Source organism: Coffea arabica, chromosome 6e (genome assembly GCF_036785885.1).
Source record: "Coffea arabica cultivar ET-39 chromosome 6e, Coffea Arabica ET-39 HiFi, whole genome shotgun sequence".
Taxonomy (NCBI): domain Eukaryota; kingdom Viridiplantae; phylum Streptophyta; class Magnoliopsida; order Gentianales; family Rubiaceae; genus Coffea; species Coffea arabica.
The window spans coordinates 26,066,554-26,138,642 of NC_092321.1; the positions used below are offsets into that span (position 1 = coordinate 26,066,554).

At 35.5% G+C, this 72,089-nt stretch overlaps 2 protein-coding genes across 2 annotated transcripts; one reads left to right on the forward strand and one right to left on the reverse strand.

Moving 5' to 3' along the window:
- Nucleotides 1-2,407: 2,407 nt before the first annotated feature.
- LOC113695900 (4-alpha-glucanotransferase DPE2-like) lies at nt 2,408-22,290 on the reverse strand. The gene is made up of 24 exons (XM_072055688.1): nt 22,140-22,290; nt 21,857-21,924; nt 20,479-20,864; nt 18,529-18,646; nt 18,368-18,435; nt 18,120-18,250; nt 17,920-18,043; nt 17,630-17,826; nt 17,158-17,236; nt 16,998-17,036; nt 14,612-14,731; nt 14,297-14,398; nt 14,030-14,113; nt 13,706-13,948; nt 13,478-13,603; nt 13,289-13,363; nt 13,127-13,198; nt 10,308-10,427; nt 10,054-10,151; nt 9,680-9,839; nt 9,458-9,556; nt 7,875-8,072; nt 5,815-5,908; nt 2,408-2,815 (listed from the first exon to the last, which is right to left on the reverse strand). Exons 3-24 carry the CDS (start codon nt 20,836-20,838, stop codon nt 2,589-2,591), a joined length of 2,934 nt encoding a protein of 977 aa, XP_071911789.1. The 5' UTR covers nt 20,839-20,864; nt 21,857-21,924; nt 22,140-22,290; the 3' UTR covers nt 2,408-2,588.
- Nucleotides 22,291-54,701: 32,411 nt separating this feature from the next.
- Nucleotides 54,702-55,909, forward strand: LOC113696650 (uncharacterized). The gene is made up of 2 exons (XM_027216032.1): nt 54,702-55,136; nt 55,283-55,909. Exons 1-2 carry the CDS (start codon nt 54,702-54,704, stop codon nt 55,907-55,909), a joined length of 1,062 nt encoding a protein of 353 aa, XP_027071833.1.
- The last annotated feature ends 16,180 nt before the right edge of the window (nt 55,910-72,089 follow it).

Here is a 72,089-nt window from a genome sequence, read left to right on the forward strand (position 1 = left end):
CAAGTTCTATTTCTTTAATAAATTCATTAAACATAACATGTCACTCTCGTAAACTATATTATTTTCTTCTAGTTAGTAACCTCTTCTTTCTGACTGTTGGTCCTAGAAAAAAGAATTAAATTATCATAAATAATGTCATAAATTAACTTTTATTAGAAAAAGGGTTAAAAAGAAATTATATTACTCAATATCAAACAAATAGTGCATTTCTTTTGGGGCAAAATCCCTCCAATCCATTCCCCGGATCATTGATAGACCTTTTCCGTCTTCGGTTCTTGACAATTTGCAGTGGATTTAACGTCTTCTCCTCTTATAATTTAGGCCATCAATGTGCTTTCAAAAGGATAATAATGACCTACACCTTTTGCAAGGCCCATGGTTTGTCCTTTCCTCTACTATATACTATTTTATATGTGAATTAATCTTATATATATTGATAGTATATACACTATATATTATTATTGTTGAATGCATGACATATATACAAAATTTGAATTTCAAATTCAAATTTAGATTATGTATTATGCATCCAATTTTGAATACGTATACACTGTTCATGTAAAATTAATCTATTTTATATTACTAACAATTAAATATCATCACGTTCCAGTACAAACTATTTATTCATCACCAACCGGAGCGTTAATTTTCACTTTACCACAATGTTGTTACAAACAACTGTACCACATTTCAATATAATCCTCGCTTGTTTACAATATGATATTTATTGCTACTATCCCCATTGAACACTAGCGGTATTGTCTCAAAAAATGTTCAAAGTGGATGAAAGCTGATTTTCTGCAGTAAATCGGGCCAATTTGATCTTATTTCATCTGAAATGGTTATTTGTTAGTTAATGATAGTTGTTGAAAGTTGGCAACTCATCAAACCTACACAAGAGATGCAACTTTTCAAATCTGAAATTTCGAAAATTTCTCCAACATTTTAAAGTGTCAAAATCGATAATGTCCTGTGGTAGAATATTTTACTCTACGGCAAATGGGCAAAAGCAAGATTTTCCTCCACCTCCATTTGCAGCGAACAAGAGATGAAAGTTGTGCAGAAAGTAGAGCAATATTCTAGTTCTATTAATAAAATATGGTTCTCTAGAGTGCTCGAGATTTCCTTGCTTTGCTAAAATTTTACTGAAGCTCTTTTGTCCTCTTCTTTTCTAGGTTTCCTGATCATTCTTGATCAGGATAGTCAAACCCTCTTGATTCATCAGAAGATCACGTCTTAATGGCAAAAAAATTAGATTCAGCTTCGAGATTACTTGAGATCATCTTTGCTTACATTATGCAGAATGATTTCTCTTCTTCCAATTCTTATGATTGACGAAACGTCGATGCCTGTATCATATCTTGGGCTTCAATCCCTTTCAAAATTGGAAGCAAATATGTTTCAGTTCACCTTTGGTTCTAAAACGGTGCTGGAAAGCTCATAGCAAAAGGTTCTTGTACACTGGGTCGACGGATACTCGTCTTTCATGAATGGAATAAGGGCTTGAAGATGATTAGAAAATTGTGACATTGTTTAACATGTTGTTCCACCTTGAAAGTTGCCAATATACAGGCTCTCTAAGTTGGGGAAAACAGCTAGATCTGTAATTCACAATGTTGTGGATGTAGCGGTACCGCGGATGGTTATTTTCAATTAGAACCTTTCAGAATTGATGTTGTTATCGTTATTGTATCATTGTTTCTAGTACTATCAAGTCTATCATATTCCTATTCTAAGGGAAGAGGGAATAAAATACTGCAATGTGGCGATGGTGAGAACTGTAACTCCAGTTCATAAACTTTTATATATGGCTGAAAATTTTTGAAATATTAATGTGGGATATTCTACTATAAACGAGGTAACAAACAAACCTAAGGCCCAACTTTGATACCATGATAAATAACTTAAACTTCCATCTCAAAATCAATTAACAATGAGTGAAATTTGCCCAACAACTTTTTATATATGGCTGGAAATCTTTGAAATATCAATGTGGGATATTCTACTAACAAGACCAAAGTGACTTCGTCACTTGAATAACCGTCACCATATTGTATTGTTCTAGCTTATACAACTACCTCATTTATGTTTAATCCATATAGACAACTTAGAATAACAACATCCAATTGGGAGACAAATCCTTAAGCAGCATCGGTTTCCTACCTTCTTAATTCGGCTTCTGGACCTGGTGAAGCGACAAAAAAAGCCTGGTCTTTTAAGTTTACTTATTTCTGAATAGTTTCATACTGTCTTTGTTCATCCAGAAGCTCAGGCCTAGAAATGCACAAGCTTATCTTCCACGAGGTAACATTTAAGTTTTTCAACAGAAGGCAACGAAAGCATATGCATATGCTAAAACCGTACTTAGCTTCTGCAGGATTGGTGCATAGTAGAAGTTTCTGCAAAGTAATATAATTCATCTATTCTGTTTTATTCTTTCAATGTAAACAACTTATTTATATACTATAATTATTATTTGATGAAAAGCAGCGAACATGACAGATACAGTAACATAGGCTCTTACCAACTGTGCAAAGACGATGTTGGTCGTGCAAAAGTTCAAGAATGTAATATAGGCAGGAAAACGTTCACAAGACTGCTACAGTTTCCTTCTTTGAAATCCCATTTGTCTGGGTTGTCTGGGGAACCTTTTCCAGCCCATTGGCAGCCTGCTGCTTTTCTGGAACTGTACCTTTCCCTTCAGACACTTCAGGCTCCTGTAATGGGTAGGATCTACCACTGCCACGCACGAGATCTTTTATAACTGTTATAAGATCTTTATCCTTCAGCAAGGACTCCAATGTTACATGTACACCTACGAAGAGCCAATAAGGGAACTAATTATAGCGACATGAAAATTTCATATAATCTTTCATTGAGGGCAAGTGAGATGCTGACACTGTCATTGAGAAAAGAAGAATCCCTCAAATAATGATCTTTGACATAGAAGGAAAACGAGCCAAATATACCTTCACACTCAAGCTTAATCTTGGATTTTTTATTACCTCAGAAAGGCTGACATGCATCAAATCCATTGCAACAATCTTTGTTCTTTTGGTCATGACTGATTATTAGTCACTTTCAGCAACCATATGGAGTACTCAGAGAACAAATTATGCTGTGATGTGTTTATTTCGTAGTCAGTTTTTTTTTTTTTTTTTGCTGTTCTTTTAATCAGTTCTTTCCTGTTACATTTAATTCAATTGATGAAAGAAAAATATTCACTAGAACAGTGGGACAAAGAAAGCAAACTTAAGCAATAGATACATCATCAGAAGTTTGGTCTCATTAACATCTACAGAGTAGATGAAAACTTCAGAAGCTAAAAGAAGGCTAAGAAAGATGAAAATTGCTCTTAACTACAGCTCGAACATATCATTCCTTGTACCTTTGAAGGCTTCTTTCAAAACATTTAAGATTGACTGGCAACCATTTGCTGCTTGCATGGTTGCCAATGACAGTGAAATTGATCTTAACCACATAAACTGACTGATGTATTGATGTTGCTTCACTCCGACAGCTATATATGAGATGAAGAGATGGAGCAATAACATGTTATTTATGCTGCCCCACATCCTATTTTTGTTCTTCTCCACATTCTTATCGGGTGATCAAGGAATTTGCCTTTGATTTTTCAATTGTTGATATTTCAATCTAGGAGATTTCTAACAGAAAAATTTGGTCACATAGATCTTAGCCAATTCGCGTCCCCACACATCGGCTGAAGTGGGCAATGAACAGGAGTTGACTGTTAAGAGATTTTAAGCTTCTTTATTACTTTTCTAACAGTTGAGTTTGGAATAAACTATTACTTGGATAAATTTAAGTTTTTAATTTTACTCACAGGAGAGATTAAGTTTCGTGTGACTACTGGTATGCATATAGTGCACATGACCAGTAAAAGATCTTTCTGTTTTTAATATACAGGAAAAGAAGGCAAAAGAGGTGAACTGACAAGAAGAATTCAGGTTCATTATAAGATCCAACCAGCACTCCAATTTACTGCAACCTTAGCACATATAAATGATAGGCTGAGGTGTTGATTTGGAGTTTAGCAGGAATAATTAGGCACTTCGGCTTGGTACTTAGCTGGAAATTTAATCTGCAATTCATGAATTGTGCCTGTTTCATGGAAACTGAAGCAGAACCAGTGATGTTATAGGAGATTAACTTTTTCATTGGTTTATGCAAAAGAAAACAATGAGCTGCCTTGGATGACAGCCATTTAGTCCTGATTTTAGAAAAAACTGTTCAGGACTAACTGTGTTTAACTATTTTACCCTCTATGTTTCTTGGTCTAAGTTGGCATAAAAACTTTACAAGCCTCAGATTTCTCCACTTTAATGCATTTGGATGGAAAGAAAATCAGGAGAATAGATATCCCAATCATGTCTCTGGGAGTTTTTCAGGGAGAGAGGAAATTATGGGTAAGAATTTTATACCCGTCAAACAACCACAATCTTTTCCTCCCATAAGTAGTATGATATAGGGAAAAAAAATGATATAACCTCACAGTTAATTTGAAAATAAAAAAATCATGCTTCAAACACAATTCAAAAAGATTAAAAAGAAGGGCACTTTAGGAAAAGGCAAAATATATTCCCCCCAGAACTCTCAGAATTTTTACAGAGAACTCTTCTCTTCTTCTCTCTCTTCATTAATGTTTTCCCTTCTTTTCTTGTCCTCCCTAAAACTAACAAACTAGCCTAATATAGACTTTTATAGCTCTTCATCCTCCTATTTCACTCCATTTATATATGTATTTTCTCTCTGCTAAAAATACCCAAGCACGAGAAAATGTTCTCAATTTTTTCCCTCTCCTTTGCTCTGCAAATCTTCCCACAAATACAAAATTCTAATGTTCTCTTAGGGCAAATGTGTAATCTAGAGCATAAAGGAACCAACACATGCATTTGGTACAGAGAGAGATCACCAGTAGGTTTTAGCAGTGCCCAGTCAACTGTAGTACTTTGGCCACCAGAGAATGCAATGACCGTTAACCGAAACAGAAGAAAGAAAAAAGAACAAAATGTCTTCTGAAGAAATTTATGTATGGTCATAAATGTCCTTCAAAGATTTATCTCATGGAACTGCCAAATTTAAGTGACATTCCCAGAATGTCAAAAATTAGACCGTTCAGGAGTTTAGCAGGGTCTTTGGAATCTGAAATATTTGAGGAGCCAAAAATTTAGATTAAGTAATAGTTTAATGGTCACAAGGTCTTGTTTGCCTTATCTTGACTATCTCCAAGCTTACAGTTATGTAACTGTGAAGACTACCATATTAACTTAAAAAAGATATTTCTTTTACAAGCATGCAGGCACAGGTCAATCTGACAATAGTATGAATTGGAAATTTAGCATGGTGTTCAGTATTATTCAGCCAAGGGATTTCACATGCATTTATTATTATTTCCCCATGATTGATCAATATCAGTTTAACGGAGTCAGTGAGTGGTAAGAAGATGTTTATAAATGGATTGGAACTGAAAAAATGAATAACTATGCATATCCCCTCAAATACACAGTGGACTTGATAATCACACATTATCTAAATTCTCTTCATTCCTTTTTTTCAATTCCTCTAGTTGGAAAATGCATGTTACACTAATTTGTTTCTTAAATTCTCTGGAGGATGGTCCTTTTATGCAATATAACCACAGAAGTCCTAGAACTAAATTTAGCAAGGCAAACTACTCTGATGCCATAAAATATACAGGAAATGCAAATATTTTAAATTGGGTAATTGCTTCTGTACCATAAAAAAGAATGACGACGACAAGCTACAAAAAGATGCCAAGGAGAATGCACTTACGATAGCGCCAATAGTGCTTTGGGTTTGTTGGATCATTGATTGTCTCCTCTACAGCAAGGCGAGTTGTGTATTCTTCTTTCAGGGCTAACAAATCCTGTAAAGGAAGAACCATGAATAGAGCATACAACATTATCAGGCGCATAAAACACTATGTTTTCATTCCATTTATTCCACCATGAAATATGAAACTTTAAGGGAAACTTATTTCTAAGTTGTATCTTTCTTGAAATGCTTCCCAGGTTAAATGTCATATTAGGGTTAGCATAATAATACCAGAAAAGATATGTTCCTTGCATAATAGATATAGAGGACAAAGTGAATGATGCCCATTATGTAACCGTAGAAGTCATATATGTTCTAATTGATTTTAATTTACTAGAACTGATCAGAACAAATAAATCAAAAAGAATCCGTTAATGTTATCTGTGCAAACATTTTTACTGAAACAAAACTGAATTTTGACAATGGACTTTGTTGAAGATATGTGATCTGATATTATGGAAATATTTGCTATTGTAAATATTAGGAAAGATTTGATTATTGTATCATATGATTATAGTATCATATATTAATTAGGTATCATATGATTATAGTATCATATATTAATTAGGTAGTAAATTGATTTAGATTAGCATGATTTTAGGATCTAAATTAGGTTACACTTGTGTATATATATTTGTATATTGTGTAGTCCAAAGAGATGAAGAAGAGTATTTTCTCTCCCTTTGTTTCTTAGTTTACATGGTATCAGAGCTTCAGGCTCTGTTATCAGTTTGTCTTTTGACGTGACCCTATTGAGTCACTTTTAGGTCTTTCTTGTGTGAATTATAATGGCAGATATGAAAGGTAGTAGTAGAGAGATGAAAACAGTAATTTCTGATGTTATTCCTACAACATAAAAAATTACTGAACACAAATTGAGTGGAAAAATTTTTTTGGATTGGAGTAAAACTATTCGGATATATCCACGCAGCATCGATAGAGATGATCATCTCACTGATGACCCACCCGTTGATAGGGAAGAAAAGAAGGTTTGGCTAAGGGAAGATGCAAAACTATTTTTCAAGTGGAGAGAACAAAGCATATCGAAATTGATTGCCACTTTGTTCGTGAAAAAAATCCAGCAAAACTTGATCTCAACCAGTCATGTGAGAACTGGAGAACAGTTAGCTGATATTTTCACTAAGCCTCTAAATGGTCCGAGAATTGATTACATTTGTGGCAAGATGGGCATGATTAACATCTATGCTCCATCTTGAGGGGGAGTGTTGAAGATATGTGATCTGATATTATGGAAATATTTGCTATTGTAAATATTAGGAAAGATTTGATTATAGTATCATATGATTATAGTATCATATATTAATTAGGTAGTAGATTGATTTAGATTAGCATGATTTTAGGATCTAAATTAGGTTATACTTGTGTATATATATTTGCATATTGTGTAGTCCAAAGAGATGAAGAAGAGTATTTTCTCTCCCTTTTTTTCTTAGTTTACAGACTTCAAATAGCAGTGCATGTGGATTGGCATTACATTTGGAAATCCAGTTGGTTCTGCTGTCAAACTCAACCAAACAACGCACTTGGAGTTGCATGAATACAGAACCATAACCAAATATAATTCCTAAACATCGTTCAGCTAGTATTCTAAGTGCTTGTTTCTTAGACTTGGCACAACATGCTTTGCAAAATTTCTTTATCAACAGCAGAATTCTAAAGCAGATCCTGCACCTTCATGGCTCTATGATATGTGTGTACTCATATTTCTACCTACACAAGATTTTGAATGTTTTCAAGCCCTTTTACGAAATGAATAAGCTTGAAACATTTGTGTCATACTTCTCAGCAGAATAGCAAAAAGATTTCTCCCACTCCTGTTATTAACTCACCAAAAGAAAAATTTACATCCAGAATGGATCTGACATGAATATAGATAGTCCAAATGTCATTATACACTTTATGGAGATTTTTGCAGTTTGTTTCAAGTCGTTGGCATAAGCAATGTAAGACAATTGTTTAAAATATGACCTGTATGGAATACACAGAGGAAAGCATACCTGGACAGGAAAAATTGACCACATTGAAGGAGCTTCAACATGCTGCTGTATAATAAAGTATGCAATTTCAGGAATGCATTGATCAGGTGGTGAATTATTGGATCCCAAAAAAGTCTGGAAAAAACGTCGTCTTCTTCCTTCGTCTTCTTCCCACCAAGCACGCAGGGTGGAACAATCATGGCATGATGGAGCACACACCTATGGCCAAGTATTCCAAAAAACTTGTTATCTAAACTTCCAGCAGAAGGAAACTGTACTATATGTTTGGGAAAGGAATTATTCTACTTATGAGCATTGTCAAATTCCACAACTTCTGAGAATGCTAACAGGGAAAAGAACTTAATGGACTTCCCTCCAAGAACAAAAAGAATCAGGTATATACAAAATCCAGTTCAGAAGCATCAGAGTCATTGCCTACACTATAATACAAAAATACGTGGCATTTTTCTATCGAACAAGAAAAATTTTGTCTGGAAGAATATGCACTTATTCCATACTAACACTACTATTAAAAGCTTGATGCATTCATTAGAAGGACCACATGGCCAATATTAAGACCAAGAGTGAGTGCCCTATAGAATCATTTCTTTCTGGTAGAGAATATCACCCATCCAAGCCTCCAAAGGCACAATGATACAGAACACAAACCAAAAAGATATTCCAGATAGCAAAACTACCCTGACCACCAACTACAACCTCCAGGTTCAGGGTAAACTCAGGAGAAAGCTTACCCTTTGTGCTCCCAATCAAACAAATGCAATAATAGGGCAAAGGAAGACAGGACATAAAAAAAATAGGCATCTCCAATGAGTCAAAATTCAATACATACAACAGAAATTTCAAATAAGATTCCACCCTGCACATTTTTTACAGTATTACCATATTAGCCAATATAGAGGAGCAAAGGCCAAAAAAAGGACAATCCAAAAAAGTTCCATATAAGACTTGAAATATCTTTCTTTTATCTAAATGACAATGGTAAGTACAGCATCTAACTAACATGCAGTTAAGTTTGAATATAAACGAATTGCAAGTACATTTTCTTTGCAAGACAGTTATTTATATAGAGTTTGGTGCAAAACAATTAAGTTGCAAATAAACTATGTTTACAGTTAATTCTCTTCCATTCTACTATTTGGTGTTCAAATCATCCACTCAGGATTTAAAGTGGTTACTGTTTCTCCTTTCCCTCTGATTCCAAGGTCAACTCATACATAAAAGCGCCAATTTTGTTCTCACATAGTTTGACGATTCTACTTCAGTTAATCCCAAATCAGATAGAATATCCAAAAAGTGTGCCACTTAAAAGGTAAGTCGATGAATTCAAAAGAAAACAACTTTAGTGGCCAAAAGTTGACCATTCAAATAGTTTAGAGGTCATTTAGGTAAGAGGTTACAAAAAGAGAAGCAAACTTTTTGCTCTTGTTCATAGTTTAAGTAAAAGAGAGAGAGAGGGGGGAGGGGGGGCTTTACCAAACAATAGTTTGCAGAAATTGTTTGAAAATGACAAAGTGATCTACGGAGGGTTGGCATTAATATAGACCAAGTAAGCTTCAAAGAGTGAAGACTCTAGCAGACCTTACCGTCATATAGGGATATTGTGACGGAATACCAAATTCAAGACCCGGTTCACTAGGCATGCGTTGAATGCGCAATCCTATTAAACCTAGCTCCTGCATGACCTGCATCAATAAGATTCACCAAAAATAACAAGAAAGTATTAGTCATGGTTCTGAAAGAAGCTTGATATAGGCTTAAGAGATTGAGGAATAAAGGTATATAGTTCAGGCAGGGACGCTTTGTACAGGATGGACACAAGAAGGAATTAGACCAAGATCCTCCCCACAAGCCAGCATATCTGATGAGTTCAACAGTACAGGCAGAGTCTTCATCGCGTTTTGACGCCAAAGACTTTCTTGCCGATGGAAGTAGTAATCATTATACAGCCTTCTAAGAGTATTTTTGCTGTAGCAACAATGCCCAAAGAGATACTATAGTGTTAGAATATTTGTATATAAGAGAACTGAAAAATCTCATCTTAATTTTCTCTCAAGGACTAGAAACAAAAGTGAAATAATAAGTTGAATGCCAATACTAAATTTACGAAACCAATTTCATACCTTTTCAAGGTCAGACAGCAATAAATCAAATATACCAAAAAGTATCAAATATTAGGTACCTATGCTCATCTAATTCACGGAAGTTTGATGTATCCTCCATACTGAAACGAGGATAGAATTTTTTTGGATCTTCTGGATCTCTAATGAGCACTATATCCTGCCGGATATATTGATAGAATTAAATTCAAGGGACAAGGATCTCTAAAGGAACAACAACGACAAGACATCATGGCCATTATTACATATAAGTATGAAATCAGGATTGAATAACTCAAAATGAAACTTCTGATATACTTCCAAACATTATGCTTACCCTCAGAAGATCAAATAGCTGGAGTCGAAGTTTCTCTTCACTCTCTAACATCGTGGACTTCTCCAAGCATGACTTCAACTTGGATGCAATCTTTTTCTCCGTATTGCAGTCTTCTTTGAACTATTTTAACAAAATGAAAAGTACATAAAACAGTAACATACCCATTTGTAAGGTTGTCTAAGGGTTTGCAAGGATACGATTTGTTTCAACATGGAGAAGATAATAACCATTGCGATCACATGAGAAATCATGTAACATAAAATCAAAAGAGCACTGAATTCCTCTCTCTTTTTGTTGAGTTGTTTTGGTTCTTGAAAAATTTACATGTGCAACACCAGTTATCCTCACTGGAGATCTTTTAAGTTTGAATATCAAGGCAAGTATTAGGGCACCATAAAGTGGGAGAAAGAAGCACATTGACAATCTCACCATTAGCAGACTAAATAGTTACAAATGCTTAACAATATTAAACTTGTACTTTGCACCAGTGCCCCATAAATCATAGCCTTAGTTTGGTTTTACAACTAAACTATTTTTCAAACATTTTGCACTTGAAACTATATAGTATGATCGAAATACTTCATCAAATATTTGGTCACCTATAATAGAAGCACCACCATCTCGAGCAAACTAACCATTTCTCACATGCTTAGTAAAAAACTTCCTCTATTTGCAATCAAGCTAAGCCTACCCACTTATATGCAATAAGTGTCCAAGAAACAACATATAAAACCCTAAAAATCTATCCATGGATCAATTAGCTCAAGTGGAAGGCAGAACACATGACCACACCCATGATCTGAGTTTCCAAAGGCAACCATACATTAGTTCACAAAGCCCCCTTGAATGCAACCTCCAGCTTCTATTCCAAGAAGCACCTTCCATTTTGGCTTGCTTTGACCTTTTCTAAATTGATATGCCTAGTTATTGTTGTTTCAGAACATCCTTTGAGGCCCTTAATTTTCCTGGTGTTTCTTGAGAAAAAAGACAGGTGCAGGCAGTGGAGGAAGGTCAGGCTAATGCTTAGAGACGGTAGTGGGGTTGCAGGAACAGAGAAAGATTTCAGTGAAAGTTAATTGCATGTCTTCATCAGTTATCATTTGTGGTCCATAGAGGCCTGACCACTCAGTAGACTAACTGAAGCAACAGACATATAGTTTGTAATGCAGTGAAAAGCTAAGAGTAAAAATTAATGAAACTTAGATAAGAGGCAAAATAAAACAGCAATTAGATTTGGTCAATCTTCTCATTTTTGCTGTAGCAACTGCATATCAAACACTTTGCAATTTGGTTCTTTTCAACGAAAAGAATAAAAACTAAAACAGATGAAACAAGAAGAGAAAAGAGCAGAAAATAAAAAATTTGATACCAATAGGGAATGGGACTATTATGTTACTCCAACTCTTTGTTTTACCCCAACGTACCCGTGTTGACATGAAATGACATTGGTACTGGTACGAGAATCATTTGGGATGCTTTGGAAATTTTTTGGGTACTTTGACCATTTTGTCTAGTGGACGTTGATAATGAAGAAGGAAGAGAGGCGGGAAGCGAAGTAGAAAACTTTAGGAATTGCATATGAGAATGAAAGGAGGCCAGTCTAAAATTCTAAATTTCCCTTATATATATGAAATCTCTAAAACTCCCAAGGAAAAAATCCCTGTTCGATGTACATAATTTGTATATTTGCTAGTATCTGCATAGTACCTACATACCAGTATCCGTCTCTTTAGAATTGTCCCGTATCCTACTTTTAGATGATTGACAAACTACACACTTTGACAAATACCCATATCTGACTCTCACACCTGAGTCAGATTAACATAAGGGACTAATACTTCATGCTGATATCTATATAATAAGTAGCATTAAATCTCTAGACTAAGGTCAAGTAACACAATTGACAACCACAGTAACTTCCAAGAGAATATACTAGTATTTACTAGCAATCTAATGAAAGTATATGAATGGAATTTAAGCATGCTACTGTCATATGTCATTGGGTTAACATAGCCCGATGTGGTTGCTCAAGAATAATTATTCATACGATCACATGGCCCGCAAAGATTATTAAGTCCAAGCATTTTTTAGGTCCTAAAGTCACCTGGGTGACAGGATCAAACAAACTATAATTTTAAAACAATATTCATCTTTAATAGAGTTCTTCAAGAAGACAAAATCATCATTACATAGGAGAAAGGGCCACAACAATATTTGCATTTAAAAACTTTTCAGGCATGGAATCTATTCCACATAAAACTCAGGTTTGAAGACATTCTGTGGCAGCATTCAATGCTATCTTAAGATTAAATTCCTGTAAACCCCCAGAAAAAGGACCACAAAGGTGAAATGGGAAAGGTCTTCCAATCATTCCATGTATAATTCATCAAAAATCCATCCAAATTTGAGGGGTTCTATTGCTCTTCTTTCTGCGGGTAAACACCATAGGAGTGCTCAAAAGACCAAAGAAAGACTATTGTAATTTCTCCAGTGAGTAGATTGATAAGAAGCTTTCGATAGGAAAGAGAGTGAACTTGTTTGTTTGAAATCTATATCTACATATTTCTATGTTCCTTGTTACAATTTGGATCAAACAAAGATGAAATCAAATAGGAACAAACTGTTTTAAGAGCAGTATTATATAATAGAACTCCAGTTTAAGAGTCGCTCCTATAAACTTGTTAGCCATGATTAATTCTAAGATCTTTATCAGGCACTATCATTGGGATTAAAGAAGCTACAAGTCAATTAAAAGCCAGTTGTGAACAATGCTAGTTGAAAATGTAAAACAGATATTAGTGCTTAATATGGATTGTAACCTCATAAACATCTTTCTGAGATTCCTTCATAAAGATAGAAGCTACAAAGGCCCAAGAAGCTCCAAATTTGTTCTGAAAGAGCATAAGCAGAAAAAAAGTACAAATTGATTAGGAAAATTATGTAGTTTACTTTGTTATTAAGAATTATGAATTGATGTATACCTCTAATAACTCTCGCCTAATACAAGGACGGGTCAAGCGATCAAAGTCCCATATTCCTTCCTTTTCAAGCTCTTCCTGAGAAAAATTAATTAACATATAAAAGACAGGATAAACAATTATCTCCATGGCCTGACTGCTGCCCTTCAGCCATAAAACAAAACAAATTTGCTATTTCAAAACCCCAGCTACCTGGCTTAAAGGAATAGATGGTCGGAATTTTCCACAGAGACCAGTCATAGCATGATCTGGCAGTTCCCATATTCTAAAGAAACCCAAAATATGATCAATCCTGTAAGCTGTGAAGTATTTTGCCATCTGCATATTTCAACAAAGTATTTGAGGAAATTAGCCATGACAAAAGAATACTAGTTTGCAAAGGAGGGCTGAATGCCTGAAACAAATGTGCTCGAGGAGAACCTGCATCAGACGAGCACGCCACCAAGCATAGTTGTCTTTAGACATTTCTTCCCAGTTATAAGTCGGAAATCCCCAATTTTGCCCATTTTTATCAAAATAATCTGGAGGAGCCCCAGTAGAGGTGTTCATGCGAAACAAATTTGGATACACCCATGTATCCACACTATTCCTGTCAACACCAATTGGGAGGTCGCCTTTAAGAATGACTCCTTTCGTTCTGGCATATTCTGCAGCTTCTGACAACTGTAATTATCAAAAATACATGGTCATATACAAGATGGATTTTAAATGGTAAAATCACTATCCAAAACCAAATCTACTCACTTGTATGTGTAAATGGAATTGGATATAGTAGCGGAAGCAGATTATTTCATAGTGCAAGCTGTCTTTGGAAACAAGCTTCTCAAGCTGAAGAAACAAGAATTCAACTGTTACGAGGCAAACATGAAAAGAAACAGAAGCTTTTGCTATATAGCAGATATCAATTGCTATATGTAGCTCAATTTATGCTTTTGTGTAAAAGTACACGTGGAGGATTTTATAGGCTTAATTGGAGGAAGAAGAACAAGAACCAGAAGCGTAAAAAAGCACCTTGGCCTCCGAAAACTGAGCATAGCATCCCCATTGGCTGCGCTCTGATGTCTCAAAGAAGTCACGCAGAAAACAGAAAGCTGCGTAGGGTTTTAACCAATCCTGGTGCCAATCAAGTAAAAGAGAAAGGAGAGTCAGGTTGAAGAATTGCAATTGTGTCAAACAGGTAATCCCTCCGAACAAGCTTAAATTATATATGAGAATGGAGCTAGCACTTGTCCATTCTTGATACGAGAACAGGGGTGCTTTTAAACAATTCTCTTATATTTATGCAACTAGTAAAACTGCAGATTAAAAATGTAATCAGATGATCACCTTATTTTCAGCAAAAAAATTCTGGAAAGAACTTGAATTAAGAATCATATCCTTCTCCAGAGAAAAAACTTTCTTAGCAATAGATAGCTTTGCAGCCATGGTAGCTTCATAATCTACATCCTGTAATGACAGAGAGCAAAAGAAGAGATTACAGATTCATCTTATAAGTGTATAGATTACCTCGGCATGGCCTAAATTTCTCTGGGTAAAACCTTTACATGATCCCCAAATCCACAATGTGAATCTCCAGATCATGACATTTTTAGTATCAGATCCTACCAAGTCAGGATCTGTTAAATACTAAGATTAAATTTTCTTTGCTTAATACTTTTTGTGTTTGTGAGGAACCAAAGTTAGCAAATTATCCCTAGGCTAATAAACCTGAATGCTTAAGCATTTTATGGTGTATTCATTTTCAGTTGGACCTAATTGATTGAGTTGTTATTCTAAGCACAATATTCCATCCGCACTCTAAGAGCCTTGCTCCATGCAAATTAAATATGAAACCAGGATAGCCCTTAGCCGTAAATATTTACATTTTGACAGCCAAACTCCCTAAAAAGAAACTGAAGGGATTCTTGCAACATTATATATCACTGACAATATATCTTTTTCTAATTACCTTTTTATATTTTATCATCATTGACAATATACAGAACATGGCAATAAGATGCCAGCCATAAATAAGAGATCTGAAAGTTAGTAGGTCTGACATCTGTAAAAAACACTTTTACCACAAGGAAAGACACAAGAACATGAGCATAATGAACACATTAGCTTTGGTGCTGCGTGAACTTATGCTTTCCTTCCTGAAAACAAGTTTATTAGTTATAAAGTTTTTCTCCTTTCAAAGTTAATGGAACAATGCAACATCAGATTCAATTAGAAATGGATTTTCAACCATGCAAGTACCATTACCAAACAATGTAAACGATCTTAGAGTCTCGTCTGAAAGTATTAAGATCCAAAACAGTCAAGTCATCCAACCAAACTTGTTTTGATCAATTTATAGCTAAGTTCACTACCTTGTCAGGGCAAAACTAGCCTAAGCACTATGGATTTGTAGGGATCATGTCATATATGATAGTTACTATACTGGCCAAGAGATGCTGATGAGCAATTTGACAAACGTTATTGTCTTCACCTTTTGTTTGTTGTTTCAAAATCATGAACACAAAAATAAACATATTTTATGAATGTTCTGCATCAACCTAAGACATCACAAAAGGAACGAGTCACTGTAGTTTAATGCACTCTGGTGCTGAAAACTCATTAGGAGCAGGTTAGTGCTATATGCATGAAATGATCTTTCCACTCTCATTGAGACTCACTGCTACCCCTCCCTATGTCACCCTTCCCCAACCCAAGAGCCCATGTAAAGCCCACTCCCCCTCTCTCCCAGCACACCCTCCTCCTCCCACTTGACTCCCCCTCTCCCTCTTGGTCTTCAAACAGCCCCCTCCCGCTCTTTCTCTCCTCACCGTAGTCCACTGACTTTTCAAGACCCAGGTCAACCTTTACACCCTATAGCCGACCACCTCCTGGACGAAATCAATTTACATTCAGCTCACTTTTGGACAAAATCATTGAGAACTTTGCTCCGGGAGCAATCTACTCACAGATTCCTTAGCTCCAGGTGGTGATGGTGTTTACATTCTTGACAACAGTTTGGTTGATGCGTGCTTGGTTGTGTTTGTGCTAGAGTAGTGTGCATCTCTCCCTGCTGCCATGAGAAGTCTGTGGTGGCTATGCACAGAAGGAAGCGAGAGAGAGAGAGAGAGAGAGAGAGAGAGAGAAGAGATCTGCTGCCTGCTGGCAGAGTTGTCACAAAAGGAAGGTGAAAGCAACTGAGATGTGAAAGAATCAAAATGGGAAGAAATAAAAATAAAGAAAGATAAAGATAATGATACAAATATAATTTTGTTAAACAAAATTTATTGCTTATCTGATTCATTTAACTTTGTTGTAAAGAAATAACATAAATCATGCACTAATACAATCTGTTTTACTTTTCACCGACAAGTTGAAACCACAAACAGTCATCAAAATGCCACTTATAGAGCAGCACAAAGCTTATATGTCAAACGTGATTTGTGATTCAAGTGTTTACATAGTAAATGATGAGTTCTAGGGCTTAGCTAACAAATGCGCTGAAGTTCAAACAAACATAATTTTATGAATCAGGTAAATAAAACTTTAGCACTAAATAGTGCAAAGAGAAAGGAAAAAGTTTATGTGATTTATTTAGTAATTGGAGTCCACGAAATTAGGCTTTTGCTAACTTGGATTGACTGGAAATGATTCTTATGCTGCCAATTTTGATGCAAGATCTTGAAAGAATTCTAAATAATAATATGGAGAAAAGAACAAAAGATGAGACAAAAACCTTTAGATCAAGCTGCGATCTTGCCTTCTCTATCTCTTGCTGTGAAATTCAATAAAAGAATATAAAAAATCAAGTTAAAGAGCTACATCCATAGGGCCAGCAATTACTATGCACAAAATTTAGTGGTATATCCAATAAGAAGAATCATTACTATCAGCACCTTGATTTCCTCTGGAATTTTATCAGAAAGTGCCTGCACTCTTAAGTACAACGGATGCAGCGCAAATACTGAGAGAGAGCTGCATAACCAAAGTAACAAGGAAAGAGATTATGTGACTAACAGTTTGATCCATAACAAACTTTTCATTTACACTAAGTCATGTAATTAGTACAGGTCACCCAAACAAGCAATCTTTTCTTACATCTCCAAGGCCAGGAAAAAATCAAACATAAAAAATGAAAGGACAATTGCATCGTGATTACTTTTCATCTTGACCTAAGGTCATTAGCATATTGTTGCCCCAGCTAAACATGTAATGTTCAAATTTTGTAGATTCACCAAGAAATTATATCTTCAAAAGTTAAAGATTTGAAAAAGATACAGAGAAAATGTGTCAGAACAGAAGACTGAAGATATGCCACTATATCAGCTCTAAACCACATCATATGGCAAGAAATACAATTGATCTCACCTGTATGGATATGAATCCCACCACATTCCATGCACTGATGTATCATTAATTGGCAAAAGCTGCACCAAATGGAACCCAGACTCAACTGCCCAATCTACTAGTAACTTGAGATCCAGGAACTCGCCCACTCCTAAATCTTCCTCAGATCGGACAGAGAACATAGGAATTGCAACACCAGCTCCACGCCAAGGCATTTCCTAAGACAACAAAAGAATTAGTTGTCTGATCATTTGTTGTTGCTTCATAATCAGGAAAAGTGTAGAAAGAGTTAGTTTCTTGCAATCGCTTACTCGCATCAAGCCATCCGAACAAACAATGTACTTTGGTTGACCACGTGAGAAATCAACAGTAATCTCTCGATTTGATCCAATTTCTACAGATAATTTCCCTGTCTTGCCATGTTTAACGTATCTGTATGTGAACGGAAGTTAAGGCTTAAAGGGGAGAGAGAGAGAGAGAGTAATATGTAGAATAAAGTCATTTAAAAGGATATTTTAGAGGGAAGTCATCCTTTTGCATTACACAATCCCCTTGCCAAACTGATTCTCCAGCATAATTAAGCTTAAGTCCTCCCTGAGCCTTCCACTGTCCCAGCTTCAAAGGACTACCAAGTACATAAATCTGCGGGAGAAATTTTGAATTCATATAAGAAACACTCAGAACAAAACAATTGACAATTTGGGAGGAAACGCGTTCTTAGTATTAAAAAAATCACATGTCAAAAATCAAAAAACATACCGATGTTCCTTCTTCTATGTTGGGACAGCAGATTCTGAACTGCACAATAACTGAATCTGCTGAGAAAGCTGATCCACATAAAAATGGTGTTAAAGATACCACAGAAGTTTCAAAATGAATTTTGATATCTGAAGGACAAAGCTATGTCAAACTCAGGATACCTTCCTCATCCAACTCTCTCTGATTTACTCCAAGAGGTCTCTCAATGTCCAAACTCCAGCTTCGTTGAAAAATAACATTCTTAAATGCACTGCTGAAAGGTAGAGCATCAGACCCGGTCTGCATAATGGATGTTACCATGTCAAGATTTCAAGACTTAGAAAACCAAATTTATTTCAACAAATATTACTTTTCAATAAGAAGAATCCCAACGGAAAATTAGTTAGCAAAAAGTGCAGGAACCCAGTCTTTATTAACTCATTCAAGAACTTTAGGGGAACAAATGTGCAACAATCTATTATGACTCCCGAGACACATGACCCAGGAGTAACAAGATTTCTTAGGATAAGTCAGTTAAGCCTCCTTCAGATACATGCTAAAAAGGCCCGAGGAACGAAGCACTGAAGAAACAAATCAAAAACCAAGTTCAATGTGTGGCAGATACAAAGTCACATGCAGATGGAGGAAACACAAAGCTGATACCATGTCAAACGAACATTAGCATCTAACAAAAAACTTTTGGTAACCGATTAGTGGTGCAAGATCTCTATTTACTTGCTCACAAAGTTTTGCAGACTTAATATGAGAAAGAATTTAACAAACTTAGAAAGGTATTTTATGTTGTTCTTCATTGGTCTAATCTCCAAAAGTCAGTTTGAGTGACTATAAGAGTATTCAGGACTGACTTCCAAAACAACATTCTTTTCAAGTGGAAAACAAGGAGTAACTGGATTTGTATTTTACAAATAAATAAATAATTAAATAAAAGGAGTTACTGGATAGAAGCGAAATACTAATCCAATAGCATTAGCTTCTATAGAAAGCCAAATCTTGGTGGTATTATTCTATGTGCAAGGAAGGTAGGCAGGCTCTTAATTTTTCTCATGAATGCCTGTTTGATGACTTTTAAAGTTGAACAAAGTGTTTCACTCTGAATTAAGTCAGCTCAACAAGAAAGATGATAAGGAAAATAGGAATGAAAACGTGGTAACTTTAACAGAAAGTCCAGAAAAGTGTTAACAAAGCTGAAATCCCAAGCACCAGAAACTATATAATGATTTTCAAAGGTAAAGACATAAAGTTGTAAAATTAATTCCCTCCTGTCTGTCCTCATATCTTTAACAAGCTATTTCTCATAATAAACAGAAGGTTGCCTATTTATCTGTCATTTTAGCAATTATTTCTGATATAGACCTGTCTATTATTTTCATATGACCATGCAAAACCAGAGATGTCCCATGATGTTAACAGTTAATCTATAACGCCACCACATATTACGGCTTAGGTTTCTATCAACAAGTAAACATATCAGCAATTCAAGCATTTACTAGTAATTCTTTTGCTAAACCAAATTAATTTTACTTGAATATTTGTATAGTCTTATACATCATTCATAAATATGTAGAGGCCCTTTGAAACATATTTAGAATGAAAAGAGAAGGATCTATTCATATATATAAAGAGTTGGGAGAAAATGGTGTAATCTCTGTCATTTTATTGACAAATCAAAGAATATAATCCCTGTACACATTGTAACTTCCACCTCAAATAAATATTCTCTATAACAGTGAAACTGAACTGGCAGTAATACACTCCACATTGGAACACTTGTATGGCACAGGAGTTGTCAAATGACATTTAGACGGCTCAGACTTTGAACGAATTGGCATCATACACAATGACTTGCAAAAGAGTTTACAAAAGTCTCCCTGCAACATGTTACCAGTAAGGTCCATGTTCAGCATATATGTTGTTCACTTTTGATACCAGAGAAATTTACTCCCATTACAAATGGGAAGAATGTTTAGAATTTAATAAGTAAATATCATTTTGTTGCACATACACCATAAGATATAGTCTACTTTTAAGAGGGACATATCCAATTAATGTAATGGGAAACATATCCAAAAATAACAAAAGGAATAAATTTCCCAGTTTTCACATATACAGACCTGCCATAGATCATGAAGCTCAACCAAATGTCCACTTTGAACACCTTCAGGTAGCAAAAGCTTCCTTTTGTTCCCAACCTCCCATCTCAAGACATTTCTCTCATCATCCACCACATAATAGTTGTACTCACATCTGAAGTCAGCAGGAACAGGTATACCCCCAGACCATATGAGTTCCCCATCTTGGTTATATGGACTCAATAACAGACCTTTCTTCACATTCCATGCACCAAGAATTGGCTCAGAACCACACACCAAAAGATGCTGTCCCCACTTAGTATAGTAAGGTATTCTGAAGCTCACTGTGACAGACTTCAGATTCTTGGTCTGGGTAAGCAAACCCAAATTCAAATTCACCATAGTTTCTCTAGAACTTCAGTTGCACCCTGGTCAAATTTATCAAGAAACTAATAAAACCAATCTTACAATTCTCAACCCTTCAGATTAAAAGAGAATCAATATAATTTGTGGAACCCTCTAAATCATGACCCTCACTTGATGACTTCTAATTCACGTAGTTTAGCTTACAAACTAATAATGACAGATGGATTTTTTTTCCCAATGCCGCAGCTCCGAAATGTATTACACTAAATTACTCAAAGATAGATAATTTTACACCGAACCAAAATAAACCCACCATAGAAATTTCGTTCATTTGATGCACAAAGTATCAAAAAGTTAACCTTTCTAATACAAAATCTCAGAAAAAAAAAAAACTGCAAGAACAGCGGGAAAAAGGTAAGAGCGATTTTTAGCACATCCAAGATTCCATTTCTATGAGGATTGATTTAAGCACTGATTACACTCCCTTAATACATCAACATTACCGAAAACCAATCCGAACCCAGTTCAGTGAAGCATCAAGTTAACACATCATACAGTGGAAATGCGCAACCCTGCAGTAATCATAATAGATTGACCATTTTATAGCACATCCAAGATTCCATTTCTATGAGGATTGATTTAAGCACTGATTACACTCCCTTAATACATCAACATTACCGAAAATCAATCCGAACCCAGTTCAGTGAAGCATCAAGTTAACACATCATACAGTGGAAATGCACAACCCTGCAGTAATCATAATAGATTGACCATTTTATAATAAAACTGCAACAAGTAGACAATTAAATTTAAAATATTCATAGAATTGATTCACAAGGTACTCAAAAATTGATCTTTTTACACAAAACTAGACTAATAAACATAAGTAATCTCCAATAAGCCCACAAAGTACGGAAAAAGACTGGATTTTTGGCGCAACAAAAGATGGAATTCCAAGACTATGAACTCAAGAACTGACCAGAATCTATCAATACATCAACCATCAGTGAAAAACAATCAAAACCCATTTCACTATACAATCAAATTGGCAGACCTTCGTGTCAATTGAAGTCCGGTTCAATGAGCTTCAAACCTTCAAAGAAAATGACCGATAATGTTGTTCTGCAAAGAGGAGAAGAACACATATAAGTGCCAAGTAGAATATAGAACGTGGGCTGTGCTTGTTCTTTCCTTCTAAATACATGCCAAAAAAGGGAGAAAGAAACAAGTTTGGTTTATGTCATGCTACATGTTTGTGCGCGTGTCACATTCAAGAATCAGTAGATTTTTATTATGCGAGAAAAAGTGAGAAATCAGAAGAGGAAGCTGTGAGATACCTTCTCTATGAGATATTTTTTCAAGTGGTGAAAGGCGTCTTTTAGTGGGAAGAAAGGAAGCAGCAGAGAATTGCAAATAGGAAACGGGAAATTGCATTGATTGCTTAGCTCTGCAATCACGAGCGTGTGACAGTTGGGAGACAGAGTTTTAGGCTCCTCGTAGTCAGTGAAATAATGCAGTTGGGAGTAATCCACTTTGCACCCCTATAACTTTTGTTATCTTGGACTTTGTACCCCAAACAAATAATTTCGGAAACTTTGTACCCTTTTCTTTAAATTTTTTTTTTTGGATCAATCACTGCAAGAAACTTTATATCCTTTTTTTACCTTTTTTTTTTGGATATTGTGATTTGTTTGGAGGGAATGGTGATGATCCAAAGCCGAAAGGAAGGGGATGAAGACATAAAAACTAAATTTGTTAGGAAGGAAAAAAAATTAACTTTCTAAATGAAATATCAAGAAGGGAAAAATTATTTCTAAATGAAATATTAAGTTTTAAGTACATATTAATTTGATATAATCATTAAGGTAGAACGGTTAATTAAACCCCTAGAGGATTAATTATGTTTCAAAAAGTAATATAAATAATTTCTATGATTTTGAAGCAGTCATTTAGACTATATTAATGTTTACTCCAAGTGATGATAATGTTATAAATTCATCAAAAGTGAATGTTTTTTAAAGAACTATTATCTTTGCAATATTCCAACAAAATGTTTGCCATTTGATGTAGGAGTGGACAAAATTATCCGCTAACCCGAAAATCCACCGTATCTAATCCAATCAGATCTGAAAATTAAGATACTCGATCTATATTATTTAATCGAGTCAAAAGAGGGTTGGGTACCGGCTAAAATGCGGGGCAGGTTAGGGTTACATAATTAAAAATCCGCGAGTATCCGACCCACCCCACATATATATATATATTTTATTTTTATATGCATACTATAAAATAATATTTTTTAGAACTAAATAAGTAATTTCTATAAATATGAGAGACTATAGTTTATTTACAAGATTCATCTGTAGAGATCATGATCTTATGTTTTATATGACCTGACCCTATCTCAGCAAGTACTCTATAACCAAGTACCCGCTGATATGCAGGGTAGATAAGGATTAAAAAATGGCTGACCCGCAAGTTACATGTCAGGTCAGCCAAATAGTGGACGGGGCAGGTACTCAACCCACGCCTACCCCTAATTTGATGTGTACGTTTTATCTTTGAATAAAGAAACTTTACTCCAAATTGCTTAAAACATTAAAATCACAATGTAATGTTTTGGATCTGTTTAGGGTTGTAAATCAAACAAAACAATTTGGTACTCAACTTGAACTAGATTCGAACTAAACTCGTTCAAGTTTGTTTGTTTAGGTATCAATCCAAACCCAAACATGATTTCAAACTCGAAAATATTAATGAACCAATCATAATTTTTTTGTTGTCCGACTTGATATGTTCAGAAACATATAAGACAAGTAAATTCGATAAAAATATACATATAGTTTCCCTACTTAACTTCACTTCTTTCCTTTCCATATATTACTTATTTTAAGAGATAGCAAGCATATACTACTCTCGTCTCTTGAAAAAGCATAACTGGTTTCACCGTAATAGATTTCTTGAATATCATAAAACAAAAATTAAGGGAAAAAACAACATATTAGGGTGAATATCTCTATACAATACAATATGAAATTTCAAATTAAGTCAAGTTTTGATTGTATGTGTTTGAATTCGATACTTTGACGAGTCAAACCAAACTTTTCGTAAACATACATCTAAAATTTCAAACCAAACCCAATCAAACACAAACCAAGTTCAAACATTTCATTTAATCTTCAAACCAATCATGAAGATACCTCTGTTTGATGAAGCTTGTTTTCAACCCAAGATCTGTTGAGTTTAAAATGGTACATTACTTCACAAGCTTTGTTTAAAACAGCTGAGATCCTTTCAAGAATTCTTGCAATGCCTCGAGATGCTATACAAATGAACTCTATGATGCATTCAGTTTCACTCTTAACCCATGTTATCTTTAAAAAAAAAAAAGTGGTATTATAAGTGAAACATTAATGTTATCATCTCTATAAGTTCAAAAATTAAGAAATGGAAGAGATGAGTTTCTTCTCTATTCATAGTGCTCGTCAAAGTAATGGACGGGAAGTTTGAAGAGTCTTCCAGAAGCCCTGCCTTGGTTTGGGTGTATTGCAAAGTCCAAATAAATAAGCAGGGCAACTTTGACTTTCAAATTTATAATCAGCTTGATATAAAAGTTTTTTTAAATATAAATGGGAGGTATCGAATTCGAAACTTTTCACTTATACACTTTCTTCACCTAGACCATCGAATTCATCCCTTTCTTGACCTGAAATTAGATGATTAAAGTATATAGCAAAAATTGATAGTTGGAGGATTTAAAATGCTGAAACTAGTGGATTGACAGCTACTTCATCCTTCTTAAGAATTCTCGATCTTCCTATTCCCTTCTGCCAAAATTTCCCTTTTTTCTGGGTTATTTTGTTACAAGCAGATGGATGTAATCACGGATGATAGAAAGCCTACACATATAGTAATCTAATCTAGTGCATAACTTTTATGACATAAATTTTCTCATTTGTCTTCTCAATTATGGACATAAACTCAACAGAATACCAAAACCTATAAGGAACTCCAATACCACAATGAATTGGCCAATTAGTTAAATGAATCAGTAGACTATTCCAACCCATTCTTTACTCAAAAGCAGTATCCGTTTGTATTTATTTAGTTGTTAAAAAGTTGCTGCAAATAGAGAAACCAGTTTGGGCTTCAATATTCGTAACTAAATTCGACAAAACTGAAGTTATGTAATGCAATTAAAATTAGTCATCTTCTTTGGTCTTACTATTTTCACAGAAGTTAAAATTAGAAAAGAAAGAACCAAAAAAAAAAATTCCTATTAACATATAAGTTACAAAAACTCGAACATGGTACGCAAAAATATGTCAGTCAGGTAGAACTGAAAACAAGTTGAGTCGGAGAAAGATATGTTCAGAATTGGTTTGAAAATTAAAAGAAATGTTTGAACTTGATTTGTTTTTAAAATTTTTTTGAAAGAAACAGATCGAGTTTGGTTTGAAATTTCAGATGATATGTTCACGAGCTTGGCTTGGCTTGTCAAAATATAGAGTTCAAGCACATACCATCAAAACTTGGATCGGTTTGAAATTTTATAATGTATTATATAGAAATTTTCACCCGAATTGTTGCTTTTTTTTCTTAATTTTTGCTCTTTGATATTCAAGAAATCTATTACAATGAATTAGAAATATAATTAAAATCAATTATGCATATTCAAGAAACAAGAGTATTATATGAGTGCTATTTTGGAAGATAAGTAATATACGATAAGAGGAAAGAAGTGGAGTTAAGAATGAAAACTATAGGTATATTTTTACGAAGTGCCTTATACGTTCTTGAACATATCGAGTTGGACAACATGAAAATCGTATTTGATTCAATAATATTTTCAAGTTTGAAATCATATTCAGGTTTCGATTGACACCTAACAAATAAGTTTGAACGAGTCTGATTCGAATCAAGTTCAAACTAAGTACCGAATTTGCTTGGTTCGTGTCTTGTACGGTTGCACCTACAATTGACTCCCTAATTTGCCACAAGCTTTCGAAGAAAATTTGGACCGTCCGTGCAACTCGAATTTTAGTCTGGACCCCTATGATGAATCTAAGCGTCAACTATTGTCTACGGTTGCACTTTCAACATTAGTGAACCCCGATCCAAGCTTGTCAATGATGCTGATATCCACAATGTGACAACTGGAAAATTCGCTTATATTTTCTTAAAATTCCCTCTTATTTTGATTAACTTACTTTATAACATCTTTACTACGCATTTACTCCCTCAATAGTTGTAATGAATAAGAAATTTAAGAGTTTTACCCTTAGTTTTATAGTTCGGGTAAACTAGGGTTTTTACGTCTTTCGGTAGTGTGATTACTCGGTACGGAGTGTGTACTGAATTTGGTGGTTAAGAGTGAGTTTTAGATAAGAAAAAGTGTATGATTAGAAGTAATAATAATAAGTTAGTGAATTATAAGTGAAAACCCTAGTACGTGCGAGTTAAGGAAAAACGGTGTGAACCGACTTGTACCGTTCGCTACCGATTGAATACACCACTTGAACACTACTTTATTACCTTAATATTCTTGCTTTTATTTCAGCTAATTAACCCTAAAATATCTCTTAAACCAGCCACAATCTTTGACCAAAGAAAAGAGGAAAAAAAGGAAAAAATTGAGAGTTAATCCTACGGCGACACTTGGCGGCCATCTACCTAACTTTGACCAACCAATTTCCTTCATTTTTATCACCAAATTCACTTCATTTCCTCTTCATTTCTGTACATTCTGGCCGAGCTTCAAGAGAGAAACTAGCAACTTTCACCTTGAATCCATCCTTGTTTGAGTGCAAGCAACCGAACTCAACTGATTAACCTTTCCTTTTGTGCTTGGAAGACTTGGAGTGCTAAAAATTTGGGAAGAAAGTGATGTGTTTCTCACTTCCAAGGGACTTTTGGAAGGTGTCATGGCTGCCTTTCCTTTTTCTCTTCCTTAATCTTGTTTAAGTTTGGATAGAATCTTATATTCTTGGCTTGAGATGGTTAACTTGTTAGTTTGGCATGATATGTTGGATTGTTGAGCTAGGGTTTGAGATTTTTAGTGTGTTTATTGTTGTTTACATAGTATATGATGTGGAGGAGCTTGGATAGGGACTTGGGTAGTGATTCAAGACATGAATGTGATTAGTAAGCATTGAATCATTAAATTTCCAGCTTTAGAGAGGAACCTGTCCATGTTAGAGGCCGAATCAGGCCTAAGTCAAAACATGAAAGTTGTAGGTAATGGAGTTATATAGCTGCCTATAAAATTTCAGCTCAATCGGAGTACTGTAGCATATGAAATGATAAAATTACCCCTGACTACCAAAATGCACTATTTCGCTGACAGTTTTCTGTTTTCTCTGAGATTACACATTTTCACCATGAAAATAAATAAATTGGCTGTCGATGTCTTCAAAAGACTTGTAGTTCTCTATCTTAGCTTCGAAACGGTATAAAGTGTACCCCAAACTGATAGGCATAACTTCAGTTGTAACCGAAACGCCAAGAGACGTCAAACCTGCTATTTTGTTGTTTGTCCTTAAACTTGGTTTCCATTGAATCATTAAATTTCCAGCTTTAGAGAAAAACCTGTCCTATTTCTGACCTGTTTAATTCGTCCATGTTAAAGGCCGAATCAGGCCTAGGTCAAAACATAAAAGTTGTAGGGAATGGAGTTGTATGGCTGTCTGTAAAATTTCATCTCAATCGGAGCACTGTAACATGTAAAATGATAAAATTACTCCTGACTGTCAAAATGCACTGTTTCGCGGACAGTTTTCTGTTTTCTCTGAGATTGCACATTTTGACCTTGAAAATGAACGAATTGGCTGTAGATGTCTTCATAAGACTTGTAGTTCTCTATCTTAGTTTCGAAACGGTATAAAGTGTACCCCAAACCAATAGGCGTAGCTTCAATTGTGACCGAAACGCCAAGAGACGTCAAACCTGCTATTTTGTTGTTTATCCTTAAACTTGGTTTCCGGTCACATTACTAGTATTATTATGTAATCGAATGACATTTAGCCTAATTGAAGGGCTATTGTGGTAACATTGCTTGTGTGTGACATTGGGGCTGAATCGATGAAAATAATGAAACCACAAATGGCTGGAAAATAGCTATAAACAAAGGGCATGCCGCCCAAATTTCCAATCGAGAACTAGGCGTGTGTACTTGTGATTCGAGCGAAGAGTTGAGGTTGAATTGAACTTGAATTGCCTAGATTATTCGAGTCCTCTTTCATAGAGGTATATAAGCTAGAATTTGGCTGAAACTTGTACCCTTGGAAAAATGAAAGTAACGACTAATAGAAATACGTTTTCCTCGTCTCTTCGACTCAAATGGGGATTTCAAAGTTTAATCGTTTCAAAGTTTCAAAATTTTAAGAGCGAACATGAGTTTTTTAGGACATGATAAGTAATACCAATATTCTCCAAATGAGTTTCAATTACTTGATTTTCATTAAACGAAACGTTTAAGTGTCGAACCTCAGTTGATTTTCAAAGCTCTTAAACGATGTTTTATCGCAGATTTGGACTCCCAACAAGGAGTAATACCTGAACGTGATCCGTAGAAGCACTATATCTTTGGTGAGTGCTTCCAAATACCTAATTGAACTTAACACTTGTTTTTCATACTTGACCAATGTGATTAAATGATATATGATTGGTTTGATCGGGAAGAGTGTACTTTATCGCATTTGCTCTAATGTGATATATTCTTGTTCAGTGATTGCAATTGAATCGATATATATGCATATGATTCGTACCTTGTCTGGAATTCCAGAAACCCTGTGGCTAGTTATTCGAGTTGAGTAATGAACTTGAGGTCTCTTGTTTTGTCGAGTGGAGTGATACCTCCTCGACTAATCAGTATACTCGAGTATTATCACTAGTATTTATTGAGGATTTTGGGCCCAATAGGGGGTTTGGATGGTGGACGGAGATTGTAGCTAAGTGGTGTTCTACTGAACTGATTACTTTACTTGAAAGTTGACGGAGTGTCAACTACTACTTGATCAAGCTCTGGTAAAGTAATGGGAACATGGTTCTTGAGAGCCACTTGTATCCTTATACTTTGATTGTTATTCGTAGTGTTATTGTTTCTTTTAGAAAAGAATTTTGCACTCGCTCATTTTGAGATTTGCTACTTGAAGTGTTATTGCTCATTTTCTTGACTTGTTATGCTCGCTATTTTCCTATTTTGATACTTTTACTTTTAAATAATGGTCAACTTGCTATTTGGAACCTCACTGGCCTTTTAACTCATTCCACGCCATTTGTTTTTCTTACAGGGGGTATGAGCGTGGCGTGAGACTTGTACAGACTAGCGTAGTCTAGTTTTTTTGAATTTTATAATTGTACTCGCACTAGTCGCTTGATTAGGGTTGAATGTATTTAGAACTCCAATCTTTTGATGTATTTGGGGTTGTATAGATGTTTGAGACAGAAATGAATGTAATTGTACTTGTCAAACTTGGTAACTGTTATTTCCTTTATTCTTGAGGTTGTACCCTATTTTAGTTGAAATGAGTGAGTGAGTCCTAGCGAGAGTTGGCAGGCGGTCCGCTAAACCCTGGGGTACGCCCTAGGGGGAGGTGGGGTCGTCATAGATGGTATCAGAACTCTTATCGAGCCCGTGCCGGGAGAGGGTTCTCGGACTGTGGGGATTGGCTTGCTAAGGGTGGAACAAATGTCTATTGTTGGGGACCTTAGATATTTATATTGGGTAGAAATCTCAAAAGTGGTTGATTTCCTCTTGAGCCTATCTAATTCGAGTGGTGAATTATCATATTTTCGGATTCCTGTACCTGAGTACCAAAGAGTGATACCTTTATGATAAGTCGATATCTCGAGTAATATGAGGATAAGTCTGGATGGCGAAATCCAAGGCACGGGGAATACGAATAATCTGAACTTGGGATATATTGAAGATATTAGTGAGATGTGGGACCCTTATTATTCACGTGTACGTTAGTTTTGATTAAGTGTAGTGCTTGAGCAATACCTAGGGTTAATGTCCCACAGGACATGTGAATTGTTATGATATGTATATAAAGAAAGTATGTTATTTTCAATGTGTTCTATTATTTTTCGTTTTATGATTTAAAAATGCTTTTATCGAACTTTATAACTACTTTATTTTGCTTATACTTATATAGGCTATTGTTCAAAAGAGGTATGGAGGGTAGATGGAGTCAAAGACGTGGAACTACTCGAGGGCGCGATTCTAGCCGTGGCCGTGGGGGTAGACAGGCACAGGAATCGATGTAAGAACCAAGAGAGGAAAGAGGTGAAACAGTGGAACCGCAACCTGGACCCCGAGAGGAAGGGGGAGATCAGGTGGCAACGGCGATTCAACAGATGACAAATATCCTTGCTCATTTGGTAAAGCAACAGGGTCAAACCCCTGTGAATCAATCTAGGGATCCTGAAATGGGACAAGATAGAGCCCTAGAGAGATTCCAAAAGTTTTCCTCTCCTAAGTTCCTAGGAGGGCAGGACCCTGAGATAGTTGAGAAATGGTTAGAAATCATGATTAATATATTCCCTGCTTTAAATTACGCGAAGAAGAGACAGGTGCATTTTGCTATTTTTCAGTTTGAGGGACCGGCTAGAACCTTGTGGAATGTAGTTAGAGTTAAGTGGGAGAGAGAGGGAACTGCATGGACTTGGATGAACTTCGTGCGAGAGTTTAACGAGAAATATCTCCCATCGATAGTCCAGGAGAAAAGGGAAGATGATTTTATTAAGTTTCATCAGGGAACCCTAAGTGTATCTGAGTACGAGACTCAGTTTACTAAGCTATCGAAATTTGCTTCCGAATTGATAGCTACGGAGCAAAGGAGGGTTAGGGAGTTTGTACAAGGACTCAATGTGGAAATACAGGAGGCCTTGGCAGTGACATAAATTAATACTTTCTCCGAGATTCTTGAGAAAGCCCAGAGGATAGAAATTGTTAGGGCACAAGTAAGGGTCTTTCATGCAAAAAGGAGGGGTGCACCTGCTGGAGGTCAGGAGCAATTACATGGTAATCTAGGTAGGCCACCCTATAAGGTGAGTTGAGGAGCTGGTGGTGTACGGATTTCGAAGACACTTAAGAAAGTTACTCCGAGAAATGCCGTACAAGTAGATCAAACCCCAATCCCTCACTTATCTTGTGGATATTGTTGGAAGACCAATCATACTGAAGATAATTGTTGGCGAAAGGCACAAAAATGTTTATGGTGTGGTAGTGTTGAGCACCAGCTTGTAACTTGCCCCCGCAGGTCACACCTAAACCTTGAACAAGCAAATGTAGAAGGGACTAAGCCAAGGGTGCCAGCTAGAGTGTACGCCTTGGACCAACAGGCAGTACCTGAACCATCGGAGGTAGTAGAAGGTACGATACGCGTTTTCTATTATTTAGCTAAATTTTGGCCATGGTGAGACCTGGGAGCTAGAAACGGACATGCAAGGAAAATACCCAGAGTTATTTATGACTACATGTATGAATTTCGAGGTCGAAATTCTTTTAAGGTGGAGAGAGTGTGACGACTGGAAAATTTACTTATATCTTCTTAAAATTTCCTCTTATTTTGATTAACTCACTTTATAACATCTTTACTAGTCATTTACTCCCTCAATAGTTGTAATGAATAAGAGATTTAAGAGTTTTACCCTTAGTTTTATAGTTTGGATAAACTAGGATTTTTACGTCTTTCGGTAGTGTGATTACTCAGTACGGAGTGTGTACAGAATTTGGTGGTTAAGAGTGAGTTTTAGATAAGAAAAAGTGTATGATTAGAAGTAATAATAATAAGTTAGTGAATTATAAGTGAAAACCCTAGTACGTGCGAGTTAAGGAAAAACGGTATGAATCGACTTGTACCGTTCGCTACCGATTGAATACACCACTTGAAAACTACTTTATTACCTTAATATCTTTGTTTTTATTTCAGCTAATTAACCCTAAAAAAATCTCTTAAACCAGCCACAATCTTTGACCAAAGAAAAGAGGAAAAAATTGAGAGTTAATCCTACGGCGACACTTGGTGGCCATCTACCTAATTTTAACCAATCAATTTCCTTCATTTTTATCACCAAATTCACTTCATTTCCTCTTCATTTCTGCACATTCTGGCTGAGCTTCAAGAGAGAGAAACTAGCAATTTTCACCTTGAATCCATCCTTGTTTGAGTGCAAGCAACCGAACTCAACCAATTAACCTTTCCTTTTGTGTTTGGAAGACTTGGGGTGCTAAAAATTTGGGAAGAAAGTGGTTTGTTTCTCACTTCCAAGGGACTTTTGGAAGGTGTCATGGCTGCCTTTCCTTTTTCTCTTCCTTAATCTTGTTTAAGTTTGGATAGAATCTTATATTCTTGGCTTGAGATGGTTAACATATTAGTTTGGCATGATATGTTGGATTGTTGAGCTAGGGTTTGAGATTTTCAGTGTGTTTATTGTTGTTTACATAGTATATGATGTGGAGGAGCTTGGATAGGGACTTGAGTAGTGATTCAAGACATAAATGTGATTAGTAAGCATTGAATCATTAAATTTCCAACTTTAGAGAGGAACCTGTCCTGTTTCTGACCTGTTTAATTCGTCCATGTTAGAGGCCGAATCAGGCCTAGGTCAAAACATAAAAGTTGTATGGAATGGAGTTATATAGCTTCCTGTAAAATTTTAGCTCAATCGGAGTAGTGTAACATGTGAAATGACAAAATTACCCCTAACTGTCAAAATGCACTGTTTCGCGGACAGTTTTCTGTTTTCTTTGAGATTACACATTTTGACCTTGAAAATGAGCGAATTGGCTATTGATGTCTTCATAAGACTTGTAGTTCTCTATTTTAGTTTTGAAACGGTATAAAGTGTACCCCAAACGTCAAGAGACGTCAAACCAGTTGTTTTGTTGTTTGTCCTTAAACTTGGTTTCCATTGAATCATTAAATTTCCAGCTTTAGAGAAAAACCTGTCCTGTTTCTGACCTGTTTAATTTGTCCATGTTAAAGGCCAAATCAGGTCTAGGTCAAAACATGAAAGTTTTAGGGAATGGAGTTGTGTAGCTGTCTGTAAAATTTCAGCTCAATCGGAGTACTGTAACATGTAAAATGACAAAATTACTCCTGACTGTCAAAATGCACTGTTTCACGGACAGTTTTCTGTTTTCTCTGAGATTGCACATTTTGACCTTGAAAATGAACGAATTGGCTGTCAATGTCTTCATAAGACTTGTATTTCTCTGTCTTAGTTTCGAAACGGTATAAAGTGTACTCCAAACCGATAGGCGTAGCTTCAATTGTGACCGAAACGCCAAGAGACATCAAACCTGCTATTTTGTTGTTTGTCCTTAAACTTGGTTTCCGGTCACATTACTAGTATTATTTTGTAATCGAATGACATTTAGTCTAGTTGAAGGGCTATTGTGGTAACATTGCTTGTGTGTTACTTTGGGGCTGAATCGATGAAAATAATGAAATCATAAATGGCTGGAAAATAGCTATAAACAAAGGGCATGCCGCCCAAATTTTCAATCGAGAACTAGGCGTGTGTACTTGTGATTTGAGCAAAGAGTTGAGATTGAATTGAACTTGAATTGCATAGATTATTCGAGTCCTCTTTCGTAGAGGTATATAAGTTAGAATTCGTCTGAAACTTGTACCCTTGGAAAAATGAAAGTAACGACTAATAAAAATACGTTTTCCTAGTCTCTTAGACTCAAATGGGGATTTCAAAGTTTAATCGTTTCAAAGTTTCAAAGTTTTAAGGGCGAGCATGAGTTTTATAGGACATGATAAGTAATACAAATATTCCCCAAATGAGTTTCAATTACTTGATTTTCGTTAAACTAAACGTTTAAGTGTCGAACCTCAGTTGATTTTCAAAACTCTTAAACGATATTTTATCGCAGATTTGGACTCCCAACAAGGAGTAATACCTGAACATGATCCGTAGAAGCATTACATCTTTGGTGAATGCTTCCAAATACCTGATTGAACTTGACACTTGTTTTTCATACTTGACCAATGTGATTAAATGATATATGATTGGTTTGATCGGGCAAGAGTGTACTTTATCACACTTGCCCTATTGTGATATATTCTTGTTCAGTGATTGCAATTGAATCGATATACATGCATATGATTCATACCTTGTCTGGAATTCCAGAAACCCTGTGGCTAGTTATTCGAGTCGAGTCGGCAAGGGTTTGGTCGATTAAGTAACGAACTTGGGGTATCTTGTTTTGTCGAGTGGAGTGATACCTCCTCGACTAATCGGTATGCTCGAATATTACCGCCAGTGTTTATTGAGGATTTTGGGTCCAATAGGGGGTTTGGATGGTAGACGGAGATTGTAGTTAAGTGGTGTTCTACTGAACTGATTACTTTACTTGAAAGTTGACGGAGTGCCAACTACTACTTGATCAAACTCTGGTAAAGCAATGGGAACATGGGTCTTGAAAACCACATGTATTCTTATACTTTGATTGTTATTCATAGTGTTATTGTTTCTTTTAGAAAAGAATTTTGCACTCGCTCATTTTGAGATTTGCTATTTGAAGTGTTATTGCTCATTTTCTTGACTTGTTATACTCGCTATTTTCCTATTCTGATACTTTCACTTTTAAATAATGGTCAACTTGCTATTTGGAATCTCACTAGGCTTTTAACTCATTCCACGCCATTCGAAGCGTGAGACTTATACAGACTAGCGTAGTCTAATTTTTTGAATTTTGTAATTGTACTCGCATTAGTCGCTCGATTAGGGTTGAATGTATTTAGAACTCTAATCTTTTGATGTATTTGGGGTTGTATGGATGTTTGAAACAGCAATGAATGTGATTGTGCTTGCCAAACTTGGTAACTGTTATTTCCTTTATTCTTGAGGTTGTACCCTATTTTAGTTGAAGTGAGTGGGTGAGTCTTGGCGAGAGTTGGGCAGGCGGTCCGCTAAACCATGGGGTACGCCCTAGGGGGACGTGGGGTCGTAACACATGATTCTTTAGGTCCGCAAAAAAAGTTGGAATAATTTTATCTATTTTAATCAGTTGCGACTAATTTTGCTGACAACAATAAGTTAATGAAATTTTGTCAAACTTTTCTCAAGAGTCGATAATTTTGTAGTTATTAATTTCTCCATTACTTTGAATTAGTAACGGAATAATGTATAATACTTCTTAGTACACTATTCATTTGGAGGGACAAATTAATGGATTAAAAAACATGCTTAAGCTTACTAGATATTTATCTATTTTGGAACCATTCTAGATATTTGTATGGATTATAATTAAACCACTAGTCCTATATCCAACTTTACGGCACACTTTTTTGTATCCTTTCTACCAATTGCCTTCATGCCGTCATCATCTTTCCACAAAAAGAACATTACATCTCTATTGTATTTTGTGGTACATCTTGCATAGAGATGACGACAATTTCATGATGTAGCTATTTCTTTTCTGCTTCCTGTTGAGCCCTTCTCGAATTTGATGTAGTCTGTTCGTCTCTATTTGCTTTGGATTCTTGTTAGGAACTTTCATTTTTTATTTTTTGTATGATTTCTTGAAGAGGAAATTATTCAAAATGTCCCTTATATTTCACCAAATAAACGTTTTCATCTCTCACTTTTAAAATGCCAATTTTATGTCGTCTACAAAATCAAATTGGTTAAATTTAGTCCCAATTTAGATTTCCAATTAGTTTTTATCATGAATCTACTGCACAATCCACACATGGTAATTTTTTAATGGACCAAAAGATGAGATCATATTTGTACTTAGTAAATAAATTCTCCAATCCATTTTTGCCCTTAAAAAAGAGGATTGTGCATTTTTTGTGTCTAAAAAAATGACTAAATATGGATCACATAAAGGAGTGAACTAAAATCTAGGTTAGACCAAATTTGGTCGACTTGATTTTGTAAGGAATGTAAAGTCAACATTTTAAAAAATGAGAGTCAAAAAAATTCATTTGAAAAAATGTGAAAGATATTTTGAACAATTTTCCCTTTCCTAAACTCGCCATTTTCCAATTTTTTTTCACCATTTCCCAATTAAGATATATATCTTCAATAATTTAAAAAGCATATAACATTTTCTTATGCATATATACATACAGAAGCATTTTTAAGAAATCAAGATGCATCTTAAGATGAAATATCCTCACATTTGAAAACGTAATTGTTGAGTCTAATTTACCAACCATATTTAAAGGTTTGAGCAATCACATATTTACTGTTTGTACAAGATATACATTTAGAATTGAAAAATGTAACCAAAATACGTAACATTAAACTTCATAAAATACTCGAAAAAAGTTCTCAAATCTCAAATTAATCAATCAACTTGGTTTTGTGAATTTATTTAAGATTTTGGTGGTCAAGTATTTGATATAAGTTGTGATCAGTTCCAATGACCTTCCTTATTACATGTGCATGCCCAAAATCGCTGCAAACTCTCACCGTCTCTTCCTTCAAAAAAAAAAAAAAACTCTCACCCTCTCTTTTGATGGATTCAAGTCATTAATGTATACCTATATTTCACATGCACTATTTTTTCAACAACTTTTTCCGGTCAAAAGTATGAATTCTTGAACTAATAGTCACAAAATTTTGTCTCTTCTCTACTATCAAAGGTATAATAAAAAGTAAAAATTAAAACTGGTGTAGGTTTTGGCAGATTTGTCTTTGGGAATTGCTTATTGTTCACTAATTTTATGAATTAATATTCGCCTCTTGACTACATGGATATCCTTCATCTTTGTGAATTGAAAGTTAGAAAAAAAGAAACAAATAAAGAGAGTGGCTTGAGTCTTCACCCTATTGGTGACTGTTAGGAAATTGGTTTAATTTCTTTTAGATAGAATTCTTGTTTTGTGTGAAAATAACTAGTTTTCTAATTGGTTTTAATTACTTGAAGTAGTAGTCAAGGAATATTCTATTTAGTTTAGGATTAGAAGTTATTTCCTATTCTATGCAAGTCTAGAAATTAGAATTGGTTTCTTATTGCTATTTGGGTTTTGGCTAAATAATGCTCCCTATGAATAGGTGAGTTGACATACTACACAAGAGACACACAAGGACATACAAGAGGCAACATGTAGCCTTATACATGGGGTGGTGAGAGAGGGTTCTTGGGAGATGAGAGATGGTATACAAGGGTTGGATTTAGGTTCAAGTTATATTTTTGTATAGGGTTTACCTCTCATAATAAAGAATGAATTTTCTCTCTGTGAACGTAGGCTCAATAGTAGAGTCGAACCACGTTAAATATTGTGTATTATTTATCTTTCATGCTTGTGGCTTGTTTGTCATTAAATTGTTGTGTATTTGATATCTCAATAGTTGTTTGTTCCGCACTTGGATCCTAACAAGTGGTATCAGAGCTTGGTTGCGAGACTGGGTTACTTACAAGCACTTGGATCCTAACAAATTGAATAGTTGGATCAAGAGCTTGGTTATTTATGGTGGGATTCTGGTTAACTATTGAGATCAAGTGGGTTGGTGGCTGTTACTCATTGAACAATTTAATGAGTGGTAACCTTATTTCAATAGCTTGACAAAAAGCATTGATGGTGAAGGATGGAAACCAAAAAACATGAAGAAACTTGACGGTGAATCTATGCAGGTGATTCAAGGGTCAAGGAAAAAGTGGAATCTAATGTTGATTTTGGATGTGAATCGGTGGAAACTTTCTCACACCTCCAACGGGTTGATACTTCATTCTGGTGGATATTAGATTTTGGTTATGTTTTTTGGGTAGTGTAGCACGTGCCCCAAAGAAAAAAAAGAGATTTAATTTCTATGCGTTAGAAGACTCTGACAATTACGAGTTTTTCATTTTAGGTAGAGTCTTGAAAATCACACGTGACGAGATAGTGCTAAGGATAGGAAGAAGTATGGTGATTTTACCACTTAGTTACGTCAATGATTAGGGTTAGAGCTCACAGAAGGGGATATCGGATTGCAAGTGGTTGTGAGAAGAAATCCTGCAAAGGGAGATGATGAATTGAGACACATTCTCATGAATCAACTGGAAGTTGGACTCAGGATAACTACACATGTTAATTTGTCGATTGAATCAATTTGGTGTCAGAACTGTATTGATTCGGGTGTGTAATTCGGTACCATATTATTTGATAGTTGAAGGCAAATGGTTGTTAAAAGAAATTTTTGCCAAGGTGGAGATTTGTTAGGAAATTGGGTTAATTTCTTTTAGGTAGAATTCTTACTTTGTGTGGAAGTAACTAGTTTTTTAATTGGTTTTAGTTACTTGAAGTAGTAGTCAAGAAATATTCTATTTAGTTTAGAATTAGAAATTATTTCCTATTCTATGCAAGTCTAGAAATTAGAATTGGTTTCTTATTGTTATTTGATTTTTGGCTAAATAATACTCCCTATAAATAGGTGAGTTGGCATACTACACCAGAGATATACAAGGGCATACAAGAGGCAACATGTAGCCTTATACATGACGTGGTGAGAGAGGGTTCTTGGGAGATGAGAGATGGTATACAAGGGTTGGATTTAAGTTCAAGTTATACTCTTGTATAGGGTGTGACGCCCCCACTTCTCCCAAGGACGAATCCAAGGGTATCGGCGGAACATCTGCGCAACTCTCGCCAGGACTCGGTACTAATTCAATTTTCACTCCATAATAACCAATCGATACTAAAAAAAATCGAAAAGATAAAGGAAGGTCAATTCCTCAATAAACGTTCAAGTCTTACATCATAATGTACCCAATTACTTTACATTCCCAAAATATACAGCTTCCAAAATCAATTTTTAAACAAATACATTCACAGTTCTAATCAAGTGAAGCATCAAGTAAGTTTCTCCAGAATTCCTCCCATTTCAGCTCCTGTTAAGGAAAAACAAATCTAACGGGGTGAGCGGACGCTCGTGAGGCCAAGAAAATGTGCAAGACAAGTAATTCAATAGCAATAGCATTTACACAATAGTGAAAACTATAACATTCAAGAAATTCACAATTTATAATAAACCCCCTTGAGTAGGATGTAGGAACTCTCAGGAGCTAAATCTTTGTTTACTTTGCCCCAAGTTCAATTCAATATCTTCTCGTGACAACATCCCGTCACCCGGGTAGATAATTAAATTCATAACACTTTACATATTCCATTTATGTTTCTGAGACGACTCGAGAGGCACCTCCCACCCAAATCGATGTGGTACTTACTATCGCTCAATTTATAGGTCTGAGACGATTCGAGAGGTACCTCCCACCTGAATCGGTGTGGTACTTGCTATCATTCAGAGGTTTAGGGTACTGAGACGACTCGAGGGGTACCTCCCACCAAATCGGTGTGGTACTTACAACCGTTCAGTGGTCAATGAGACACCGCTCCAATCGACTTATGCATCCATAGTATAATTAATCATTTCATTCAATCATTCAATACATTCAATCATTCATTTCATTTCAATCAAGTTATTCACGATTCATTCATTTCAATTCAATTAAGTCATTCATGGTTCATTCAAATGAGACCGAGTGTGGTAAGATACACACTCGACTCAATATTTTCAAAATCTCCAATCACTAATAACAATTAAGCACATATCAAGTTTACATACACTTGACAATCACCAAGTAATTCAAGAAGCAAGGACAAGCGATTGTTTATGTGTCTTTCGTGAGATCCTCTTGCAGGTCCTCTTGAGTGCCTGAACAATTAATAATGAACTATTACACACTATCGCTTAAAACCCCTAATTATCGAGGAGGATTGCACTAGAGTACAATCTAAGAAAACCTCATGAAAATGAGTCTTAATTACTTGCAAATCGAGGCTCAAATGTGGGGTTTTAAAACACAAGAGAAATTTGATTTTCATCTTTGAAATCAAATGTAAAATGGTCTATCAATATCGAAGAAAAATGGAGAGTTCGAAACCCTCAATTTTCTTTAAGTTCGAAAATTTCAGATTTGTTACACGTACTTTGAAAAATCGTATCTCACTCTTTACAAGTCCAAAATTGAAAAACTTGGTACCGTTGGAAACTACTTCCAAAGTACTAAAAATTTTTAGAAAACACTATTCCATGATTCCAAATGGAAGATATTCAAAATTCGGCCCAAAATTGCTGTTTTGGAATGCCAATACAGATTTGGGTTGATTTTCGGCAAAGTTTAGAAATTCGCCAAAATTCACACAATACAAACTAGCCTCTGAAATTCAGAAATCAATTAGAGTTACAATCAAAGTTTTCAACTCAACAAGCAGAACAAGAATTGAAGTTTCGAGCACCAAGATATGGTGGTTCAAAGTTGCTGAATTTCCTCATTGAACAAAGATTTTCAAGGTTTAAAGCTTGAGCTTTGGTACTTTAGTTAGGTATCAAAATGGACTCAAAACGGTACCAGAGTTGGCAGTATTACACTACTATATAAGGGCTATTTCTCTGTAAATTTTCATGCAAAAACTCGCACGGAAAGTCAGTTAACAAAACCATTGAAATTCCAAGAATTTCCAAGGCAAATCTGCCTTGTACTTTCGTTTTCCTTTTCTCAAACATTTGGCCAATGAAAATTCCTCGAACATGATTCATTTATGAAGACAAAGTCTACGAAACATCAAAAATACATTTGGTAGGTGATTAACACCAAGAATTTCAAATAACAAGTCCCAAATCAAGATTAGCTATAAATCAGTCCAGAATTAGGGTTTTCTTTCACGAAGACAGTTCTGAAATCTGGCCACATCTCACTCAATTCAACTCAGAATTGAGTGTGGTTAGTGGATTTAAAAACTACATTAATAAGGCTACAATTTTATAGAAGGAATCGTTTTAAAATTCTGTCCACAACTAGCTCATATTTGAGCATCAAGTTGCAACTCAAAACAGGGCTTCCAGTACAGACGAGAAACAGTACAGGCAAATTTACAAGGTTGGTACGACTCACTCAGGTGGAATCAGGGCATGTATTTTATACCATTAGAAAAGTGGAAGTGTCTAGTTTCTAATGCCACAAACGGCACTCGATTTTGATGTCGGAATAAAGAGTTATGGCCGAAACAATATCACTGCCAGAAAGGCTCTGGTTACGTTTCCAGTTTTGTTACATTTTCGAAATCTCAACTTTTGGCCAACCAAATTGGATGCTTTTTGGTGGAAACTTTCCACACAATCCACACAACATATTTACATCCAAATCAAGTCGATTAGACCACAAAAATTGCACTAAAGAGCACGGGAATAGAAGGAGCAGAACCGGTCTTTTTTCCCATTTCACTTCCTTTGAGTTTTCATCCACAAAACAACTTATTTTCACTAGATTAAGCACTAATCCAACATAAATAACATCAAATCTCATCGAATCAGTTCATCAAGTCATTGTGGGATTTCATAGAATCCACTCACAAGATTTCCAACCATATAAAGCTACCCATATGAATCTATGAACTCATAAGTGCAATACAACTTTCATAAACTAAGATTCAAGAGGTTGATCGTTGATTACCTTCTTAGATGACTAAAGCAGAAAATTTCGGTCCTTTGAAGCTCAAGAAAACCGTGCAAATGAAACCCCTTTCCTAACTTGAGTTGTTCTCCAAGTGATTTGCAAGGTGTGTGTAAATTTTGAGGTAATTTGGGTGAGAATTGAGTGGTGAAATAAAGAGGAAATTTTTGGTTCTTCTCCTCCTTGGATGGCCGGCCAACAAGAGCTAAGAGAGAGTGTGGGTTTGCTTAAAAATGAAGCTTCCTTGAGAAGCTTAAGTGTGTGGCTCAAAATGCTCCAAAAGTCAACTCTCCCTCCACGCGCGCGTGCTCGCGTTTCGTGCTTGATTCCTCTCGGATTTGTTTCACTTGTGCCCTAAACCTTTAATGCACTTCCATTCATACTAATATTATTCACTCTTAATAGTCTAAAAATAAGGGTCTAATATCCCTCAAATAATTGCGCTCGCGAAAACGCGTACTTCCGATTTGCGCTCGATAACGCGAAATTTCTAAGGAATATCTTATAATGATGGTATAACTATCTAGTACTTGAGGATTTAAACATAAAAATAACTATTTTAAGACTAATGTATAAGTCTTCAATTTCCAAGCTCATTGTACCCTTGAATCGATCATTATCTCCAAACGCGCATTCACTATTCTCACTAAACGAGCTTTTATAAATTAAATTAGGTAACAAGTCATTTTAAAAATACATATAAGTCATGGTTCCATGTAATTGGGTCTAAAAAGGTTGGAATAAAATATTCGAAATAAACGGCCAAATAAATATTTAAATGACCTCGTAGGAATTTAAAATAAGAAAATTTGCGAGTCCTCACATCCTCTCCCCCTTAAGAGAATTTCGTCCTTGAAATTATACCTCGATTGGTGAATAGGTCTGGATATTTTCCTCGAATTGCCTCTTCCACTTCCCAAGTTGCTTTCTCTAATCCATAACCTCTCTATAAAACCTTCATTAGAGGGACTTGTTTGCGTTTTTAACTTCTTTACTTTTCGATCAAAATCTTTACCGTTCCTTTCCTCACGTGACCAATTTTCATCACTCTTACTTCTCCCATTCAAAACTCACACTTATGAAAATTAACTATTCTCAGGTGTCATTCATGATCTTATTACAGGTCTTGAGACATGGAGCAACAGATTACAGATACATATAAGTTGTAAAATCAATTAAAAGCGAGGTAAATTTTCATATACCATAAAAGTTCATAATAGTTACACTAAATTATAATAAGTTCATCGAATCATTTCAAAAGAAAAGGGGGATCAACAAGATCAAAACGTGTTAAGTCGCAATATGCATCAAAAGGATGTCATCCCCTATACAAAAGATTACAACCTCTAAAAGTGTCAGTCTATGTTAGGGTAAAACTACAATTCCTATTTGTCAAGTGGAGTTAGATTTACCCCTACTCATAGAGTTTCTACTACTTGGGTCCCTCTTACAATCATTAGCATTAATCACTTCTTCTGGCACTCGACTGATTTTGCAGTGCATTTAGCAGGTTGTTGAGAATTTCCTTTTCCCTTAGAAGTTTTAGGGCAATTCGAAAACTTATACTCGGTACTACCGTAACTCAGACATTTTCCTTATTTTCTCTAGCACTCGGCCTCAGTGTGGTTAATCTGGCCACAGTATCCACAAGTTACGTGAGGAGTCACGGTTTGACCAGTTTGAAATTTCTCTTTTTGTTGACCTCGTCTACTTCGATTTCCTTTTGGCGGGGCTTTTCTTGATGGAGTTTCTCCGATTTTTTCATGCATCTTCACTCCTCCAACCTCTTTTTCCATATTAAAGGATTGGGTAGACTTCTCGGACGATTTAGGGATATCACTTGGGTTACCCCTCTTTTTAGTATGAAAAGTCTTAGATTGAGACTTAGCATTTTCTACCCTCTGTGCCTTATCCAAGGCATCCGTAAAAGTGGTAATCTTAGTAGCTGTTAGGGATTCTTGAATTTCTACATTTAACCCCTGAATAAACCTCCTTATCCTTTTCCGTTCGGTGAGTACAAGATCAGGGGCAAATTTGAAAAGTTTGGTGAACCGCTCCTCATACTCGGCCACACTTAATAACCCTTGTTTTAACTTAATAAAGTCGTCTTCCCTTTTTTCTTGTATAATTGGCGGGAGGAACTTGACATTAAACTCCCTCTCAAAGTTTACCCAAGTCCAAGGGATTTGTTCTCTTTCCCACTTTGCACTAACAACATTCCACCACGAGCGTGTCGCCCCTTCAAATTGAAAAACGGCAAAATTCACTTGCCTTTCCTCGGTATAATCTAAAGCAATAAAAATATCAACCATCCTTTCAAACCAATTTTTTGCTATTTCGGGGTCAGACCCTCCATGGAACTTAGGGGGAGCGAACTTTAAGAATCGCTCGAAGGCTTTATCCTTACCCCTCTCATGGTTCCTAGGTTGGTCGACTGGTTCAGGTCCCTGGCGCTCAGCTAAGCGCTCGAGAATATCGGTCATGCGGTTAATGGCCGTAGCCACTTGGTTACCCTCTTCGTTTCTAGGGTTTTGGTTTGGTCCAGTCGCGGACCCCTCACCTCTCTCGGGAGTACGGGGTTGCCGAAACCCACGCCCACGCCCCCGTCCACGTCCTCGCCGATACATTTAGCAAGCTTCTAAACGCATAATAGAAGTAGAAAGTATAAGCATGTGAATCGAAAAACAGGTAGACATTGCAAGAACACTTTAAATCAAAGCATAGCCATTTGCATAAGTTAGAAGTCATGTCACATGTCGATGTGCGTACAACAAGTTAATAGTATCAAATACAGGTCATAGGCAACTAAGTGCCACAAATGTAGTACTTGCAGGCAAAATACAAAAGGCCTCACGGCGAGCACCACCCCTACTATACTAGGCAGGATCAAAAGAAAAATCATAAGCCTAGTTAGGGACAAAACTAGAAGAATCCATGATACCAAGCCACATCATTCAAATGATTATAAACTCCAAATTGCATCCAAAAGTCTGAGCTACTTCCTAAATTCTTAGCCTCCTCGCTAGGTTCAAGGTGAAAGTTCTTGTACAAACTAGGGTGATAAGTCAAACCAAACGGAATGCAAAAATGTCTCATTTTCAGGTTCAAAGTGGAGGCCAAATTGTTCAAATGGTTCAACTTTTCTTTCGAAATGTTCGACAAGCAAAAGAGTGGGGAAAGTAAGGTTTATAACCCTTAAACTCACTAGATAGCTATTTAGATTTTCTAATCTTGACCCACTTCCAACCTAACTTGAAGAGTAAAGTCTTATAGTGTTTTGTGAGCAAAAATAGTGCTACAACCTCAAGCACCAAAATCACGTTGCACTTAATACATAATCAAATCCCACAGTCCGGCATCCTAAACTTTTAGACCTAGGATACACTACAAAGATCTAAAACCTAAACTCTGATACCAACTGTGACGCCCCCACTTCTCCCAAAGGCGAACCCAAAGGTATCGGCGGAACGCCTGCCAACTCTCGCCAGGACTCGATACTAATTCAATTTTCACTCCATAATAACCAATCGATACTAAAAAAAATCGAAAAGATAAAGGAAGGTCAATTCCTCAATAAACGTTCAAGTCTTACATCATAATGTACCCAATTACTTTACATTCCCAAAATATACAGCTTCCAAAATCAATTTTTAAACAAATACATTCACAGTTCTAATCAAGTGAAGCATCAAGTAAGTTTCTCCAGAATTCCTCCCATTTCAGCTCCTGTTAAGGAAAAACAAATCTAACGGAGTGAGCGGACGCCCGTGAGGCCAAGAAAACGTGCAAGACAAGTAATTCAATAGCAATAGCACTTACACAATAGTGAAAACTATAACATTCAAGAAATTCACAATTTATAATAAACCCGATTGAGTAGGATGTAGGAGCTCTCAGGAGCTAAATCTTTATTTACTTTGCCCCAAATTCAATTAAATACCTTCTCGTGACAACACCCCATCACCCGAGTAGATAATTAAATTCATAGCACTTTACATATTCCATTTATGTTTCTGAGACGACTCGAGAGGCACCTCCCACCAAATCGGTGTGGTACTTGCTATCGTTCAGAGGTCGATGAGACACCGCTCCAATCGATTTAGAATGCTTAACGGTTTTGAAACGATTCGAGAGGTACCTTCCACCCAAATCGGTGTGGTACTTGCTATCGTTCAAAGGTTTAGGGTACTGAGACGACTCGAGAGGTACCTCCCACCAAATCGATGTGGTACTTACAATCGTTCAGTGGTCGATGAGGCATCGCTCCAATCGACTTAGCATGATTTAGGGTACTGAGACGACTCGAGAGGCACCTCCCACCAAATCGGTGTGGTACTTACAACCGTTCAGTGGTCGATGAGACACCGATCCAATCAATTTATGCAGCCAAAGCATAATTAATCATTTCATTCAATCATTCAATACATTCAATCATTCATTTCATTTCAATCAAGTTATTCACGATTCATTCATTTCAATTCAATCAAGTCATTCATGGTTCATTCAAATGAGACCGAATGTGGTAAGATACACACTCGACTCAGTATTTTCAAAATCTCCAATCACTAATAACAATTAAGCACATATCAAGTTTACATACACTTGACACTCACCAAGTAATTCAAGAAGCAAGGACAAGCGATTGTTTAGGTGTCTTTCGTGAGATCTTCTTGCGGGTCCTCTTGAGTGCCTGAGCAATTAATAATGAACTATTACACACTATCGCTTAAAACCCCTAATTATCGAGGAGGATTGCACTAGAGTACAATCTAAGAAAATCTCATGAAAAAGAGCCTTAATTACTCGTAAATCGAGGCTCAAAGGTGGGGTTTTAAAACACAAGAGAAATCTATTTTTTATCTTTGAAATCAAGTGTAAAATGGTCTATCTATATCGAAGAAAAATGGAGAGTTCGAAACCCTCAATTTTCTTTAAGTTCGAAAATTTCAGATTTGTTACACGTACTTTGAAAAATCGTATCTCACTCTCTATAAGTCAAAAATTAGAAAACTTGGCACCGTTGAAAACTAATTCCAAAGTACTAAAAGTTTTCATAAGACACTATTCCATGATTCCAAATGGAAGGTATTCAAAATTCGGCCCAAAGTTACTGTTTTGGAATGCCAAGACAGATTTGGGTTGATTTTCGGCAAAGTTTCGAAATTCGGCAAAATTCACACAATGCGAACTAGCCTCTAAAATTCCGAACTTAATTAGAGTTACAATCAAAGTTTTCAACCCAACAAGAGGAACAAGAATTGGAGTTTCGAGCACCAAGATATGGCGGCTCAAAGTTGCTGAATTTCCTCACTGAGCAAAGATTTTCCAAGTTTAAAGCTTGAGATTTGGTACTTTAGTTGGGCATCGAAATGGATTCGGAATCGCACCAGAGTTGGCAGTATTACACTACCATATAAGGCCTATTTCTCTGTAAATTTTCATGCAAAAACTCGCCGAAAGTCAGTTAACAAAACCATTGAAGTTCCAAGAATTTCCAAGGCAAATCTGCCATGTACTTTCGTTTTCCTTTTCTCAAACATTTGGCCAATGAAAATTCCTCGAACATGATTCATTTATGAAGACAAAGTCTAGGAAACATCCAAAATACGTTTGGTTGGTGATTAACACCAAGGATTTCGAATAACAAGTCACAAATCAAGATTAGCTATAAATCAGTCCAGAATTAGGGTTTTCTTTCACGAAGACAGTTCTGAAATCTGGCCACATCTCACTCAATTCAACTTAGAATTGAGTGTGATCAGTGGCGTTGAAAACTAAATTCATAAGGATACAATTTATTAGAAGGAATCATTTTGAAATTCTGTCCAAAACTAGCTCATATTTGAGCATCAAGTCGCAGCTCAAAACAGGGCTTCCAGTACAGACGAGAAACAGAATAGGCGATTTTACAAGGTTGGTACGACTCACTCAGGTGCAATTAGAGCATGTATTTTATACCGTTGGAAAACTAGAAATGTCTAGTTTCTAATGCCACAAACGATACTCGATTTTGACATCGGAATAAAGAGTTATGGCCGAAACAATATCACTGCCAGAGAGGCTCTGGTTATGTTTCCAGTTTTGCTACATTTTCGAAATCTCAACTTTGGCCAACCAAATTGGATGATTTTTGGTGGAAACTTTCCACACAACCCACACAATATATTTACATCAAAATCAAGTCAATTGGATGACAAAAATTGCACTAAAGGGCACGACAATAGCAGGGGCAGGCCCGGTCTTTTTTCCCAATTCACTTCCTTTGAGTTTTCATCCACAAAACAACTTATTTTCACTAGATTAAACACTAATCCAACATAAATAACATCAAATCTCATCGAATCAGTTCATCAAGCCATTGTGGGATTTCATAGAGCCCACTCACAAGATTTCCAACCATATAAAACTACCCATATGAATCTATGAGCTCACAAGTGCAATACAACTTCCATAAACTAAGATTCAAGAGGTTGATCGTTGATTACCTTCTTAGATGACTAAAGCAGAAAATTTTGGTCCTTTGAAGCTCAAGAAAACCATGCAAATGAAGCCCCTTTCCTTGCTTGAGTTGTTCTCCAAGTTGTTTGCAAGGTATGTGTAAATTTTGAGGTAATTTGGGTGAGAATTGAGTGGTGAAATGAAGAGGAAATTTTTGGTTCTTCTCCTCCTTGGATGGCCAGAACAACAAGATCTAAGAGCGAGAGTGGGTTTGCTGAAAAATGAAGCTTCCTTGAGAAGCTTAAGTGTGTGGCTCAAAATACTCCAAAAGTCAACTCTCTTTCTGCGCGCGCACGCGCGTGTTTCGTGCTCGATTCCTCTCGGGTTTGTTTCACTTGTACCCTAAACCTTTAATGCACTTCCATTCATACTATTATTATTCATTCTTAATAGTCTAAAAATAGGGGTCTAATATCTCTCAAATAATTGCGAGCGCGAAAATGCGTACTTCCGATTTGTGCGCGATAACGCGAAATTTCTAAGGAATTCTTATAGCGATGGTATAACTATCTAGTACTTGAGGATTTAAACATAAAAATAACTATTTTAAGACTAATGCATAAGTCTTCAATTTTCAAGCTCGTTGTACCCTTGAATCGATTATTATCTCCAAACGCGCATTCAATATTCTCACTAAACGAGCTTTTATAAATTAAATTGGGTAACAAGTCATTTTAAAAATACATGTAAACCATGGTTCCATGTAATTGGGTCTAAAAAGGTTGGAATAAAATATTCGAAGTAAACGGCCCAATAAATATTTAAATGAGCTCGTAATAGGAATTTAAAATAAGAAAATTTGCGAGTCCTCACATAGGGTTTACCTCTCATAATAAAGAATAAGTTTTCTCTCCGTGGACGTAGGCTCAATGGTAGAGTCGAATCACGTTAAATATTGTGTATTATTTATCTTTCATGCTTGTGGCTTGTTTGTCATTAAATTGTTGTGTACTTGATATCTCAATAGTTATTTGTTCCACGCTTGGATCCTAATAGTAGCTCTCCAACCATTTTTTGTACAAAAATGATGATTGATCCATTTCCAAGACAAATATTTCAATACAAAATTTGTTTGAATTTCTAATAGTTTGCAAGTAGAAGTGTAGTGGTAGTGCTGTCTTATGTCTCCGCTAGATTAATGGCTTTGTAGCCATCTTCATGGAAAATCGACAGTAGATTTGATCTACTTTCTAAATCGAATGTTTTGGTGTAAATTTTGTTAGATTAAGATGTGTTTTTTTTGGTAGGAAGTATGGTGATAATGTCATCTAGTGATTGATCGTTGATCTACTATTTGAATTGAACTTTGATTTGGACATATTTTTAGGTGGTTAATGGAGGCACCAACTTCAAAGTTCAACTCCTATCGGCCGTCCTCAGTCCATTTTTGGATAACTTCCAAGCTAGATTTCCTAGTTCTTGGGGGGAAAATAAAAGAAAAAGCCTTGTGATATATTTTGACAACAAAAAGTTCCACCAGACGAGGCAGCCGATGGTGGTGGTGTGTGACAAACTACACAGCCGACTTTCTTGAACCCTACATTAAATAAACCGTGGAAGGCTGAGGAACAGTGATTGAGCCAATTATTTTGTAATTCGGTCCAGATTTTTCTCCTTCGTTGTCTTTTTGGAGCTCCAAGGTTACTTGGGACCAATTTTCCTGCAATTCATTTTTCCTTGCTAATCTTCTTTTGGACCATTTTGCCCTTTTGTCCTCATTATCCTGTTATTTATGGATGCATTTTGGACATGTTCGTCTTTTTGCTGCTTTCAGAGCCATAAGATGCCACATGTTTCTCATCATTTTGTTCCCCGCAACACACCCACTACCCTTAAACAAAATCTATTTTTGTACTTATTTGTCTACCGTCAGTTTTACTCTGGCTTTAAGCATATGCGTACTTGTTTATGTTGGTGTTCCACTGTCTCTTTTAGCAGCTAAACACCTCTTTATATAAAATTCGTTAATAGTATACAGTGCATGCATGGCGCATCTATTTTGCATGGATAGCCAGTTATCTTGAGCTTATCCTTCACTCTTATTGCATTTGAGATTTCAGCCATCTCATCTCATCTGCATTAAATGTTGATGTGAAGTTTCCCCATTATCCATCTTCTTCTCTGTTGTTGATCCATTTTAATTTCTTTCTTGACTTTTCCTATCAATTGGATTAGTCTATTTGGCAAAGCTTCCACCGTCTTGGTCATGCTGATCAAGGCCGCTCACTGATTTTCTTTCTATCATCTACTTCTTCTTCTTTCTACTAAAACCATAGAAACCTTCTGCTCTTTTGTTTTGCTTGCGTCCTACCTTTTGTTTTCCTTTCTATTACTGGTGAGTTACTGTCTTAATGTCTTTCTACTTCGCTGTGCTACTCTATCCCCACTTAATTTTTTCTTTCCTAAATTTTTTTTGCATACCCACATCGCAGTCTAGAGATGTGATTTGTCTGCATCTTATTTGCTCTGACCTTTTTGTTAGTTTCTCTAAATCACCCTGATTCCCTTTTGTCGTTCACCAATTTATTGTGTGTTTTCCAATTGATTGCTTTTAATGAGTGTAATTACTCTTATATTCATGGGAATGTTCTGCTGTCATCCACAATTAAATGTGTTCAGTGCAACTATTTTGCTTCTTTCTATTAATCTCTCATTCATCTGCGTTTTCTTTTATGTGCATGCTTTTTCTTGCTGATGAACTCTTTCATCTACATTGTGTTCTGTGTGCATGCTTTTTCTTTCTATATTTTAGCTAGCTTTATGAGGTCTCGCCATCTCTTTTCCTTCTTATTTTTAAACTGTTGAACATTTCTTCCATTTCCCTGTCATAGTATTTTTATACCTTTCCACCCTTTGCTTCTGCTCTTAATCATTTTACCATGACGCACTTTAGCTCATGAATTAATATTCTGCAGCTTCTCCTTCTGCAAGTACGCTTGCTTTTAGTTTCTGTTTCTCATTTTGTTTTACCCTTGTAGTTGCCTGTGTTTTTACCATTTAAGTTTCTGAGACATGCAACCAAAATCTTGTGTTTTAGCTTTTATTTATTTGATATTGTTTTTTAATTCTGCAATATTTTTACAGTGCCCTTATAATTTTTTGTTTGTATCATTTCTCTACTGGATTTTATTTTTCCTTATCAAATATACTTATTTCTCATTATGTTCCATATTTACGTTTTACTGCTATTTAATCTTTTCCTCTATGCTATTTGCTTCTATTAGTTCCCATCTATATAAATAAAATATCCACTGCTTGGGTGTAAGTCTAACACTATGAATTCAAATATTTTCTACTTTTATTCATTAGTTAGCTTTTCGCATTTTTGCCTCTACTTTCCTCCGCTTTGGTCTCTTCTATTTTGCTAGCCAATGCATATACAAATAATCATAATCAATGCAAAAAAGTACTTATCCATTGCATTTTCTATTTTTTAGAGGTGATATATACAATATTGATGTTGAAACTTGTTTATTGTTTGCATAACATTTTAAGATATTGACATTGTTTTTTTTATGTCTCTTTTGCATCAGCTATCTTTTGTCTAATTCGCATTGTGGACTTTTCCTACACCACTTTAAAGGTACCTGCATTTCTTTTAAATTTAAATTTTGCATGTTCGTCCCCTAGCTGCATAATTTGCTTTCATCATGTGGCTTTGCTTCTGTGTCATTTACATATCTTTGTCATTCACACTTTTTATTGCCATAATGTTTTTATCTCTCTTCCTGTTGTATGAATTCTCTTTGTTAGAGTTGTTATCTGCTTTATAATATGAAAATTTTGCTATCGCATCTATTATAAACTGTATGGCTTTTGCTATGGAGAGTCATCTTCCGGCCGAAAGCGCAAATATATTTCTAAAGATGAACGTCTTATACGAGCTAATCAGCGCCGATGAGAAAGATATGCTAAGAAAGTAGCAGAAAAATAGAAACAAATACAAGAGGCTACTGAACATCAAAATAAAAACAGCCGCAATACACATGCTATGCCTATTTCTCCAGCAGATCATACGCTTGTTGATGTTCCTATTGATAATCATATATCACTTTTAGCTCTATTGAAAGCCAAGTGTATGTGCTTTCAAATGCCAGTTGTTGACCTTTTTGATCAATCAATCATGCATTCAAACTCGACAAATGATGCTATTGATCAGAGTATTCTTCAGATTCCTGAACTCATTATTCTATATTGGCTATTAAATCCCTATGAAAACTCACAAATTACCAATTTTTCTTTTTGCTCTATCACAGTTCTTGCAGCAACTGACTGTGTGCTTTCTGATAATATCCTTCCTTCGACCACTTTTGAAACTAATATCCTACACCATTCTTCAGCGCTAGATTTGGGTAGGCTTACTAATTATTTTATCTGCTATACTGTTCTCTCTGATTAGTATATGCTAACAACCATTAGTTTCATTCTCTTATGAATGCTTTCTTCTGTATTGCGGTCTCTTCTGTGATCTTGTTATCCTCTACCCTCAACTCTTCTATCTCAAGGCTGTCCATCAACCAGCAATCCGCAGCGTCCAACTGGTAACTAGATATTTTAAATTTATGCATGCAAATGTGTGTGTGTGCTCGTCTTGGATTCTTTACATTTTTTTTGTTCTTTCTATTAGTTAGAAGCACCTGTATTTCATATCGTATAGGTCTGCATCACCCAAGAAGAAACATACCATTATTAGAACAGATACCACTTCAGCCAAGTGTTTTGCCAGAGGTTCCAGACTATATGTTTTGTCGTGCTAAGCGATTTTATATGGAGCCACTAAGATTCTATTGTTCAGCGGGCAAAATTCACTTAGCAGAAACTCAAATGCCAGATAAATTATTCACCTTTATAAGGCAAATTCTCCTGAAGCTAGAGAGTTTTGATTTTGCATCCGAAGTTACGACAATATGTTTGCCTATACATCCTTGGGCGTTCATTATGACAAAGATTTAAGTAGAAAGAATAAAGGTATATACATATTCAGGGTACAAGGCTAGATTTATCACTTCATCAACCCATTAGTTCCTTCTAAAGGTGAAAAAGCAGCGAACTTGCAATTATATTTTTATGATACATAGCATGAGATAGCAGATCAGATGGCAATTTCTAGCAAGTTCAGAGAATCCATTGTCCAGTAGCTTAAAGACATTCTTCATGATAATCCTTACTCCACTTTCATAAGAAGTTTGGTAGACCTTCATAATCTTGAAGATTATAAAATTTTCTTGAATTTAGATCCAGGTTTGGATCAAAGAGTCTACAACCTTCCTGCAGTGTCTCAAATAGTAGCAATACGGAATGAAAATGATCATAGCACTGGTGACGGCACTAGAAATATCCAGATCTTCATAAAGGCAGGAAGCAAGCGTATACTAAAACAGTGCTATGGATGTTATGATACACTCCAGTATCCACTTATATTTGCAAGAGGTGAAACTTGATGGCATAAAGGTATACTACGGATACCAAAATCGAATATTCTTAACCAATCATGTGCAACATGCTAGGAAGAAACCATTGTCTCAGTCCAGAATTGCTCACACATAGATGAAGTTATATCTACAGAAGAAAAAGGTATTAATAACAATTGTAGAATTAATCATAGTACCAAAACACTCACTCACATTTATTTATATTTTGCTGCCTTCTACTCAATTCCAACTTGATAGTGTTAGTTCTTACAACTAATTACAATTCCAAAACATTGACGCACATTTACTTATATCTTACTTTTGTGCTTTTAGTTTCTAATTCATATTCTCACCCATTTTTGACAGTGACCAAAAAAAAGAAGACCAAGAGACCAACAGTATCTTGCCGTGAATATTATGCATACAAGTTTCAAATAAGAAATGGTGATGAGTCAAATCTATTACACATAGGATGACTGCTACAGCAGTACTCAGTAGAAACATATGTTAAGCTAGAGACATCATGGTTGGAATTTCACAGAAACAGGCAGCAACACTTGAGAACTGAAGTTTATCAAGGATTGATGGATAGTATGACAAATAGTGAGACTTTGGGATCAAACATTGGAAAACGAATTATTCTTCCAGCAAGTTTTATAGAACGTCCCAGAGACATGTGTCAGAGATATATGGATGCCATATCATTTGTTCAACGGTATGGAAAATCTGACATCTTTCTTACAATGACACGCAATCTGTCCTAGCCAAAGATAAAAAAACATTTAGCGGATGAAGATGAAATCCAAAATAGACCAGATTTAGTTTCTCGAGTATTTCGAGCAAAAATTGAACAATTAAAAGATGATTTGTTCAAGAGAAATCTCTTTGGTGAAGTTGCAGCTTATACTTATGTGATCGAGTTTCAAAAACGAGGATTGCCACATGCTCATTTCCTAATTATCCTCAAACAAAGATCGAAGATGTTTTCACTTGAAACATATGATAGAATTGTTTGTGCAGAGCTACCAGATCCAAAAGAGTCATCCTATTTATATTCATTGCTAATAAAACATATGCTTCATAGACCATGCGATGCACTAAATCCAAATAGCCCGTGTATGCGTCAGAATAGCAAGTGTAGAAATAACTATCCAAAAGATTTTTTTGCATACATTAAACATGCAAAAAACTCCTATCCTATTTACAGAAGGCGCAATAATGGAAGAAATGTTGTTATCAGAAATCATGCACTTGATAATCTGTGGGTTGTCCCATATAATACATATCTACTTGCAAAATTTGACTGCCACATCAATGTCAAGATATGCTCTGCTATTGAAGTAGTGAAATATATTTACAAGTACATCTACAAAGGGCACAACAAGGTTATGTATCAGATCACTGCTTAACAAGCAGAAAATATCATTGATGAGATTCATAATTTTCAATCTGCTAGATGGATATGTGCTCTTGAAGCTATGTGGAGGATATTTGCATTTGATTTAACCAACATTCATCCATCAGTAATGACAATGCACTTACATTTGGAAAATTATCAGTCTATATCATTTACTGAAAATCAGACATTACAGGATATTCTTGCCAATGAGAGAAATTCAACGACAATGTTAATAGAATTTTTCTCTATGAATCGAACAAATAAAAGAGCACAGGATCTCAATTGTCTGTATAAAGAATTTCCCCGATACTTTACTTGGGATGAAGGTGACAGAATATGGATTGACAGAAAACGCGGAGAGGTCATTAGCCATGTTAACACAGCACACCCCATTGAAGAAGAAAGATACTACCTGAGAATGTTGCTTATGCATGTAAGAAAACCAACCTCTTTTGATGACTTAAAATCTGCTGATGCTCACCTAGCATCCTCATACAAAGAAGCAGCAGAACTTCGTGGATTACTCCAAGCAGACAATGGTTTTGATGTATGTTTATCTAAGGTACTTGTGTACAACATGCTAAGTTCCCTGAGACAACTTTTTGCTATCTTACTGGTACACTATCCACCAACAAATCCAAGAACCATTTGTTGAAATTTGAGAATTATCTATCAAAAGACATTAAAAAGAATTTGGCATTATCACAGCAACAAGTGCAAATTCAAGTTCTCAGACTCATTGACCAACATATCCAAATCATGGAAAAAGATATAAGTGACTACAAGCTCACAGACATTCCTTATCATCTGTTGTGCTCAGACAACTCTGCCAAAGAAATTGAAGTTGAGTACCAAATACATATTTCTAACAAAGATTTGGCTTCGATTTCAATGTTGAATAGATTACAAAAATTTGCATTTGACAAAATAATGGAAAAGGTCAATGCAAATGTTCCTGTTGCCTTCTTTATTGATGGTCCTAGTGGAACTGGCAAATCATTTTTGTATAAAGCATTGCTTGCAACTGTCAGATCAAGAGGTCATATTGTACTAGCAACAACAACCTTTGGTGCTACAACATCACTGTTACCTGGAGGATGCATGGCACACTCTCGTTTCAAGATTCCACTTCACCAAGAGAACAGACAAACCTGTAACATCTCAAAACAAAGCAACTTCAATAAGCTTCTAAAGCTTGCAAAGTTGATTATATGGGACGAAGCAGCAATAGTTAAGAAATATGCAATTGAATCATTCGGTACAATGCTTCATGATATTCTGCATTCGGATATTATATTTGGTGGCAAAATCATTGTCTTTGGTGGTAATTTTTGACAAACTCTCCCTGTTGTTCGAAGAGGTTAGAAAGAAGATTATTATCTGTATCACTCATCAATTCTGACATCTGGCCTCATCTGCAAAAAATACAGCTAACTAAAAATATGTGAGCTCGATTGGACCCTCAATTTTCTGATCTTCTGCTTAGAATTGGGAATGGCACGCAACCAACATTTGGAGATAGCAAAATTCAATTGCCATTGTCAATCCTAACACCTTTTGTGGATGATGATGTTTTTGTTGATGAATTAATAAGTGTCATCTATCTATCGCTCACTGATTTCATTCACAACACTTCAAGTGTTATCAATAGGGCCATTCTTACTACAACAAATGACTTTGTCCATGATATAAAAGCCTTTTGATTCAGAGGTTTCCTGGTCAAGAAACAAGATACATGAGTTTCGATCAAACAATTGACCCCTCAAGACAAGCTGATCACGGAGATTTTCTCAACACTATCCAGCCATCAGGATTGCCGCCCCATGAGTTAATCTTGAAACCTTATTGTCCTATAATTCTTTTGAGAAATTTGAATCCTACTGAAGGTTTGTGTAATGGAACACATTTAATTTGTTTGAATTTTGCTTGCAATCTCATTCATGCACAAATTGCTTTAGGAAATCACAGTGGAAAACAAGTTTTATTTCTCGCATTCCGCTTCCTAGCTCAAATGATGAATTTTATCCAATACCGCTCAAGTGAACTCAATTTCTTGTTTCACTGTATTTTGTAATGACCATTAACAAATCACAGGGTCAGACACTTGATTTTGTTGAAATATATTTAAAAGAGCTAGTCTTTTCACATGGCCAATTGTATGTTGCAATGTCAAGGGCAAGAACTGCAGAAAAAATAAAGATACTTCTAAGACCAATTACCCTTGAATCCATGCCAGAGAATAGCACTCGAAACATTGTTTCTCAAGAAATACTTGTAGCTGCAACAGTTACTTGAGTATTGATATTTTTCACTCTGCTTATCATACCTTTTGCAATTAATTTATATGTGCTTGCATCCAAATTATTTCCAGTACATTCTTCTCTGTCCATTATATTTAACATGCTCATATCTTATAATTTTCAGTCATCACTGCTATTAATTGCCTTCACTGATTTATATATTTCATATCATGTAGCTATGGTCGACAGATGTATTCATGTTAATAGTTTGACTCATGAAACAAAGGATTGGATGATCAAGGTGATTGTCACTGAAAAATCACCAATCTACCTAGGAAAGGATCAAAGCTTTTGGTCCATCAGACTGATGTTTTCAGATGAACATATTAGAAACATATTTCCATTTACCTTATAGCACCAAAACACATTGCTATTACTTTTAATATTTCCCGTATCATTAATTGTCATTCTAAACAACTCATTTATCAAAAATTATGATTTTACCATCAAACCACTTACACTCCCACTGCAATGACTGCTCCGTGAACATCTCCTTTACTCATTCAATTACCTACTTTGATTTATCTTCATTGACTTTCCCCTTTTTTTTAGTTAGCTATTTTCATTTATCCTCATTGACTTCCCGCTTTCTCTCTTGTTTTGACAGCATGAATCAATTCAAGCAATTGCATTTAATAGAGATGGCAATTACATCCATGACAAATTATAGCTTTATGAGACCTATTACATTGTTAATGCTGCTGTTGTGCTAATTACTGATGCAAGAAACCAAGCTAGCTCCATTCCACTCCAGTTAACACTGACCAAGGCTACCTTCATCAAAAAAGCCAACCAAACAGACTCACTTCAGCTAATGGAACACTTTCCTACCACTCTATTCTACAGTCTTTGACAAATACAAGAATAGTGATGCAGATAGATTCAGTATAAAAAAAGTCATAAACAATAAATGCTATACACTAACCTGCTATACATATTCTAATCATGCAGATATCTTATGTGTAGCAATCCATGCATTCCCATAAGAAGTAGTTAGTACTGCAAGAGGACAACGTAGAATCTGAAGATTCATAGTTGTGAATCCTGAGTAAGTATCTCATCATCTTAACTCTGAAAACTCCAACATAAATTTCCCTACACAAGATTTCACATATCAAGAAGCCACTTAAGATTTACATTCAACTCTGTCACCCATATATTGAATTTTGCTGATATAGACCAATGATATTCACAATGTGGGAACCTTACGTTTACTACGAAGGTGTTGAACTCATAAACACAATCCACACCTATCCAACAATTTTGATTCTACGACCCAGAATCACCACGTATCATGGTAAAAATATCAATAAAATCAAACTAACACTATTTCCATTTAGCTTAAATAAATATAGTTCAATTTACTTTCTCTGCACAATAAATCAGGAATTGATATTAGCACTAGGCCAAATAGCACAATTGTTCTGGATCCACCATTACATCAGACTGCTGCCCTCAAAACATGGTATGTTTTCACATACACATACTATTCTCTTTTATTGAAAATTCTCTTCCAAACTATCCAGATTAACACTGACATTTGCGTTTACTAACACAGGGTTGAAGAAACATTTCTTACATTCACAGAGTCATTAATGAGAGACTGCATGAAAAAAATAAACAAAAAACAGTTACACCAGTTAGCACTAAAGTTCGCTTGATTGCACAAATTTTTGCATCATCGAATCTGGTAAATCATGGACATATATCCACTAATCCTCTACATTATCAACTCCACATCTTATTACTCTTATAATACCATTGACTCAATTATACTAACATCAATATAACTTTGTTTGAATTAGATAAAAAAAACTTTTGGGTCAATGGGAAGATTAGAATCATCAATTACAATCAATGTTTTTTCTTTGCAACATGTACTGCCAGCAACAAAATCACTGGTGCTCCAATGGATATGGAATTTGATTGCAATTTTTGTGGACTTAAAGACACAAAACCAAAACCAAAGTAAGTTGATTTTTAAATTCTTAAAATTTTTCATCACACCTTTCATACACTCTATCTCATATACTAACAACCATTTGTGCTACAGAGCTAAATTTCATGTACAAGTTTATGATGACACTGGTTTCATCGATGCAACAGTAGATGATATACATGTTGAGACCCTCCTTGATTGCACTGCTACTAAAATCTATGAAAAACATCTCCAGGTACATTAATTTTGATATAATTATACAAACAGATATAATTTCAATCAACGCTAGCTAACAAAATCAATAACACAGGTGATCCCATTAATGTTGCAGGGAGAATCATTGCCTTTCAGCACAATTAATGAAAAACTGCAAAATCAAAACTTCTTTTGTGAAATGAGATCATATCTTCCTTCTCAAAAACATCCTCTCCCATTATTTTTCCTCACAGCCTTCATCCTAGAAAAACCACCACAACAACCAGTAACTGGCCAAATTACTGAAGCACAGCCATCAGAGTTACCTGTAACTCGCCATCTTTGCTGAAAAACAGCACCACAGAAAGCACACCTTCAACTGGACAACTTTCCCTGACTCCCACTCCAACATCAGCTTTATCTGTTGTGCCAGTGGATCAAAATAGCCACAAAGGTCTCTCATTTTCAGTCAAACGAAGTCTTGAAGAAGAACTGACAAAAACAACAAAGCGCCCAAAGCTTGACTGAGCTCCATAGTCAAAAGAAAAAAATCACAAAAGTTCTAGAGATCATTAGTCAAAAAACAGCGACCACACATGTATTGCTTTTTCTTCAAACAACAAACTACTTTTGTTATTTTGGTGATAAACTAGCACTTATGAGATTTCAATTCTATATCCATGTTTATAATCACCAAAAAATTTAGTATTATCTGTAAATTATCTTAGCATGTTTACAAATATTAGCTACTTCTACTAAAATGACTCCTCTTACTTTCTAATTGGGGCACCCCGTGTCAAACATGGGGTCTCACCACCTAGTATTGTACTTAATTTAGGATGAAAGTTGCAATTAACTCTTGGATTGCAAATCTATTTGGGGAATCATGGTGATTTGACACATTTATTGAGGAAAACGTATTTATAGTGGTCGCTACTTTCGGTTTTTAAAGTGTACAAGTTTTGGCAAAAATTCAACTTATATACCTCTACAAAAGGAAACTTGAATACCCTAGACAACCGAAGTCCAACTCATTCCCGAATCACCGTTCAAGTTCCAAGTTCACTCACTTATCTTTCGAATGAAAATTTGGACAGCATACCCTTTGTATTTATCCATTTTTCTAGCCATTTAAGGCTTCATTGTTTTCCTCAAATCAACCCAATTCAAACACCACAAGTATGCATATCAAGATAGCTCTTCATCTAGGCTACAAACCATCCAAATATAAGTCATTTCTAGCAAATAATCAACCACTACCAAAGCTGAAATTTTCTTATCAAAGTAGAAATTTCATCTTTGAACACTAAAAAGTCACAACCATGCCACTAATCACCTCACAAATTCCATATTCAAGCTCCATACCAACATAAGATAGTTGAACAACATAAATCAAGGCTAAAATAGCAAACTCTAGCTGAAATTTTCACTAAACAACCCAAAACTAGAAGATCATCTATAATATTCCAAGATTCATGTCATCTCAACTATATATAGCAAGAATAAGAAAGAAAAACTTAGTTTTAGACTTATACCTTCCAAAACACTTGAACAAAGTGAAGAACCAAGCAATTTCCTCCAAGAATTTCACCACTCCAAATTTCCTAAACACCAAGGTGCAAGTTTAATCGGTTTATTTTTGTGGTTTCAACTCAAACAAGGCAAGATTCAAGATGTAGTTGGAAGTTCTCCTCTCTTGTTTTTCTCTCCAAGAGTTCGGCCAACATGAAGGAAAAATGAAAAAAAATGAGCCAAGAAGAAAGATAAGAAGAAAGAAAACTCATTTGGTCAAAGCTATCTTGGATTACCAACACTTGGCAACCAAGTTTTCCTTTTTTTTTTTCTTTTCTCCCTTTCTTTGGTCAATATTTTTGACTGGTTTAGGGGATAATCTAGGGGTGATTAGCTGAAATGAAAGCAAGGGGATTACGGTAAGAAAGTAGTGGTCAAATGGTGTACTCAATCGGTAACAAACGGTGTACGTCGGTTCAAGCCTATTTTCCTTAACTCTCTTGTACTTGTGTTTTAACTTATGATTTACTAACTTATTATTAGCACTTCTAATCACACACTTCCTCTTACTTAATACTTTCTTTTATCCATCAAATTTAGTACACATACCTCACCAAGTGATCACACGACCAAAATGCGCAAAAACCCTAATTTGCTCTAACTATAAAAGTAAAAGTAAAACTCTCGATCCTATTACATATTACAACTATTGAGGGAATAAAATTAGTAGTAAAAGGAATTATAAATTAATTTATTCAAAATAAGAGAGAATTATAAGAAAATATAAGCAAATTTTCAAGTCGTCACACTCTCTCCCCCTTAAAAGAATTTCGACCTCGAAATTCATACATTTATTCGTAAATAACTCAGGGTATTTTTCTTGCATGTCCGTCTCTAGCTCCCATATCTCACCATAGCCAAAATTTTAGCCAGACAATGAAAAACATGAATCGTACCTTCCACCACTTTAGATGGGTTAAACACTGGCTGGTGGTTTAGGATTTGACCTGTCTAACTGCTGAATCTCACCAAAGAGAGGACAAGTTGCAATCTGGTGCTCAGCACTACCACACCATAAACATTTTCAGATTTTTCTCCAATAATTATCCTCAGTATGGTTGGTTTTTCCACAATATCCACAAGATAAGTGAGAGATTGAGGTTTGATCTCCTTGTGAGACACCTCTCAGTTGTCCTCCTCCACTTGGGGCTCCTCTCGGAGCAACTCCCTTGGATGTTCCCAAAATTCTCACACCACCAGCTCCTCGACCCACGTTAGAGGGTGGCACACCTAGATCCAAATCACCTTGTTCTTGCCCTTGGTCTCCACTAGACGCACCTTTCTTTCTTGCATGAAAAGCTTTCACTTGCGCCCTTGCAATTTCTATCCTCTGGGCTTTCTCAAGAACCTCCGTGAAAGTATTAATTTGTGCTGCCGCCAAAACCTCTTGTATCTCTACGTTCAACCCTTGCACAAATCGCCTCACCCTCCTTTGCTCCGTAGCTATCAATTCAGGAGCAAATTTTGATAATTTAGTGAACTGAGTTTCATACTCAGATACACTTAAGCCTCCTTGACGTAGCCTAATGAAATCGTCCTCCCTTTTCTCTTGGACTATTGGTGGAAGATATTACTCGTTAAACTCTCGTATAAAGTTCAACTAGGTCCACGCTATCCTTTCTCTCTCCTACTTGACCCTAATTACATTCCACCATACTCTGGCTGGTCTCTCAAATTGAAATACCGCAAAATTCACCTGCCTTTCCTCCGTATAATTCAAGATGGCGAAAATGTTGATCATTGCTTCCAGCCATCTTTCGGCTACCTCAGGATTTGACCCTCCAAGAAATTTGGGAGGAGAAAACTTTTGAAACCGCTCTAGAGCCCTATCTTCCCCTATTTCAGGGTCCCTAGGTTGATTGATAGGGGTTTGACCCTGTTGTTCTACCAAGCGAGCTAAAATATTGGTCATTTGCTGAATTGCCGTTGCTACCTGATCCCCTCCTTCACCTCGGGATCTAGGTTGTGGCTCAACCGTTGCACCTCTCTCTTCTCTCGATTCTTGTATTTGTTCTTGTACTCGTCCAGCCCCATGTCCACGGTTAGAACTGCGTCCTCGACTAGTCCCATGTCCCTGACTTCGCCTACCCTCCATGCCTTTTTTGAAAAATAGACGATATAAGTATGAGCAAAATAAAGTAGCTATAAATCTCGATAAAAGTATTTTCAAATCATAAAATGAAAATAATAGAGCACATTTAAAATAAAATACTCTTCTTATATGCATATCATAACAAGTCACATATCCTATGGGACATTAACCCCAAGTATTGTTCAAGCACTACACTTAATCAAAACTCGAAGAAGTGCAATCAGGTATGTACACTTGAATAATAAGGATTCCAATTCTCACTAATATTTTCAATATCTCCCAAGTCCAGACTATTCGCATTCCCCGTGCCTTGGTTTTCGCCATCCAGATTTATCCTAATATTACTCGGGATATCAACTTATCATAAAAGTATCACTCTTTGGTACTCAAATATAAGAATCTAAAAATATGATAATTTACCACTCGAGCTGGCTAGTCCCAAGAGGAAATCAACCACTTTTGAGATTCCTGCCCAACATACAGATTTAATTTTCCTCAATAACAGATATTCATTCCACACTTACAGGTCAATTCCCACAGTCCGAGAACCCTCTCCCGATAAGAGTTCAAAAGAGCTCTGATACCATTTGTGACGACCCCATCTCCTTCTAGAGCGTACCCTAAGGTTTAGCGGATCGCCTGCCCAACTCTCTACCCAACTCTCGTCAGGACTCACTCACTCACGTCAAGAAAATAAGTTACAACTTCAAAAGTAAAGGAAACAACAATTCTCAAGCTTAGAAAGTACATTCATACTCATTTCTATCTCAAACGTTCATACATATCCGAATCCGAATATATCAAGAGATTCAAGTTCTAACTACACTTCTAACCGTAATCAAGCATTAGCGCTAATAGAATTACAAAATTTAAAAGTCTAGACCAAACTAGCATTTCCAGTTTCACGCCTATGCTCGTAACTCCCCTGTAAGGAAAACAAAAGCTAATAGAGTGAGTCAAAACTTAGTAAGGTTCGAAAACTTCATGCAGACTAGCAAGTTGGCAATATGTAAAACTTGAAATCTCAAAATGAGCGAGTATAAAAGTTCATAAAAGAAACAACAACGCTGCAAGTAACAATTATTTCAAAGTATAAGGATATAGACGGCTCTCAAAAACTGAATTTCCGTTGCATTACTTGATCTGAACCCGTTGACACTCCGTTAACGTTTAAAAAAGCAAAACCATGACCGTAGATCTCCACTTTACACCAATTTCCATCCACCAATCAACCCCCTTATCGGGCCCAAAATTCCAAAGTAAAAGTGATGGTAATACTCGAGTATATCGAATCCAATGAACCATATCCAAAGGATTATACAATAAACAATAAACAAAAAATAGTACCTATGGTTCGTCAGTCTCCTCGACCAAACCCTTACTGGCTCGATTCGACTGACTAACCAATAAGGTGAGGATAAATGTAGTGAAACGAGATGAGAGGCACCTCCCACTCGGATTGAGTGTGGTACATGCTACCGCTCAACACTTACAAGTCAAGTCAAAGATCTCGGGTAGTATTCAAATTGTACACATGTATATCAAATCAATAATAACCAGTAAACAGTAATAAATCACATTAGGGCAAGTGCGATGAAGTACACCCTTGCCCGTCCAAACAAGTCAAATATTTCTTTCAAATATCAAGTTCAATCATGCACTTGGAAACACTCACCAACAATTTATTTCTTTTCAAAACCACGTCCAAGGTCAACTCCTTGGTTGGAGTCCAAATCTGCGATAAAATATCATTGGACAGTTTGAAAGCAATTAGGGTTCAAAATATAAGAGTTTCGCTTAAAGAAAAGAAAATAAATGAAACTCGTTGAAGTAGTATTCATTTCACTTATCAAACTCTAAAAAATTCATGCTCGCTCGTTTGGTTTCAATAAAGAAAAGATTAACACTTTTAAGTTCGCAACTTGGTCTAAAAGACGAGGAAAACGTATTTATAGTGGTCGCTACTTTCGCTTTTTAAAGTATACAAGTTTTGGCAAAAATTCAACTTATATACCTCTACTAAAGGAAACTTGAATACCCTAGACAACCGAAGTCCAACTCATTCCCGAATCACCATTCAAGTTCCAAGTTCACTCACTTATCTTTCGAATGAAAATTTGGGCAGCATACCCTTTGTATTTATCCATTTTTTCAGCCATTTAAGGCTTCATTGTTTTCCTCAAATCAACCCAATTCAAACACCACAAGTATGCATATCAAGATAGCTCTTCATCTAGGCTACAAACCATCCAAATATAAGTCATTTCCAGCAAATAATCAACCACTACCAAAGCTGGAATTTCATCTTTGAACACTTAAAAGTCACAACCATGCCACTAATCACCTCACAAATTCCATATCCAAGCTCCATACCAACATAAGATAGTTGAACAACATAAATCAAGGCTAAAATAGCAAACCCTAGCTGAAATTTTCACTAAACAACCCAAAACTAGAAGATCATCTATAATATTCCAAGGTTCATGCCATCTAGACTATATATAGTAAGAATAAGAAAGAAAAACTTAGTTTTAGACTTATACCTTCCAAAACACTTGAACAAAGTGGAGAACCAAGCTATTTCCTCCAAGAATTTCACCACTCCAAGCTTCCTAAGCACCAAGGTGCAAGTTGTGGTTTCAACTCAAACAAGGCAAGATTCAAGATATAGTTGGAAGTTCTCCTCTCTTGTTTTTTTCTCTCCAAGAGTTTGGCCAACATGAAGGAAAAATGAAGAAAAATGAGCCAAGAAAAAAGATAAGAAGAAAGAAAACTCATTTGGTCAAAGCTATCTTGGATTACCAACACTTGGCAACCAAGTTTTCCTTCTTCTTTTTTTTCTTTTCTCCCTTTCTTTGGTCAATATTTTCAGCTGGTTTAGGGGATAATCTAGGGGTGATTAGCTGAAATGAAAGCAAGGAGATTACGGTAAGAAAGTAGTGGTCAAATGGTGTACTCAATCGGTAACAAACGGTGCACGTCCGTTCAAGCCTATTTTCCTTAACTCTCTTGTACTTGTGTTTTAACTTATGATTCACTAACTTATTATTAGCACTTCTAATCACAACTTCCTCTTACTTAATACTTTCTTTTATCCATCAAATTTAGTACACATACCTCACCAAGTGATCACACGACCAAAATGCGCAAAAACCCTAATTTGCTCTAACTATAAAAGTAAAAGTAAAACTCTCGATCCTATTATATATTACAACTATTGAGGGAATAAAATTAGTAGTAAAAGTAATTATAAATTAACTTATTCAAAATAAGAGGGAATTATAAGAAAATATAAGCGAATTTTCAAGTCGTCACATCTTACTTCTTTTTTTTTCATTTTTGGTTATATTTTGTAATTATGTACAATTTTTATATTTTTTAGGAAAAAATATATTATCATGTGATGTTTCACCAAGACAATTCTAGTTAGGCATTCTTCTATCTTTGTTTCTTTCTTTTTTCCCTTATTTTGCAATCACTTTATGGTCTATTAAATTTAATTGAAGGATTTAGTAAGATTTTGTATATATTTAAACAAATGTTAATTTCTATTTGTTTTTTAATACACAAATATTGTAGTGTTACTCTTATTTTTGATAGCCATCTTACTTTTATTTTGTTTAGTATTAGATATTATAGTTGACATAGGAAGTTTATATAGTATAATAATATGTTGAGGATTTGATTTTTATCATTCCCTTAGAAGGTCTCAAGGCTTGATGGTGTTGATGTGATTTGTCAAAAAAAATTCTTTACATGACAATTGCCTTGAAGAAAATCCTTACTTAAACATAAAGTTGTATCCATCTACCATTGTATAATAATTGTAGTAACTAGCTTGGGGAAAGACCCAATTTTTACATATATTTGGCCATATAACGACTCTTTGGTTATTTAGACAAGTTTTCCTTATCATTCGCTAATAGTATTCATACACCTAAATTGTTAACTATTGAAATTTTGTACATATTCATTAATTGTGTCAAAATAGAGATTGTTGTGTGATTGCAATCAAAATTGATAGGTAGCTACTTTATACCAAAATTTTGGTCCTAAATAGATGTTTGTCATTTTAATACATGGTTTTATTAATGCATAATATGTATCAATTTGATTGGCATATTGATGTGGAACTATGAACTCACAATGAGAATAATGTAGGAACTTTGCCATCATTGGATTCATAACTAAATGCTTTTAGTGAGATGTCTGACATATCACATTCTTATTCATGTATATATCATCTCTTTTATTCAGGTTTTTCTTTCTCATGTAGCCAATATTTTCTGGTTTTCCTTTCAAAAGACAACCTCCCTATGTGCCACTAGTCATTCTTCCTTTTGAAATAGTATCTTATTCATGAACTGAGCCTAAATAAGCTTTTATAATTTGTGTTTAGAAGCAATATGTGTAATACTACTATTTTTAAATGCAGCAATTTCCCTTTTGCGATTTAAGAGAATCTCTCCTACATGCTAACACAGACTTTGACTGCTTATTGTTTATTTTTCAGCTTCTTGCTACCTCTTAAAGAGACTTGTAGAGACTTTTTTTGATGCATTGAAGTTCTGGAAAATTGAGTTCAATAGTTCACAGTCAAGGTTATTGTTAAACCTACAATGGTGACTTAATTATTGAAGAAAAGAGAAAGATATTACCAATAATGTGAGCATTTCTTAATTTATTTCATGATTTATGACTCTAGATTTTTTTTGGTTCATTTTGTTTGAATGACTTGTTCGTATTTCTCATAGATGTCCAAAAAATTATATTAGAAAAGTAACAGATTTACTGAATAGTTTGGCATAATTCAGCATCAAATTGATAGGTTTTGTTACCAGGATCATTTGACAGTTGAACAACTCAAGTTTACTATAGTGTTCACCACAATAGCAAATGTGAAATTTTGTTATGCTTAATTTTGTCTCTATGTTATAGACTTGCAGTTCATTTTTTAGAAATTTAAAGGGCCTATTTGGCAAACAAGTTTTTGGCCAAGTTTGTCTTCTACAAATTTTTTAACAACTTTAACTACAGTAACCATAAAAAACTTCTCAAAGTTTTTAAACTATACACTTCAAAATATTCAAAAATTTACAAGCTTCAAAAATTTTTCCTACAATTCCTATAGTAAGTTACAGTAAGGTTTTAGGCAAACACCAAAAAAACTCATTTCCCAAACAAGGCCTTTATTTTGTTATCAAACTTTTATTAGAGATTCTATCTCTAGGTGGGCCGGAGATGTGCTTTGCACAATAAAAGAAATGTAAAATTAGATTTCAAAATCTTTTGCTTGAGTTGGTTCTATGGCTTTGTACTCTTATCCTTTTTTTATTGTCTTTAATGATAATATATTTAGAGTTTGGTATGATTGATATGCGTGAAAATGGGCATGCCACAACTATATGGTTGAAGAAGTTGGTAACGTTTTGTCAATTTAACTAGCTGATTGTGATTGTAAAAGGATTGTAGTTGGTGGTGGATGTCGGAATTGAGACTTTCAAAAATTTTTAGAAAATTCAATTTTGATTAGGAAGTCATTTTTGCAATCACAAAATTGCTGGTTTCTAATTTGTATATGTAGATTTGGATATGTGGCAGTTCATATTTGTATCTAAACCTGCTATTTATATTTTGGAGCTGTGGGATAATATTGTCGCCTTTAGGTAGGATTTAAATTGATGAACTACCTTCTTCTCTCAAAAGGAAAGAACAATGTGCAAGTTTAAAATAAGCTTTATTGATATTGAAGATTGTGCCAGGTCTTAGTGGCTTTCTAAATTTTTTTCTCATTATTAAAGTACAGAAAGCATTATGATTGCTTTTGGTTTAGTTACAATAAAACTATGCTGCTATTAATTTGGGGAAAAATCATGAAAACTCCCCTTAGGTTTGTGGCGTTTTTCAGTTTATCATTTAACGTTATCTTTTTGGTTCTTGATCCCCTCTAACAATCTAGCTTAGCAAACAATCCATTAAAACATTGCGGTAGATGAAAACGATCCCATTTAAAAAGTTTAAATTTTCTAATGAAATGCCCCAATCCATTGTATATAAAGAGAAGTCTCCTTTCAAGGCCAAACATTTTTTGTTATCATGTCATCATTCATCAGAGGTTTTAAACTTCCAAATCCTATATTTGCAGCCAAAAAAGTGAAAAATGTCCCAAACTTCTTCAAATTCATTTCCTTGCTCTTCGTCTAGATGTTGTTCATCACAGCATCTACAAGAACCAAGCCAAGAAATCTATGGATGTGATAAATTAGCATTCTTAAGAAGGGCATGGACACCGAAAAATCTCAGAAGGAGATTTCTTGGATGCTCAATTTATAAGTTACGATTTGTATGATAAATTAATGTCTTTTTTAACTTTTACACAAAATAATTTGAAATTTTTAATTTTTTGTTTTGTTCTAGAATCGTCAGAATCGTCAAGCATGTGATTATTTTAAGTCGGTAGACCCTGAACTTTGTGACAATGGAAGAGAAATTTGTGCTATATTACAATCAAGAATTGTGGAGAAAACAGAGAAGTTAAAGTATTTGCAAAGGGAGCATAAAGAATTGGAAGTGAAACATGCAAGACTGAAGCAAAATAATGAAACTGTACAAACTGAAAATGCTGTTTTGCAAGTTGAGAAACAAGATCTGCAGCAAAGGTTGGCCAACGTGCAAGCTATGCAGTCTTCTCCAAAACCAAAATGGCGGAGTACTAGTTCTTATGCTTTTAGTACTAGTTCTTATGCTTTTGGTAGCTTTTACTGGTTACATTTGCTCTAGTTGGCCAAAAAAAAGGATGAAGAATAAATTGTATCTACCATAGAATGTTGTAGGAAAATGCAAGCTAATATAAGATGAAATGTGCTTGAGCATTCTTGGATTAATGAATTCTAGAATCAAGTTAACATAGCATTGTTGTCATCAATATAGTCCTTGAATGACAAACATACCAATATACTTAGTACATAAATTCTAATTTCTCAACCAAAAAAGCTATGAACCCAGTCACTGAACAAAAAGCTAACAAAATCCGAGTTATAGCATTAATAGCAAATCATGCATATGAACCAAATTCACCAAGTTCCACAAAATGCTACTGCACAACACATTCCAGTGTACAAGAAACTTGTGAGGGACTAGTTCGAGATCCTTGAGTAGAGAAAACGCATCTCCAAATCAGGAACTCTCTATGTTGTGATTAAAGATCATTAGAAATGAATTGTATTTAGTCACATAATGCCTATTAGGAAAATGCATAGGTTGACTAACCACTCCAATAATTGATGAGATTGGAATGCTCTTCCAAGTTGTAGTAGTAGCAGCTCTTGAGCTTGCATTTTGTCTTTTAGATCTAGCAGTAGCAGTAGAAGTGTTCCCATTAGCTCTATCAGCAATAGTATTCTTCATATTTGTCTACTGTATATTATTGAAAATAATATATTGGGAACTGATACTTAATATTAATGCTAAGAAAATATTTCTTACCACTTGAGTTGCTGGTGGTATATTGGTAGCTGCAATATGTATAAATTGATGTGCTTCATTAGGAATGAAAGTCTTTGCTTTGAGTACACCAATCCATTCCGAAGTCCTATACCATAAGATGGCCTTTGTTAGCAGCCCTCTCCCTATCCCTAACTTTCCCCTGCTCCTACCATTTTTGTTGCTTCTTCCTTTGCCCTTGACACCCCTTCCAATTCTAGTAGTGCCCATATTAGCAACACCCCTTCCATGCCCCTTCCCATTCTTGATGTGTCATGTTTGACATATTTTTATATTCTTCTATCACTATGATTTTATATATGTTTTATCATTAAAAGTGCTATTTAGGTGTGTTTTTATGGTTGGACAAGGTAGAAAGCATTTGAGGTAAAAATGATGCTCAATTAGTAGGAAAATGTTGAGTCTGAGAAGTCAGCAGCTAATGAGCGGTAGGATGGGAGCCAAACACAGGGCTCGTTTGAGATTGAAGCTGATTTTATCAAATTAACAAGTTAAGCAATAATGGGCGCCCATCTTACAACCCAACTTAAGACCCGATGTTGTCTGGACAATCAATTTCTAATTTAAGTGGGCTACTTGATTCCACCTTAAAAACCCCACCTGATGGAGCCCTACGAATATGTAAAGTGTGAGAACCCTAAAATTTTCATATTTTCTCAGCATTTTATTTATTCTTACTTTCCTTTTTGAAAATGAAAAGAATTTGTTACCTATCCTTAAGGAGGGTTCCATTCCATATATGTGAACGAGCGTTTGTGTGTATTAAGTATTTTTGTGTGAGTTTATAAATATATATATTCATTGGAAGTACAGACGAACACGGCGGATGAGCTTGGAAAAGAAATTTTCTGTTAAAAGTGCTTGGCACCAAATCCAGCCGGGAATCCGGCCAGTTTTTGGCCGGATTGTTTGAGGGTTTTGAAAAAATTTTGGAGTCGTCACTGCCTCATATCCGGCCGGAAATCCGGCCAGATTCTGGCCGGATTCTGATGGGACAGCAGTTTGACCGACTGTTTTCTCTTCCTTCTTATCTTGTTTTGGTCCAAAAATATCTTCATTTCTTCCTTGCTCAACCGTGGCTTTTGAGAGAAAAGACCAAGCAAAGCTTTCTTTTCCTAACTTCAAATTTTGCTTCAATCTTGAGATTTCACCGTTAGATTTTAAATTCGTTCCATACAAGTGCTAGCTAGGAAGGGTTTAAGGGATTGGTGGAGTGAGTTTTGGAGAAGGAGCTCTAAGCTATCATCTTTCCTTCAGTTTCAAGGTAAACTACCTAGAAATTTCCTTTTACTCCTAATACTTGTAAATAAGTGGATTGGAGAGGTTAAATGTGTAGTTTTGTGGATAAGTTTATGGTTTTAAGTAGGGTTATGGTGAATTTCAGTTTTTATAGCAAAATTTCTGTCCTCAAATGATGATTAGGTTTGGGCATGATTTGGTAGTTGATATGAGCAATTTTGAGCTTGAGAATGTTAGTTTTGTTTGCCTTCAAAGAATTTCAGCTTTGTAGCAAAATATCCAGTTTTAGGGCTTATATTTTGATCCTTTACTTGGTTGCATTTGACGGATATTGTGGTCTTAATTAAAGGTGCTTTATAGCTTGTGATTTGTGGGGGAAATTGTGGTGAAATTGAGGAGTGAATTGGTATTGAGGTTTGGTTGGAAAAGTAAGGAAAAACTAAGGGAAGTGCTGTCAAAATTTTCGTAAGAGTTCCTGCACAGTCTTGGGAAAATTGTTATATCTTGATGCAGGAATATCGGAATTGAGTTCCGTTTATTGCGTTTTAAACTAGACTCATAGGGCTATAAACCGTGTAAATTTCAGACCCTGTTTCTGTTTGTACAATTTATGGTGATTTTTCAAAGTTAACTGAAAATTATAGACCTGTTCTGTCTTGTGATGGTTTAAGCAGG

Excerpts from the sequence above, each read along its gene's own strand:
- LOC113695900 (XM_072055688.1), bottom strand. The coding sequence starts at position 20,838 with ATGGTGAATTTGAATTTGGGTTTGCTTACCCAGACCAAGAATCTGAAG. Across the intron at positions 13,364-13,477 it reads CATCTATTCCTTTAAGCCAG|GAAGAGCTTGAAAAGGAAGG; the intron begins GTAGCTGGGGTT and ends AATTTTTCTCAG. Across the intron at positions 10,152-10,307 it reads AGCTATTTGATCTTCTGAGG|GATATAGTGCTCATTAGAGA; the intron begins GTAAGCATAATG and ends TATATCCGGCAG.
- LOC113696650 (XM_027216032.1), top strand. The coding sequence starts at position 54,702 with ATGACAATGCACTTACATTTGGAAAATTATCAGTCTATATCATTTACT. Across the intron at positions 55,137-55,282 it reads TTGATGTATGTTTATCTAAG|CAACAAGTGCAAATTCAAGT; the intron begins GTACTTGTGTAC and ends GCATTATCACAG.